The sequence below is a fragment of the Diadema antillarum genome, unplaced genomic scaffold, assembly GCF_040938485.1.
Source record: "Diadema antillarum isolate AM-2024a unplaced genomic scaffold, OU_Dant_1.0 scf00000078, whole genome shotgun sequence".
In the NCBI taxonomy this organism is placed as follows: domain Eukaryota; kingdom Metazoa; phylum Echinodermata; class Echinoidea; order Diadematoida; family Diadematidae; genus Diadema; species Diadema antillarum.
This window is the reverse complement of record NW_027270967.1, coordinates 604,204-675,000: the sequence shown is the minus strand read 5'-3', so window position 1 is coordinate 675,000 and position 70,797 is coordinate 604,204. Positions and strand designations below refer to the sequence as shown.

At 39.8% G+C, this 70,797-nt stretch overlaps 4 protein-coding genes across 4 annotated transcripts in view; 2 read left to right on the top strand and 2 right to left on the bottom strand.

The window, feature by feature from the left end:
- The window catches only part of LOC139717597 (MAP kinase-activated protein kinase 2-like), a 50,269-nt gene extending 49,508 nt beyond the window's left edge, over positions 1-761 (top strand). Inside the window, exon 8 of the mRNA XM_071629107.1 lies at positions 607-761. Coding sequence (XP_071485208.1) covers positions 607-738 — 132 coding nt within the window. The 3' untranslated portion in view covers positions 739-761. The remainder of the gene's footprint in view (positions 1-606) is intronic.
- Positions 762-8,293: 7,532 nt separating this feature from the next.
- Positions 8,294-16,211, bottom strand: LOC139717612 (protein kish-B-like). The gene is made up of 3 exons (XM_071629119.1): positions 16,076-16,211; positions 14,077-14,208; positions 8,294-11,786 (listed from the first exon to the last, which is right to left on the bottom strand). The coding sequence occupies exons 1-3, from the start codon at positions 16,083-16,085 to the stop codon at positions 11,704-11,706; spliced, it is 225 nt and encodes a 74-aa protein (XP_071485220.1). The 5' UTR covers positions 16,086-16,211; the 3' UTR covers positions 8,294-11,703.
- A 31,966-nt stretch (positions 16,212-48,177) lies between these two features.
- On the top strand, positions 48,178-48,564 carry LOC139717630 (uncharacterized). Its single transcript, XM_071629137.1, has one exon. It carries the CDS (start codon positions 48,178-48,180, stop codon positions 48,562-48,564), a length of 387 nt encoding a protein of 128 aa, XP_071485238.1.
- A 7,349-nt stretch (positions 48,565-55,913) lies between these two features.
- LOC139717629 (MTRF1L release factor glutamine methyltransferase-like) lies at positions 55,914-61,355 on the bottom strand. Its single transcript, XM_071629136.1, has 7 exons — positions 61,063-61,355; positions 60,055-60,146; positions 59,317-59,410; positions 58,295-58,408; positions 57,644-57,708; positions 56,831-56,992; positions 55,914-56,127 (listed from the first exon to the last, which is right to left on the bottom strand). The coding sequence occupies exons 1-7, from the start codon at positions 61,213-61,215 to the stop codon at positions 55,914-55,916; spliced, it is 894 nt and encodes a 297-aa protein (XP_071485237.1). The 5' UTR covers positions 61,216-61,355.
- Between the last annotated feature and the right edge of the window lie 9,442 nt (positions 61,356-70,797).

Here is a 70,797-nt window from a genome sequence, read left to right as displayed (position 1 = left end):
ATATCTGTATTTCAAGCTCTGCCATCTATCCAGTACTCAGTAATATATCAGGAGCCACCTGAAAAAAAAGCAAAACAAAAACAAAAACAAAAACCCCACAACAAAAACAAAACGGGAAAGCAGGCCTATTTGTTGGTACTAGCAATTATCAATACACTTTTGCGGACCTTGCGTAAGGCAGATCTGCAGATATGTTAAGTTATTATTTACCATTTGCAGATGAGATGAAACAAAAACCCAGTTTCGGTACTTCAAAATACATGTAGTTCTGATATATGCGAGTTAGGGATAGAAACAACCAGTGCGAAGATGTTAATCAGTGTAATCAATGTTAAGTATACAAAATATGAACAATAGTTATGATAAAACTGTTTTTAGAATAAATCGTCTACAGTTATGGTTTATTGAGAAAATAAAGATATCTCCTAATATTTTAGTTTTATTTCAAAATTTCCATATGGTAGGATGTTTTGTGATACAACTGACCTACACACATGCATCAAATGAAATAACTTGAAAATTTTTTAAATCATTACTTACAATGGTAAACAATACCTTTGAAAAAGTTTGTAGTAAACAAAATTTTTGTCCCTCTCATTTCCTTAGGATGAGATGACCAACGCCCTGGCAACGATGCGAGTAGACTATGACATGATCCGTATCAAGGACGTCAACCTCTCCTCCAACCCGCTCCTCGCCAAAAGACGCAAAAAGGAGCTCGCGGCGCAACAGGAATAGCGATTCGTAGAGATAGTCGACAAAGATGCATCCTGGCAGGAAACCGGATTCCATGTCAAATGAAGACGCCCAGTGACAATGAACTGTGCCACTGACACATTGTCATTATATTTTCCCCATACTCGTTCGCGGAGTGTGAACAGTGGTAGTCTGAGAGGGCAGTATTACACAAGACGTCTTTCTCGGTCGATGCGAATTGTTTTGATTTAGCAGAAAGCAGGAGTAGTTTTGAGACGGAACAGATTCGTGCAGGTGTCTCAGTGAGAATGAAGCAGCTAGAATGTTCTGAGATGAGGGTAGATGACATATATCCAAAAATATGAAATAATAGTGATGATACTCCTCAAAGTGATCTTTTAGGTGGGAATGAAAGAATAAATACGGCACTGATCTACCGTACATTGTTTAAATATCTCTGAAAATGAGTTATCCTGGCACAAGGACAGGCTGGTAGTCTTATCCATTCATTCGTAAGAGTTTATACATTGTGCTGTGTACCAAATCCAGCTGCATTCTGAGAGATTTGTTTCTAGTGCAGCCGTGGCTGGCAATGTGGTCATTGGACATGCAGTATCTTAGCAGGAGCTACTTTACTCTGCAAAATGTCTGCTTAGCTTTAGTGTGCAATTTCTCCCTGTTGCTACAGATTGTCATCCTGAGTTCATATTAGATGTAGAACAGTATACTGTTTATGCCATATATTTAGTGAGTCAAGTTTTTTGTGAATTGGTACTCCCTGACAATTTTGCAATTTGTTAAATTTGTGATCATGAAGTACAGTAATGAACAGAGAAATGTACACGGGCATATCGAGTTCATGCCAAGATCGGAGTTAATCATTTTGTGTGTTGTTAAATTCGCAGGTAGCACCCAACTCACAAAATTCATGTAAATGAAAGCCTCATAAAATATATGGCATATACAGTTTTCCGAAGAGCAGCAGGTCAAGTTTTAGGAGACTTTGTAATGCCAAATAATTGTGATGACATATTTTCTGCAGTGGTTAAACGCCTGTTTTGTGTACATGGATTGTTTGGGCGAATGCTTCACAACCATTATTTGACTGTGTGGGAGCCACTGGGAGGTACATTTTCTTTTGGCTTTGGGGGAAGGAGGGGTGGGGTCTTGTTGCAAGTTATTTTTTGCTCACTGTCAATGCCTCATGGTTCACCAGCGTTGATGTTAGCTGTTTATTTGCCAAAGTCGTGCCGAAGTAATCTTCTTCCTTTTTCTGGGGTCAAGCTTGTGAGGAAACACAGCGCCTTCTCCTGTGCTTGTACGGCATGTGAGACTTTGGAGTAGACTAGTCATCTTGCGGCCCCTGGCATTGGAGTGATCTCGATGTAGTCTGTAATCATCACGACTACACTAATTATGGAGCTTGCCATGTGCGGCATCCACCCAGATGAATTTAGTGTATGGTGGACATTAAATGAAGAAGAGGAAACAAGAAAGACAAAAAGGAGAATAAAATCAAAGCACAAGGTGGTAATCTTTTCCAAATAATCCATTCATGGGATTTCAGTTGTTTTTGACCTATACCTATTTGTTGATATGCACAAAGGAGGAACACAAATTGTGATGACTTCCTTACAATCTTGTGAGTGTTGTTGGCCATGCGATGTGGTACATTAAATGTGAAAAAGCTATGGACATCATGAAAGAACTTCTCGGGCTCAAAAAAAAGTTGCCCCATATGCTCTCTGTCCATTTCTCCGTGCCAAAATGCTGCTTTTCTCTTTTTTCCACGACTGACATATTTGTCAATGTTGGTGCACAACCAGAACAGCTAATGACGACTTTGTGCAAAAAAACTATAACAAAAGTGTCAAGGTTCCATATATTGTGATTATCGTTGTATCATATTTGAGGAAGACTCGATGTAATCTGTCCAGTATTTTTTCTCATGACATATGTATATGCAAGGTTAAGAATAAGAGAGGAGCAAGGTATATTATTAACTGTATGTTCTTGGAAATATTGTAAAGGCCACAAGAGCTCTTTGTATAATTGTTTTTTTGAGAATCCTACCTGTAAACACAAAAATATAAAAAATGGTGTACATGAAGTAGAAAATTATTCATAATGAAGTCGTCTGGAGTATATTGAGGAATCGCTATACTTCACGGGGGTCATTATTTTGTAAGACATATGCTTTTCTTTTATCATACCGGAAACAAAGGATTAAGTTCCTGCTAGCCTAGTGCCTTTGTTATATGATTTGAAATGGCAAGCCTCATGTACATATTCTAAGCTCCTGTCTGTATTATTCAGTGTAGGCTACCGCTGCCAAAATCCTCCGAACAATTGCATTTGATACGTGAGCAAAGAAAAGGACCCTGACTGAATCTATTTTTATGTGAACTTGCAATAGAGTTCAATGAATGAATGGCCATCATCCCTATCAGGCTGCACTTTCTTTCCCATCAGCTTTATTGTTATTGCTATTTTTTGAGAGTTAATCAAAAGTCCACCTGTTTGGATGACAAAATTCCTTGAAAATTGTACTTGTGATGGGGGGAGCAGAGAGATAAAACAAGCATAAACTCCTATTTATTCTTCTTGCCAGAGATAGATCCTACACTGTTAATGATTTTTCATTTTTCTCAATTGCTAATTTTCTACTTTTCCCCACAATGATGTTTTTTATTAAGGCAATACCATTTGTTCAGGGAATAAAGCAATGTAAATATATTTTTCTTAGAGCACATCAATTTTCTGCACTCGTTTTATAAGTCCTCAATGCCAAATTTTGTCAAGAGTATTGTTGTCTTAATGAACCCTTTTCTTTCTAATTAAGTCTTCTTTATATTGCAGAGAAGTTGTTTTATCAAGTGTGATGGGTTGAAATTATGTGCTATGTGAAGAAAGATTATGTATTACAGTGTACAGATCATCCTTGAAGTTTGGACTCTGCATGTGTTAGTATTGCTTGGAGAATTCAACCAGAGGTGTGTGCAGTATTCTAGTTGAATAAAGTTTGAACATCAAGATGGCACGTCAAAGCTTTGAAAGTGATGGAAAGGGAAAAAGAGATGGATATTGCGGAGCTGTTGATGTGACTGATAGTGTCGATGTCATCATGTGTGAAGAGACAAACTCATCTTAAGCGTCTCTGTGGACTTTGAAGGTGCTCGTCACGAGTACCAGACTTTTACTCATCAAATCACAGGATGGAGCTGTTTGTCCGTCTACAGACTAATGACCTCTTTACTTGGGTTGGACATTTTAGTATGGAGATCGTTTCGTAGGTGGTTTTGCTCTTTTATGTCTGTGTCTGCAAATGAAATTGCATTTTGATTGAATATTTTAATTATTACTGTCTTTAAAAACACAGGAGATGACTTAAAAGGCATTTTTGAAGCAAGATAGTGCTGCAGCTGTATATTTCTTGTACATTTACCTTCCAAATCCATTGAGAAAACTTACCGGTAAGCGTAAGTGATAATCTGAGCCGGGTATTTTGTAGTGTCTGTCGAGCTTTTACTCTGTGTGTACATAGCAATCGATATGATGTGATTTATAGTTGCGTTTGGTTTTCCTGGTGCCATGCCAATTGTTTACAAAGAAATATTTTCATTCTCTCTGTGTGTAAAAAGATCATGACCGTTGTGATATTTGGCTGTGTTCTGTAAACGATGTTGCTGAAATGGCAAGGCAGCTCTTTGAAAACAGATCGAAATGACAGAGTACAAACAGTGGAAATTGGTGTCACCATTGACATCATGAAGTGTTTAGGATAATATGAAATGAAGTGTTTGTAACTAAATATGATGTGACTCGATCATCTGATTGATGATGCCCACACTTTGTACACTTTTCCCTTGTTTTTCACATTTTACAAATTGTTTAAAGTGCATAAAAGATTGGCAGTGCTTTTGATGTGAATTCAGTCCACTGGTGCTTGAATTCTATTCCGTCAAAGACTGCTGTCGGTCTGACGTTACATCCAAACTTTACTGTTCATATTCAGCAATGTGGAGAACTCACCTGGCATGTTGTGTGTGCTACCTCAGCAAAACCAGATCAGACTGACATTAGAAGGAGAAATACATGTACTTGCTGTGATTGGCACTACAGTGCTTTTTACTGGTCATTTTTACAGAGCAGTGCCGTTTGATATGTTTTTATTCCTTCAGTTTTATTTGAGTGTTATCTCTTTTATGATTATAATTTTTTGGTCGGGAAGGGGAATGGATTAGAAGTGATTGCTCTGTTTGCATTTTTGGCGTACATATATATATATAGGGCCTTTTTTTTTCGCCCACTTCAAAATGGTAAGGAGATTCCTAATGTAGGAGTGAGTAAAAGGAATAAACAATTACATGTCAATTATAAATTGGAGGAAGAAAATTGCAGTACTTGAAGCACTTTCTATAATTGGCTAGAACAAGACTGTAGGCTGTGCTTAGTCACTATGCCATGGATTTATTGTGCCCACTGCTCATTTGCCATTTGCTGCCTTGATTTTAACACAGGCCAAGAGGAATATACAATGTACCTAAGCTGCATGTGATTTTTGTTTTTTAGTGCCACATGTGATACTTGTGAAAGACCATTCTTCTGAAATGTCTACTTTTGTCATTTTTCAGGCCTATTTGAAGATTTAGTGATTTTTTTTTCTTTTTTTTTCAGAAGAATGAGACCCAGCAGTGAGGTAGAATGTTCTCTCTGGTTATTGAGCATTCCCATAGATGAGTACAATTTCAAAGTCAGTGTTAGTTTTGCCACTGTTTTGCATTATGTTTGTTTGTTTGTTTTTTGGGTTTTTTTACCCTTGTCAGTCTCTTTTCATAAGCAAATTTTGCATGAAAATAAGAGTTTGTAAAATGTAATATGGTTGAAAGCATAGCGGCTACAAGCACAAGGTTGGAACCCAAATCTCAAGCATTAACTAAGGTGATTTTAGTGAATCGCCCAAGCTCGCAAGAGAACATATAATCGAATGAGAGAAAGGAACTGTTAGCATTGTAGAGGATGACTGCAGAAATATTTCTCACCCAAAATATACAGAAGACAGGTATCATTCTTAAATTTGTGTTCTCTTGAGCTCAGAAAAGAATTTAAGATTTATTATTATTATTATTATTATTATTTTTTTTTTGGGGGGGGTGGGGGAGAGAAATGAGTTGTGAAAAGGGAGGTCTTTTTACCTCACTGTCAAATTGCTGATAAGGAAAATAAACCTGTTGCTGCCTCTTTTATCACGTGAGCCTGCTGTATCGTAGGAATGACTACTTGATCAATGATGTACACAGTGTACAAAGATATGATGAGCAGAGGAGTTTGAAATGAAGTTTTATATTGTTGGTGTGTATGTATTGGAAAAAAAAAGAGCAAGATTTGGTAGTAAATGTTTGAAACCATATTGGTTTTGACAGCATTGTATTATATAGTAGATAAATAAACAACTGATACAATTGAATTGACACTCAAAGAAAAAAAAATGTGAAGATTCTTGTTTCTGAGTAAATTGTGCCTATTTGTAGGTGATTGCATGTACCAGTGTGTGTTTGTGTGTGTGCACGCATGTGAGTTGAACTGCTTAACAACATTTTCATTACAAAAAATGCATACTGTAAAAGTAGAAACTTTTGTGGTGTTGAAATTTTTGCGCATTTCGCGCAACCAGAAGCTAACACGAAAATAAAAGCATGCAAATATTTTTACATGCCCGTGTTCCAGTAGCTGATGTCTTGATTCCGCGGAATTAAAAAAAAAAGCAAAACTCTTCTTACCTGGCCAAGCGCGAAAAATTAGTCGCAGAAAAATATCCACTTTTACAGTGTGCACATCTTATGAGGTGTATCAATTTTCAAATTGTGGAATGCAGTTTGACATAAACCCACAGAAACACACACACACTGATAAATCAACAAAGCATGCTGGAATTTCTGCTATTTTTATTGCAAGTCAGACCAGAGACATAGAAAACAGTATACCAAAGTCAGCCTGTAAATTCACACTATGCAAACACATGGGTCTAAGAAACAATCAACCTCAACGGACTAGTGGCAGACGTAACTGGTCCCCATTTTTCGACTGCTTCCATTCAATATAACAATCTCTGCTTCGTAAATCTCAAATTATGTAACTAAATATCTACAGGGAAATGCAACAAAAATTTTCTTTCTTTTTTTTTCCACAAACATCACAAATGAAAGTTCAAATTTGACACATTTGACATGGACCACTAGGAAACTTTGGAATACATGTATCATAAAACTCCTTTTGCAGCACAGATAAGAAGGTAAATAATAATCAGTAAAATACATAATATTATATGTATCTGTATCTCCAATGATTTGATTGTAATGGCATTACAGGTATATATATACATATCCTGATACATTAAAGAAACTATGTTTACATTCATACACTGTGCAATGATTTGCACATTTTTGAATTACAGTGGATTTACTGAAATGACGCTGCTAGTGTGTTGTAGTTTAACCCATTGAGGATGGGCTGATTTTGCTACAACACGCATTTTCCATAGACCCTTGACCGAGTATACTCAGGACTTGTTCTCAACGGGTTAAGATACAGTACATGGCACTTTGTGTAGCTGAAGCAATCTAGTATACAGGAATTGCATGATCATATCAACACATGGTAAACTCATTCATTCTGTATATGATATTGATCTTGCTGTGTTGGTACCCTGTTCATCCAAATGACTCCAAAGTCCATGATTATTTTCTTTAATTCTACTGCAGGATCACCTGTAGTAGTTTAACATTGAGTAATGAATTTCATCGTACATAACATTATACTTCTTTTCTTGTGTAAACATTGTTCTTTTGCCGGTAGTCTATGATTGTCTTGTGGTATAACAAAACTACACTATAAAACAAATGATGAGGATTTCTATACAATGAATTTGAAGCCATGCAACAAACATTACCCAAAACTCTAGACTCTCTCTTAATCATCACATCCAGCTAACCAAACTAGGGTGTTGGCAACTGGCGTTAAAATCGCAGGTCAGCTGACAAGATACCTGAAGTTGAAATAGTAAAAAATAGTCAAAATAATCAACTCAAATTGAAAAAAAAAAATATGAAGAAAATGTTAAAAACAACACCATTGGTTTTCTCAGCAATCACTTCTTTGGAATTCTTTATAGTGAGATTTGGGAAGATTCTACATATGTTCTTATTACACAAAATGCTATAGATGTCCACGTAACTGACTACAGTTTACTGAACAAATCTACTCATTTGTCACATTATATCCAATCTGACACAGCATGTCTGCTGTATGAAAAAAAAAAGTACACATGTATTATTCAGGTAATAGCAGAAGTTTACATATCTGAAAATGAGACTTTACATCAATAGGGCCTAAAGAGTAAATGACTAATTTTCTTGTATGTTACTGCCCTTTATACCAGCTTCATATTATCATCACAACACATTTTTCTTTGATGGAGACATACAGACATTAAAAGATTATGGTTAACACTGACTGACAACTGAAGGCATCCGGGTGCATTTCATTTAACCTCTAAATGTCCCCTGGGGTGCCTTCTAAGGCTACACCCCCCAAAAAAAACCCTGGTATCTTCATACATACTGTAAGAGTAGGTGTACTGCACTGACTGGGACCCATATTTTGCCACAGATTTGATTCAAGCCATTGCTTTGCAATGCAGCTTCAATGCTAAATCTGACAAACTCGCACCATATCAGTGAGACATTTTGCGTACATGTATTTTGCTATCTTAAAAATTGCACTTACTTATATTAATTTTGAAGCAGAGTCTTCCATATGGCAAGGAATATTTCCTAGATCATTTGAGTATACACAGAGCAAAGTTTGAAATTGACCTATTTACTGGGCTCTGCAAAAAATTTCACCACTGGATTCATTCACATGTCACACCATATCAATGTATCACTTGTATGCCAACATCCAGTACACTGCAATGTTTTTCATTGAAAAGTGCACAATTTGAACGACATCTTTTGATTCTTGAAATGCCCACTGCTGACCCTGAACAAACAGTGTTGTTGAACCCAATTCTTCAAAAGTAATTCCAATATCATACTGTAACTGGGGATCAAATGTAAACATACTACATCACCTATTTCTTAGGCCCAAGTAAGTAAGGTTTGGAATATGACCATAACTCTTTCCTAAATATGGAAAAATCTGTCATTTGTTCTTTATTTTTGTCTTCTTCACATCACCCCTCACTACATTCACTGAAAATCTGATCAGCAAATGATCACCAATTATACAGAGACTCCAACCCCAAGCACCTTCTGATCTGGAGATTCTCCCGCCTGAAACCCCTAGCAAACGGGAGATTCCAAGTTGATGTGCAATGCTCGAAATTCCTTGCGGCCGGGGTCCAGTCTAGGGTTCTAGATGCTCTCTCGTGCTATCTAAGGCTTATTTTTCAACATATGATATTATAGCAATAAGTAAGAAATCCTTTCCAACGGGAGACACAGAGCAAGGGCGGGAGAAATCAAATCTCAAGCGGGAGAACGCGAGATTGTGCAAAAAATGGGCTTTCGGCGGGAGATCTCCCGTCGAAAGCGGGAGAGTTGGAGTCTCTGATTGTAGCTTTACATAAGAGACAGACAAATTAACTGAAAACAGCAGTGGGATGGACAGAAGAATGGACGGACACTACTCCAAAGGGTAATGCTTCTAGAACTCTTGGTACAGAGGTTTTGAGGCAGACTGCCCTGCTTGGTCACGTGCAAGATATGGCGACTACCATGTAGTTGATGCATGACACCCTTGCTTCAAAGCGCAAAGGATTAAGTACGTACGTGTATTTACATTCATGACGGCCACAGGGTTTCCAGTGCTCATGTGAAATCAACTATGTCTCTTTTTAATTTGAAAAATATAATGTAACTGAAGTGGTGTAACTCATATGAAAAGACATATATTAGCCTGATGCTGATAATACAAAGACATTCTGATCATACTTATCCTTGGTCTATATAAAAATATGATATGACCCTACAAGTATTCACTTGCTAAAGCAATAGTTTGACATTATGAAGCTAGTCATGAATTTGTTAAACTGACATGATACACATATACACCTTTGTATATACAAAACAGAATACAGCTTCATATTTTGACATATAAGGCAATGGCCCTCTTTTAAAATCAAGTCAGCATGTAGCCTTTAAAAATTCTTCTGACAGTGTAACCATCCACTGGTTCCCCCCCCCCCTCTCTCAATGCAAGGGTATGATTCTGAATTCTTGAAATTATTCATATTCGAGACACCACTGAAAAAAGAAGAGACAAGTCTATGTGGCAGTTGCCATTTTCTCTGCCATCACCAAACACTGCGAGCCCGACACTCAAACCCATTGGTAATGAAAGGCAGCACCCGACTACTGACTGAGATTTACACTTCATTGACACACAAGCACTTTTGGGAGAAACAAACCATCAAATATCTTTCCTGCGTCTAAAAATGTGGGGTATGTAATCAAGCCCGGAAATTTGCCAAATGCATTGGAGGACGCCTGGGATTAGAGAATCTGAACACAACAACCATGAAAATACAAGTATATATCCTCATTTCCCCAACTATGAAGCTGCACAGGTGACATGAAAGGAAGAAATAGAAATGTAATAATTTTCTTTTAGTCAGATCTAATTGTCTTAATTGATGGAGAAATCATGAGATGACTACTGTAGCTCTAAAGGGTGTGAACACAGGAAGATCTAAGGAGGGGTTGATTGTGGATACTGGTAATGATCTTATTTTTTTTACATCAAAATATAAGTAACTCTGTAATACCACATGTAAAGGAGCATACAAACTAATGCAATACAAGACTGAATTTCAAGATTTCACATGATACGTTGAATCACTGTATCTGCCCTGCATTCTAGAGAGTATCAAGAATTAAAGGGATCGTATAGTTTTGGTTGAGACCTAATTTCAGGTTTTTAACATTTTTTGGTGAGATTAAGGGAAACCTCTTATAAAATATGAAAGAGCATGTAATTCTATGAGGAATTCAACATTTGATAAAAATTGGTTTTGAAATGGCTGAGATATAAAAAAAAAAAGCGAGTCTGATAAAGTGTGGGACCCACACTTTATTACGATCGCTTTGTTTTACTTTGTTTTTGGATGTTTCAGTCATTCCAAACCCGATTTTCATCAAATAAGCTTTGAATTCCTCTTAAAATGGTATGCTCTGTACTATAGGTGTTTTCTTGGTATCTCGCAAAAAGTTAAAAGCCCAATTCTCATCTCCACCAATACTGTACCATCCCTTTAAAGGACATATTTCATGAATGGTGGCTACTTGTAACAGACAATTGCCTTCAGCAAACATAGCTTTCATGAAATATTTCGGCCAAAAACACTTAGAGATGACATTTAAATTTGTATTTTATCTGCGACCAAGATCACAGATTTGACACGCAAACGCCATGAAGTAATCACAAAACACTGTACAAGCCATTCAACATGCATCATGAACTGGATTCAGACTGCAACTAACTAGATGGTCTTGTGTTTTCCCTAACAACTGGTGAATTCTGTTATCATATAACTCATATACATACAAGTACAAGTCTGACCACAGTAATAAAATGTTTTCCTTCACTATTGGCAACGAAATCTCTCTCGCAGCTCATGGAAATGTCACTGCGATAGTTACAACATAAATTTTGATGGCCCATCTGTGCTGGGATGCTCGTTAGCTCTTCTTGCCAAATTATTTTTTCTTCACAAGAAGAAAGATTGTGAGCATCAGTTGATTGATACACTTTTCAGACTGCCTTCTGATCCACCACTATGCGTCCTTTCTGGAAAGTTTGATGCTCCATCCATATGTGTCTTCTGTAACACCATCTTTCCACTGTCAAACGAAAGCATCACTTTCTGGGGAGACAGAGAGCGAGGATGACGGCCCATCATCTCACGAAAGTCCACCAATATCCGCCGGCATTTCTCTCCTGCGGGCATCATTTCAGGAACATGATGTAGACTGCCATGAAGACGCAACTCAGAGCTGTGAATATATGGAGCCTGGTCCCAATGATTGAAGCTGCAGCACCAGAGACACGAAGAGAAAAGAGATCAGCACAGTTTAACCTAGTTATGCTCTTTCTTTTGTAAGATTTATTAATTGATTCATGGATACGGGTGAGAGTGGGGGAGTGACTAAATATGTGAGTAGGAGCACAATATAAAGAGTACCAATTTGATTTGTCAAACTGCATAAAAAAAAGAAGATATGAACAGAATTATGATTATTGCAACTGATTGACAAATTGCCCTACATCGACATAAATAAGCACTTTACGTTGATGTAGGACAATTTGTCAATCAGTTGCGACTAGAAATGTCGCTACAGCGACTGGTTATACCCCCGCCAAACAACATTTCATAAGCTTTGGTCAAAAAACTGAGGAAGTAGTTAAATCCGCAAGATCTTTCCTTGATCTTCTGCCATTAATATGCCGTTACCATGGCAACGTACTTTCGGGTACTGTCGAAAAATGCGTCTTGCACATCTACAACCAAAGGCACACATCTGTACCAAATTTCATGGAAATTGGGCAAAAACTGAGGAAGTAGTTTGCAACACAAAATTTTCCATCATTTTGGCTCATAATATGTGAGCTGTTACCATGGCAACATACTTTTTGTCACTGTCAAGAAATGTGTCATGCTGACCTATATCCTAAGACAAACATTCAATATGAATTCCATGAGAATTGGAAGAACACTGATGAAGCAGTTTTGCCATGAAGCATTTTGCCCTATATTTTACCAATAACATGCCGTTATCATGGCAACGCACTTTTTGCCACTGCAGAAATATGTGTCTTGCACATTAACATATTCAGATGAACATCTGTACCTAATTTCATAAAAATTGATCAAAAACTGTGGGAGGAGTTCGCGACGCAAGATTTGTACCCATTTTTGCCCATAATATGCCGTTACCATGGCAACGTACTTTTGGGTACTGTCAGAAAATATGTCTTGCACATCTACAACCCAAGGCACACATCTGTGCCAAGTTTTATGGGAATCGGTTGAAAACTGAGGAAGTAGTTCGCGACGCAAGATTTGCAACGGACCGACCGCCCGACCGCCCGACCGACCGCCCGACCGACCGTCCGCTGATTCCTATATACCCCCTTCAAACTTTGTTTGGCGGGGGTATAATAAAAAACATCTCGATGGAAGAATTTCATGAATTTGAAAAATTATGATCACTTGAGTAGTTTTACATGCCTGGAAAGCAAGCACTGAATGCCGATTCAGAAATCAACAATGGGCAAAAGGGCTTTCAGTTCCAATAGAAGGACTAGGTAATCAGGATAAAGTGCCTTGCCTGGGGCACAACAGCCGCAGTCAAAAAGAGACCTGAACCAGTGACTTCCTGATTGATAGCCTGTGGTCTTGTCCTCTGAGCCAGAACACTTACTCATGTCCAACAAAAGCTGCCCTGGGGCCTGTTGCATAAAAGTTACTATTATGGTAACTTTGCCATCCAATGGTAACTTTCATGGAATTCTTGATTCTGATTGGCTGTTGAGTATTGTTACCATGGTAGTTACTATTGGATGGCAAAGGTACCACAATAGTAACTTTTATGCAACAGGACCCTGGTCATAACGCTGTTTTCACTTGTGTACATCTCCACAGCTCCAACGTCTTACTGTTACTCCTCAATAACACTGCACGTTCTAAGAGACTGTATTTGTCATTCACAATATTGAAACTCTCACACAGCTAAATACTACAACATCAAAATTATATTTGCATTGTTGAATATACAACATTGGCATTGTTATCAAATGATTGAAATTATTACAACTGTCGTATTAATGTATGTTATGATATATGATTATCTTTTAAAATGTTTTAGCTATTCCCTGATGTGCTTTAAGTACAGTCAACCTTGCTTAAGTCGAAATTGTATATGTTGAATAATTGCCAATGTCCAAGCTTTTTTTCAAGTCCTGTTCTTTACATATTCTACTGATTTTAATCCTTTAAAGTAAGTCCAATTTTTTCTAAGTCGAAGATATTTCTTCAGTCCAAATAGATTCAACCTAGGTAAGGTTGACTGTAGGTTGGAAAGGCCCGAGGGGCATAGTAATTTTTGATTGCTTTTTTTTTTCCTGCCTGCAAACTTATGGCAGTACATCAGGGGAAGCCAAATTTCTTGTATTTATGTATTATGCTTATTTTGTTTGTGTGTTTGGTTTTTATTATTCACTTGTTTTGTCTCTTGCAAATGATGAACAACAAAAATGAAAAAAAAAAAATAACAATGTTCAAATACATTGCATGAAGCACACATGGAAGTGAGATCCCACCTTTGTAAAATACTCCGAAGAATCCTTTCTTCTCTGACAGGAACCATTTCTTGAGGCGAGGCACTCTCCTCATGTAGGCGCAGGTACAAATCACCAGCAGTCCAAAGATGATGAGCCCATCAAATGAGTATGCTAAAATCAATGAAAGTCAGGCACTTTGATTGTTAGATTGGGTATTAAATTTACATTTAGAACAGAGCTTTGATCACTGCTATTTTTACTCGTGCTGGCAATGCCACTGGTCAATGCTAGGCACCGCCAATGGCCCTAGCTGCCACTGCCGCGTATATGCACCGAATTTCAATGTGCGCTGTGCGTCATTGTATCCCCATAGGCATACGTGTTGCATGCGGGATGATCGTTGTGCTATCGCTGCAAATTTTTAGTGCATGTGTCAATGGAAAAGTGGAAGGATATTAGTTTTCATTTTGTGTGAACAGGCATTTTACGGTACGTATCGAAAATACAGGATTTTCACTTACCAGCGAAGGTGACAGTTGCCTTCGGAAAGCGGGAATTTCAGCGCAAATTGCGATGATTCGTGACGTATCGTACCAAATTTGCAGCGAAAGTTCGTTATAAAGTTTTGTCTTTGTTTGTCTATTTACCTATATTAAATGCAAACTTCATTATTTGTTTGACATTTTTGGAAAGCTTAGGTGATGAACGATTTCTTCAATGCACAACCTAAGCTGCGCCAGCCAGCGCTACGGGTGTGTGGCAGCTGGAAGTAGGGCACTGCAAGACAATATTTTCAATCGATCTCAAGTCAAAGTTTGCGTGTGGTTGCATTTTCTCCGCGCGCGTGAGGAACAAACCCGTGCGTGCGTCTATAGGAGTTGTATACGTTGAACCTTGAAGTTTGCATACAAATGTACAAATGCCATGCAACAAACTTGCCTCCTTTTCATCTTCATTAATTTAAATTTGTTGAATTCCACAAAAAAAACCCCCTAACTTAGTCTAACGTTAGTTATTCAGAAATTCCTTCCACCTCCGTGGGTAGCCGTTGACACATGCACGCATATTGGTAATGAGCGATTTGACTTTGACATACGCATCGCATGACGCCGAACGCTGCGCCGCTAGGCCACCCTGCAAATAAACAAGTAGCATACATTGTAGTCTGCCAGCCGGTACTTCAGGCGATGCCTTGTGCGAAACGGGACTCCCTCATGCCGTGGACGCGCACCCATCACTAGCAGGCGCTGAGCGGTGACGTAGCAGACGACGTAGATTTCAGAGCGCACATTTAAAAATACGGACACGCACAAGGTTCGATCACAGCTATCGCGCGATATCGGCAGTGATTTGTGGTTTGTGGTTAATTTCTTAATTTCAACACGTTAATTTCTTACATACTCATACTGCAATCAAATTTCGGGGTTAGTTTTTACTGATTAAAGATAAAATCACATTTTTGAAGTTCCAAGGCACAAGGTACGATTTTGTGGTTTTTTACTTTGCAATGAGAGTTCTTTTGAAGAACGTAGAACATTTTTTGATTTCTATTGAATGAACCTATCAATGCCATCTAACGTTAGGGAATGCCAATGGCATAACCCCGTCGCGGGGCGCTGTAACACAGTAACAACCCCCTTTACGGTACGTATTTGTCCGTATGGGGTCGCTGCTGCGGTAACCAATGGCAATGCCACTGCCAATGGCTGGCAATGCCAATGGCAATGGCAATGGTCTCGGATGAATGAGGTTCAAATTCAATCAAGGTTATGCTACACGAGCATGGAATTCTATCCAGTCTACTAGGTCTACACAAGCCGACAATTCTAGACGTGATCTAGACTCCTAATGTGAGACTATTCAAATTGAAACCCTGTATGCTGTAAGCTGTCCTGGATCAGACTGTGGCCGAATCAACGTAATCGACCCATCATTTATATCAACGAATGGGACTACTATCATCAGCTGTCGGAATTTCGAATGGATATGAACAGTCACAGTACCACAACTTAAGTTTCAAATGATACCAAGTTCTTACCGTTCGTCATCTTTGACTGATCGCTGTTTGCATGTTGCTAAAACTAATGCCAACAGATACAATGTCTGCGACAAATGAATTTTGTTAGTTCTCTTTGCTCCTTACACAGCACAGCAACGATTTCTCACACGTAGCATTTACATACGTGGCTGGCTAGCTAGGCGCTAGCGAAAAAGTACGATGCTTCGCCAACGCTAGCGCTACTGTCTGTATTGTAATGTACACTGTACAGCTCGCTCAGAAGAAAACAACGATGCGCATTTGCAGAAACTCAGCCTGCCTCCCTCTGCGGCGGTTGTAATACAGGCTAAAATAAAAGTAAAGGGACGGGACAGTATCGGGTAAGATTTTTGTAATTAAAAATTTGGGCGATCTGAGGAACGTGTATTTGCTTTACCCTTGCTCCTTGAACTTACATCATGAAGAAATAATTCAAATTGCGTGTGTGTCTTTCACATGCGTACATTACATGTGTGATCGATATCCATTATTCCAAAATTTTTTTCATCTGAAAAATGAAATAAGGTTTGTTATTCCAAAACATGCAGTAAATTCCATATAAAACTGGATACCATGGAGGTTCATTAGAACAAAAATGTAAAAGGGTTCATTATTTTCGAACATTCGGGATGGTATTTTTAAAATTCGTCACTTCGATGGTTCTTTTAATACCGAAGGTCTGTTAGTCTGAAAAAGAATTAAGATTAATTCATCTGAAAATGAAATAAAGTTCATTAATCTGAAAATGAAATGGTTCAAAAGGTTAATCCGAATATCAAGACAGTGTGTAGGCCTACCAATGAACCTTCAGAATGAAAAGCACCTGATTTTATTTTTGTATCAACGGATCTTCAGAATATAAACAAACCTTCTTTCATTTTCAGATCAATAAATATTGGGAATAACAAACCTTATTTCACTTTTGGAGGATTAACAAACCTTTGGAATAATGAACTGGAACATAATTACAGGTACTGTATACAAGTGGGTGAGGGCCCAAGGTGAATAATACCCACCCCTCCCCCCTCAAAAAACAAAAACAAAACCAAAACCAAAACCAAAAACAAAAACAAACCCAAATAAAACAAACTACCGGTACTGTAAAAGTGAAAATTTTCGCGGTGTTAACATTTTCACACATTTCGCGCAACAAGAAACTAGCGCAAAAATAAAAGCATGCAAATATTTTTGCTTGTCATATGTTCCAGTAGTTGACGTTTTGATTCCGTGGAATTAAAACACACAAAACTCTTCTAACCCCGCCGAGCGTGAAAAATTAGTTGCGCAAAATATCCACTTTCACAGTATATAGTACCCCTTGTCGATCACTTTCTCTCATTAATACACCTTTACATAATAGCTCTCACATGTGGCTTAACATCTATTCTGTTGGAATTCAACACAAATTGAATGATATCAAGCCATATTTTCTGTTAATGTAATGCTGAAAACAAAAACCTGAACAAAATTGGAAACCATTGTTTATATTTCACTCATATCATATGAAGAGTTTCACAGCAGAATGGGCTAAGTACAAGAATGTGTGCAATGTTTGAATGACTATTTAACATACAACCATTTTCAACTGCATTGTTTTTTGTTATTTTCAACTGGGTGTTTTGCTCCTTCAAACGTTGTTTGTTTGTTTGTTTGTGTTTTTTGTACTTATGAAATGTGATTTTATACATGTATTCATAAACTTGAATCTTATAGGACCTTGATGTGAAACAGCATTCACTTGCTCATCTTGTTATCCTGTCAATGTTTAAATGAAATTCACAAAAATAGATAAAACACACACCATGAACTTTTTTTCTTCGTAATTTTGTTTTATTTAATTTAATTCACATGATACATAATTTAACACATATTATATCACAAAGGTAGGAAAACTTTTTTTTTTCAAATTCGAATTTGAACAATCACAATAGTAATCACACATACATCCACATAGAGATGAATCAAGGCACATTATGCAGGAAAACATTTTGACAAGCTCAACATCAGATTGATAATACATTCAACAAAATTCAAAAGTATGATATATTTTGAAGAATCCTCATAAAATATATTCTAGCAATGAGTATAAGAGTGATAACAGATTATAAGTCTTTGTATGCCACACACATGACAGACACTAAGTCATGGTAGGATACTGGCAAGCATAGATTTTATGCTATATTTCTGAGTCTGGATTAATCCAATCAATACATACAACAATCGCACTGGACCTTTGACACTACGACCATGTCCCATTTCTCCCCGAGGTGTCCTATTTCCCCCCAAATTAAGGGTTTAACAAATCATTAATTGCACAAAAATGTCTAATATATATAGGGCTATCACTAAATACTCTACTATAAACTTCAGAATCTATAGTACATAATCATGATCATGACTTAGCTTGACAAAATATTTTAAAAGTTACAAGGAATCTTTCATGATGATGCAAAATGCCCCATTTCTCCCTGGTCTCCCCTACACTTTCCTGCATTTTTTTTTTCTCGCGGATACCCTCTGCCAGTTTTTAATGGAAAGGACCAAACCTTCCAGCCACACCCCCAACATCTCTTAACTACGTATTGCAAATGGAGCATGTACAAAAATTGTCTAGAATGAAAACTGCATTCCTTCACGACCAGGACATACACGTACAAAATATTTCCCTCGTTTTCCTCACTTATACGTAGAATGCGTATTGCCTCACCTGGCCTCTTTCTGGTATATATGAAACATATCCATCGGATTATGAGATAAGAGCGCATAAACCGTGACCTAAATGATGTAGGTTATTATTGGCATTAAAACGAAAAAAGTACATGCGTGAGAAAACACACGGAATTACCGGAAAGGTTTTATTGCAAGTGTAGTGTAAAGGGTGGCAAAATTGCAGAAGTCACCCCTGTTCTCAAAAAGGTGATCCTCATGAAATTAGCAACTATCAACCTATTCCTATCTTGCCTAGCATTTCAAAATACTACAAATTACGTATAATAAACCTGATCACTTTTTGCAAACCCCTAATATACTTTTCACTAAAGTGGTTCCAGAAAAAAAATGTAAAAAATCATTCTCCTGATCTGGCATTAGTTCAACTATTAGACAGAAAAGATTCAAATTACATGTACACATGCTAGAATTTTTTATGGATTTATGGAAGGCATTTGATACGCGGAAGCACAAAGTAAATCATAAATTATATATTAAATGCATAATATGCTATCCATCATACTTCTATATAGGTCCTGACATGTGGATCACCCTTCCTGAATCATTAAAATCATTAATGAATTTTATTATTAGATAGCTATCATAAAAAGTGCTTTCCAAATACAACTAGCTGTATGGTCACACATTTAAGCGAAAACCGGTCGCTGACTATAATCTCCGACGACTGTAATGACTGGAAATATGATCTACGAAAGCATGAATTAAGCAAAGCAGGATACTCTAGCAACCGGTTGTTGAACACTATCAACATATTGGCCGTCAACTTCAAGAAACCCTTTGCAATCCCTGAAAACTATCTGCAGATGAGATTATCATTAGTCGGGGACCAGTTGCTGACTCATCCCCTTACCATAACAATGACATACCGTGCATCATTCTCATCATCATCATCATCATCCCCATGCATGATAAGTGCCATCTCACCATTCCCGTCTTTTTTTATTTTTATCTTCATTATGATAAAATTGGGTAATTTCTTTGTCATCGTTGACGAAAAAATGAACTTTACAAGTATATTACATTATGTACCTTGCACTCTATTCTGTGTTTATAAGTGATGCATACATTATATATATATATATATATATATATATATATATATATATATACAACAAGATATATGTGTGTGTGTATTTTTTTTCTTTTTTGGCTCTGACGTTATCAAGCTCTGCTTATGATCATGAGGGGGGGGGGTGGAGGTTGGAGTAGGGAGGGCGCTTCTTCTCATAAATCCAACAACAATTAACAAGAGTGATGTTCTTGTTCTAAAAATGATGCTAAGCATCACAAAAAACCTCTAATTTGCAGCAACAAAACAGCAATGAAACAGGACAATTTTGGAATTAAATGCACATGCACAAGCACACGCACACACACCAAAACATCGCCAATGCACTTCTTTTGCATGTTGGAACATTCACTTTTTTAGCCTTAGATAAAAGGCATATGGTTGTAACCAACCTTTCATCACCTGTAAAGTTTGCTAAATGCAGAATGTTTGTTATTATAGAAACAGCATCTTAACAGCAATTAAAGTACATTCTCGGGACACAACTGAACGAGGCGTAAATTCAGGGGTGGGGGGGGGGGGATTCGGCAGGACAATTGCCTTTAAAGAAAATGTTGGGGGCTGAAATGTCTTTTGAAATATTCACCACTGACCTCAAAAATAATGATAATAGTGACAATTTTTTGAGGTAAAGTCTCCTTAAAGGAATATGCAATAAGAAGAGATAAAAACGACTTTAATTCATTAATGTTTACATCAATTCATAATAAGACATTTCCATTTTTCTACACTCTGCAAGTGCAAATGTATCGTTCTAACCATAGGTATGTTGGCCCTGAAATTACTTTCATTCAAGTATTTAAAGGTCCAATAATCTCCAGTCATCATTCACATCATGTCAAGAAGCTTTTGTATTGTATTCACTTACCATGAAAATTGTCCTCATGATTCACATAGAAGCAAAAAGCATATTTTCGAACCAATGAAGAAATTCATCACAAGCTCCAAATATTTCATGTTCATATTTTCCTATCAAAATATAGAAGTTTTGTCAAACCGTTTGGTATGATTATGAAAGAACAATTGTAACATAGATTGATCATTGTTTATAAGATGCATGCTTTTGCTGTTTAAAACGCAACCTATTTGACTATTAATCGATCACTGCATTGTAATCAGAGAAATTGGGATAATCTGCAAAATCTATTTTAAAGCTCGCTCACTCAGCACATTCACATGACTTAATTTTTCTTGACGTTGGTGATTTGCCAGAAGTTCTAGAAGGGAAATTACACCAAATGTTAAGACATATCAAAGTTACCTGTAAGAATATAATTTAGGAGAAATCACATGTAGTTTTAGGGGGGAAGTATTTGTCTTAAAAATCTATTCTGGTGTGTATTTTTCATTTACACTCAAGCCTGTGGTTTTTCCGCAATGAATTTTCTTAAACACCTGCAAAGAGTCTACGCGCCCCACTCTGCGCACGCGATTTGAGTTCCGATCCGGATGCATTTGCTCAACGATCCTATGTAGGCTGCCAGTGTGGGATTTTTAGCAATATCACCATGCACAGCACAGTTTTCTCCCATGCAGACTTTCCATTTGCATTAGGATGGTAGATGTCAACGAAGGCACGATTGTTGAGGTGATTGAGGTCGAGGATTCACTTCATGACCATAAAGTTGAAGTTGAAATGGATATCATCCCCACGTAATTGAAGGTAGGTAACAAAAAAGTCAGGCCTTTTCAGTCGAAGTATTGAATTCACCATTACTACCCTACCAGCTGGTGTGGTATCTACAGTCTCACACTGCATTATGATTAATGTTAGCCCTACCAGACGCCGTGCGAAAGACAATACAGCGACTGGGCTGTATATCATATTAGTGTAGTAGTTAAAACTGCATGCACCTACTCATACTCGGACAATCGATGCAAAATTTATGAATCTTTAAAGTTATTGATGGTGTTGGAATGTAGATGAGGTCCATGAGGAGAATAACGTTAGACCTAGGTCCACTGTTAGAGAAGTTTCTACTGAGTACTACAGACTATGTTAGAGTTTATACGATGTCATGAGTGGACAGCAACATACATAATTGATAAAGAAAATATATAGGGAATTCCACAAAAATTCATTTTTCATGAAAATTACACATTTACACTTTGTTGCGACTTGCAAATTGTTGCAGATCAACAAATCACGAACCACTCCATACAGACCGTCGGCAAACAGCCAGGTTGAGCAATTTAACCGTACCCTCGTGGAGGCGGTCTGTTGTTTCATTGGGAAGACCCAGGTAAACCGGGACGAATATCTCCCTCAACTGGCAGGCGCTCTTTGAGCGACGGTTAATCGCGGCATGGGCTTCACACCTAACAGACTAATGTTAGGTAGAGAGGTCAATTGCCCAGCAGATCTCCTTTTTCCATCACCCAGTCATCTCCCGATATACATGCTGAGGAGCATGTGGTACAATTGAGGGATGAACTCCTCACTGCTCATGCGACTGCCCGGAACACACTGCGGGATACGCAAAAGAGGCTGAAGCGCAATCACGATGTCAAGATGCATCTAAACCAATTCCAGCCAGGAGATTTAGTTTATGTTCTTGACACAGCTCAGCGAAAGGGGCAATGCAGGAAGTTATCTCCCCCTTGGCGGGGGCCGGCTGTGGTAGAGGAGCAGATAACCCCATTCCTCTATAAACTCCGACGGCGCAATGCCACCTTCACTGCCAACCACGATTGGCTGAAGACTTGTCGGTCCTTATGGACGCCACAATGGTGTGAGCAGAATCCAGCCATTATAAAGGCTAGGGGTCAAGGAGGGCAGGCCTTGCATTGCAGTTGTCGGAGACCGGAAGATGGCAAATTGATGATCCAGTGTGATGGATATCTCATTTGGTTCCATGCTAGGTGTGTCGACCTTACTCAAGCTGACGCAAACAGCATGGATAAGTTTTTCTGCCCCTCGTGTGAGCTAGGGGGCACAGTGAATGATCCGAGTTTGGGCATCAAGGACATCAAGTTTCAATTTCTGTTTCTTTCCATTTTTTCTCATTTATACAGATCTTTGAGTTACAAGTTACAGGTTACAAGTTACATGCTACAAGTAGTACAGTTATGCTCCGATGGAGCCGGAAGGGACGAACCCACGACCCGACACGGACCGTGAGGAGTTTGCCAACCCAGTGGCGGCATGCCACCTCTTTATGGAGGTGGGCAATGTTGCGGGTTTCTGCAGGTTTCTCCTGAGCCAACTTCAACTGGCTCTGGAGAAGGGTAGGACCCATCGCATCTGGCCTTTGCGGCAAGTGAGCATGCTGGTGTTCGGGGCCACGTGGAATGCCAACCATCTCCCAATAACACCGCGGGAGTTGGCCGTGTTGAGCCCAACCAGCACGCTTCTTCCCAGTCGACCACCTGGCTGGGAATTGCCATTAACCCATCCGACAAGTTATGGAAACCCTCTCGGGTATCCTGGCACGGTGGGTCCTCCCGTCCCCCAGGGGCCTGGGGTTTGGTTCCTCGGCTAATCAAGCCGCAGGGGCCCCGACCAACAGTGCCCCCAGGTTTTCTGGGATCAGTGAGACCTCGCCCTCCTACTGCTGGAGGGCCTCCAGGTCCCTGGACCTCCACTGGTGCAGGGCCTTCCAATGTGGGTGCTCCACCACCAGAACCGGGTACGGCAGCCCCAGGCCAACTTCCCAGGCCGGAGCTAGCTCGTACTGCACGGGCACCTGTCCAGCAGCCCCCACAAGGGCGGGACACGGAGTGGAGGGAAGTCCGCCCCCTCCGCAAGGGCAGGACACGGAGTGGAGGGAAGTCCGCCCCCTCCGCAAGGGCAGGAGAGGCACAGGTGCGAAGAAAGGTAAGGGCCCCAAAGCTGCTTCGGCAACTAGTGGGGCACGGGGTGTCCAGAAGGTCCCAACCCTCCAATTGGACAGGCAGGGACCAAGCAGGCTGCACCTGCACCCGCCCCAGCGTCTGCCCCCAAACGCACTTTCCGAAGAGCCCGTTCCCGGGCCCAGACATGCCCTGTTGACGGTTGTAGCTTCCCCACAAGCCGTTTGAAAAGGCATATGTACATATACATGCATTTTCCCAGCTGTTATCGACCCAGCCCTGGCCAAGATCAAAACTTGGTCAACAGGCGGGTTGCAGTACTTGGCCCAGGTTCTGGGAAGGCAGTGGGGTGGCACCATCAATGGGCTGGTCCGTTTTGTCAACAGAATGTGGCGATCAGAATGCGGATCGGTCTCGGAGGAGCTGGCGGCGGAGTTTCGAGCTGTGTGTGCGCAGATGGGCTGGCCGGAAAAGCCCCGGTTCACGGTCAAGCCACTCAATTCCCCTGCGTGCCTCCTTCACCCCAGGGTCCTGGCATTCCTGTTTAACAGGTTGTCAGCTGCCCAAAGGACAGCCTTTGCAGCCCGCACACAGGATGTCCCAGCGGCTCAGGGTGCCCCTCCCTTAGAGGGCGGAGCGGAGGCGGATGCTCCTCCAGCGGCATCTGCACGGGCTGACAATCCTGGTGCCGCTAACGGGGTGAGAGATACAGCCACCTCAGGAGTTTACCCATTAAACCAGCCGGGGACTCCGGGCCGGACCACAAGGAAGAGCCTGCAGAAGAGCCAATGGAGATCTCTGTACCATCGAGTCCTACGGTTACTGCAGGGCCTCTGACCCCTCCCAGCAATCCAGAGCAGGTTGGTCCGGAGCACGTCCCAGAGCTGGCGAGTACTCCTCTTCTACCCTCAACCCCACAGGAAGGTGAGGGGGTTAAGCCTGAGGGTCCTCCCACACCCTCACGGTTGACCCCCAGGACTGAACCAGCGGACAGCGACCAAGCTTCTTCCAGCATGGTCCCACCTCCCGCTCCCATGGCCAGGGAGCGTTCCCGCCAGATCCCGCAAAAGGTGGTCAAACAGCTGGGCAGCTCACCATCTCAAGGAGCCCGGCCGACCAGCAGGGTTCTCCCTCCTAGGCGATTGAAGGGCAAATTCAATCCTCAGCGCCCAAGGAGGGGTTCGACGAAGGGAAACACTGCCCCTCTGCGAGTGGTGGATTCCCATGCCCATCTTGACCACCTTGAGCATAGTCTGGGCCAGAGGGGGTTACAATGCCTTATGACCATCACAGGGCAGAAACCCCGGGTGAGCGTGGAGGTGGCCGGGGGGTCATTAATTACTGTGACCCCTCACGGTTCGAGTCCATCGCCTTTCCTGATCATCCAAATTGGCGGGTGGCAGTGGGCGTCCATCCCAAGCATGCCTCAGAGGTGTCCCAGGCCACTGTCAGTCAACTCGGGGAACTGCTTAAAGATCCAGCAGTTGTCAGAGTGAGCGAGGTCAGACTAGACCATTTAGTCCTTGTGATCCGATACAAGGATCAGACCGAGCTCCTCCAGAACATCCTCTCCCTGCCCCACATCTCTCAGAAGGTGTTGGTGGTACATCTGCGGGGGAGTCGAAATGACCCCATGGGGTTGACTGTCCACAGTATGTGCCGGGACTATTTCCAGCAACATTGTGGGAAGGCGCAGCGGATCCATCTCCACTGCACCACCACCAGTCCAAATGTGGTGAAGGACTGGTTGCGCCACTTTCCCCAGACCTACTTTGGCTTTCCAGCCATGGTAGAAGTCTTCAGGGAGCTGTAGAAGCAAGGACTGCAGGTAGTTCCTTGAACCGCCTTCTGCTGGAAACGGATGCCCCATACATGCCACCCCCATCGGCAAAGGGAAAGCAGAACACGTCCGCCTATTTAGGTGAGACGGCCGATCCGGTCGCGAGGATCCGCGGCCAGACGGTTAGGGAGGTGTGTACAGCCACAGCTCAGAATGCTGCTCGGCTGTACTCCCTTCGCATCGTGGAGGGGGAGTGAGGTTGGAGAAAATAGAGTGCATTTATTATGCATTTATTAATTTTTGCAATTTATTTTGGGTTACTTTTATATCCTCATCGAGGATGCAATTATTTTATTAGGGCAATTGATCATAGGGGGTCAATTATCTCATTTATATTTTGAAGATTTATATTTTTTGATGGTTTAGTTTGATAGGCATAGGCTCTCCAACTGAGGGATATAGATGATATCCCTCGTGACTTTTTATCCCCCTATTTCTTCCCAATTTGGTCACATTTACCGGGGTGGAGCCTACCTTGGGGACTCACGTCCCCACCAGGAAGCTTCAATGCGATGGGGAAGAGTGTAGTGGGGAGCGACTTCTGACTGACTCGGACTGACTTGGACCGACTCGACGACCGACAGACTGCCCTCGGTTTCCGAGGGCGCGCACATGCTCTACATCGAGGAGAAAGAACTATGCGCCCAAAGGAACCAGATCCATACGTTCTTTGGGCCCTGGGCGATCGATAATTCTACCTGAGCCAAGGAGTGTCATCATTCCCAGACAGGTAAGCATCATTGCCATATTCTTTCTTCACCTTATGAGTGAGTTGGCCACCACTACAGTAGTTTTATCTGCAACTGAGAGGGCCATTTTACATAGCCTGACATACAAAGGGGTCTATAGGATCATATACCGTGTGTCTCAAAAAAAAAACTATACACTTTTGGAATGGCTGCCGAATAAGAAATATATGATTCTGGAGAAAAAGGTTTACATGTATGGATAGCTTATGGACTCAACTTTCATATGACACCAAAAAGTCTCAAAATAATTAATGCTTGAATGAGCACTGCTCGCAGGAATTAACCTTTTAAATTTGTAACAGGCAAGTCTGTTAGAGCTAACAAAACTGAAGTTAATATGATAAATTTATGATCAATTGCAATCAGTTTGGGTTTGCTGAGTGAATTTTATGGTTCATTAAACCAAACTTTTATGCATGAGTAAACCACAGTTGCATTTATTTTATTGTAGCATTGCAAAATTCCCTGGTAGACTCAGTGGTGTGTTCATGTGAGTCAGGATGAGGTGATGGTACATGTTGCAATTTCCATGTTGCATACCCTTATTATTTACATCTGTGACTTGAATGAAAACCTTCGCCCCACGTTGCAGTTATTTTCAGATTATTACTGGTAGAATAGCTCATTGATTTACTTAATAACCAGATGGGGATTATGTACATTCATTATTCAAACACATTTTGTTAAAAAAGGAATGTCACAACTACTGGCTACTTATTATTCAGGTTACCCATTGACCTGAAGAATAAATAGCTGACATCTTTGACATTATTATTTTTTTTTTGGATGATCCATAATTGAATATTCAATGTTACATAATCCCTACCTGGGTATTAAGTAAATCAATGAGATGTTCAATGTGGGGTGGAGGTTTTTATTCAAAGTCAATGATGTTAAAAAACTAACAGTGTGTAACAGTGTGTCACTTGGTCATGATACATTAAGAATAAATTAAGAGCTGTAAGTTGTTACTCAGTCCTCATTCATCTTGGAGTCTTGGACTGACAACCAAAGATGGAGAGGCCTCAGTTCACACCGCAGCAGCATTCTTTTATGGTAACAGAATACCATCGCAGTAACAGTACCACTGCTGTCCCTCGGAGGTTCTGACAAGTCTTTCCGCATGTAAGATGCCCAACACGCGCAACAGTCTACAGTAACATGAGGAAATATCACGAAACAGGGTCCAGTCATAACCACAATCAAGGAAGATCTGGGCGCAGAACTGGAAGATTGGTGGAAAACATCGCAGCTGTACGCCAAGCTCTTGAAGATCACCAGAATGGAACCATTAACAGTCATCGTAATGGAATAGGGATTCTGGACAAATGCAACCTTCAACAGGATCATTCGACTGGACTTGACATTTCATCCCTATCAGATGATCAAGCGACATGAACTGCTTCATGGTGATCACCAGCGCCTCTTAAGGTTTTGTCAGTGGCTGCTTCAAAGACCTGTCCGCTTCTTAGATGACTTCTTCATTGGAGATGAGTCTGGCTTTGCCTTGAATGCCCAAGTGAATACCCACAGCCTGAGGGCATATCAAGAACAGGGACACCCTCCTGACGAGTTTCAGTACAAACGCAGTGATAGCAAATCTAAGGTGACTGTTTGGGCCGGCCTCACAGGGAATGGAGACATCATCGGACCTGTTTTCTTTGACAACGTTACCGGAGCTGCCTATGTTCAGATGATAGATGAGGAAGTTGTCCCTGCCCTTGACAGGATTCCAAGATACCGCTGTTGTTGAAATGGTCGCTTTCAGTGCGTATGGTGGGCACAAGATGGAGCTCCTTGTCATCGTTTGAGAGCAGTGACAGAGCGTCTCAACCAGCTTTTCGGTGATCAGGTTGTCTCTTTGCATCGAGATGTTGAATGGCCCTTGCGTTCCCCCGACCTTACGCCTCTGGATTTTTTCCTGTGGGGATATCTGAAGGCAAAGGTGTACACTACCCCTCCAGCCAACTTGGATGAAATCAGAAGAAGAATCACCTGCGAGATGGATGAGCTTAGGCGAGACAGAGCAATGGTCAGGAGAGCTGTGCGGGACATGATGAAGAGAGCACAATTGTGCATTGAAAGAGGAGGTGGACATGTGGACCACTGAACTCAGTAAACTGGCAGACTCGATTGTGCATCGAAAGAGGAGGTGGACATGTGGACCACTGAACTCGGTGAACTGGCAGACTTTGATTTTTGGATTCCTTTTTTTTTCTTTTACAAGATGGATGAAACAGCTGTAAAATTAAAATAAATATCAACTGAAAAGAAAGATGGACATGTTCATGTTACACATTTGTGTTACACTGTACCGTATTAAATGTGCGAACTCAGCTGCTTAACTGACTGTTAAGTTGCTTGATTGAGTGATTGACTGAGTTTGATTATGCATGATTTATTGATTGAAATAGCTGAATGGTGACTGAATGCTTGATTGAGAACTGATTAACCGATTGAGTCACGCATTGTTGATTAAATGATTGAAAGCTGAATGTTTATTGTCTAATTCATGGTTTTGACAAAGTGACTGATTGACTGAATTGATTTCAGGTATCAATGGGTAATAGCAACCAGTCCAATCTGGAAAATGTAGGAAGAACTCGGGATAAGAGAAGGTGGTCTGCGGATATTTTGGAGTGGAGGGCAAAGAATATGTATTGCTAAGATTATGCACGGGCACACTCATGAAGACAGTGTGAAATAAGGGGGGGGGGGGTGCATACTTGTCCTCCTGACCACTATCTGCCCATCTTGTCGACAACCATGGACACAACACTGAGTCTACAAGGGAAAGTTGCAATGCTTCAATAATAAAGGCTATAAATGTTCACTCATGCATCAACTGTTAATCCCATAAACCAAAAATTTCACTCGGCAAACCCAAACTCATTACAGTTGATCATACATAAATTTTTCATACACATCCACAATTCCATAATCTCAGAAAGGACTTTCCTCCCTCAAATTGGAAGGCCCACTCCTGTGCAACCTAATTTCCATACCGTTACAAAAGTGAACAGTGCTCACCCATGCATGAAATATTTTCTGACACTTTGGTGTCATATGAAAGATAAAACCATATTGTAACTATCCTTACAAATAAATCTTTTCCCACAGATTGAAATTGATCATGAATTTATCACATCAACTTCAGTTTTGTAAGCTCCAATGGACTCACCTCCCGCAAAATTGGAAGGCTAATTCCTGTGTAGCCTAATTTTCAAACCCTTTCAAAAGTAAGCAGTGCTCATCTAAGCATGAAATATTTTCAGACTTTTCAGTGTCATATGAAAGTTGAGTCCATAAGCTATCCATACATATAAGCCTCTCCGCCAGAATTGTATATTTTTTTTCATTTGGTGGGTATTTCAAAAGTGTATAACCTTTTTTTGAGACACACGGTATAATGTCTGTCATGATTATATTAAAGTGGATGACTATGCGTCAATTGATATTCCATCCATCAGTAAACAAAGTCCTTCCTGTCATTGTTGTGGTATCGTGTTAATCTACTACGATACAGTGTAGACTGACATCAATCTGGTTTTCATAATGTAGTCAAAATTATTTTTACATTTTGCCCCTAAGTTTGACTCAATGAATGAACTCAGTGTTAGCATGATAATAAAAATAATGTTTGCAATTAACCCACAAGAAACAAAATTTAGATCTTTTGGCTCATTTTTTTTTTTTTGCAGCTATGTACTTATGACTGATATTCTCCTTCCATTTAGGCATTATGTTGTTAATGTAGCTGTCCAATTACAATTTCTTTTATAGAAGACTAGGCCTACAGATGTCATCATGGACAGCAAAGAAAACTCAAAGAAGGAACATCTCGACACAGCAAAGACATGGGGTGCTGCTCCAGTCTTCATATTACTGTGCAGAGATCAATGATATCTCAGGGGAGGATGAGCAGATAGCATTTTTCCAATTAATGAAATTTCATTGATACATAAGTGAATGGTATTAAGCAGCTTGTCTGGTTTAGTAGTGTAATATTCTGTGAAAGTGCAGAAAAAAATTATTGTGTATTCAAGATGCAACATGTGTAATTAAACTCTGTTAAATTTCCATTATTAGTGTGTTTACCTTCCTTTCCTCACACTGCTTTATGAATAGCATTTACTCGAGGATTGTGTGTTATTATATTGTTTAGTTAGGTAGCAGCTTTTACCCTCGATGACCTTTAGACCCCTATTAGTGAAGATATTATGGAATAAAATAAACACATGTATTTGTATTCATCCCATTTATTTTCTACTACTATAGAAGCTCTGATCCCCATTTGAGGACTCATCTCACTAGGGTGAGATTGGTCTGGCATCACAATCATGCCATTTCCATCCCAGCAGCGCTAAAGTTCAGAGATGTGAAGTCAACAACAGCTGAAAAACTTGAAGAACTGTTCAGGAATGGGCACTCCCCATCAAGCGCCCTTAATATGCTGGAACTGGAACTTCAATATGCCATTTCCATCCCAGCAGCACTAAAGATCAGAGATGTGAAGTCAACAACAGCTGAAAAACTTGAAGAACTGTTCAGAAATGGGCACTCCCCATCAAGTGCCCTTAATATGCTGGAACTGGAACTTCAGTATGATGATCCAGAGGGGGCAGGATTGGCTTCACCTTCAGTCACCCCCCCCCCCAATATCAGTAAACGCAAACGTGTAGGCCTACAAAGACACGAAAATGCCCCTCTAAATGTAATCGGAGATCATTACTGCATGCAATCAATACACCGTCAGGTGATTTCAAACTGATACAGAGGAAGGAAAACTAGAAATGTCGCTACAGCGACTGGTTATACCCCCGGCAAACAACATTTCATAAGCTTTGGTCAAAACAACATTTCATAAGCTTTGGTCAAAAAACTGAGGAAGTAGTTAAATCCGCAAGATCTTTCCTTGATCTTCTGCCATTAATATGCCGTTACCATGGCAACGTACTTTCGGGTACTGTCGAAAAATGCGTCTTGCACATCTACAACCAAAGGCACACATCTGTACCAAGTTTCATGGAAATTGGGCAAAAACTGAGGAAGTAGTTTGCAACACAAAGTTTTCCATCATTTTGGCTCATAATATGTGAGCTGTTACCATGGCAACATACTTTTTGTCACTGTCAAGAAATGTGTCATGCTGACCTATATCCTAAGACAAACATTCAATATGAATTCCATGAGAATTGGAAGAACACTGATGAAGCAGTTTTGCCATGAAGCATTTTGCCCTATATTTTACCAATAACATGCCGTTACCATGGCAACGCACTTTTTGCCACTGCGGAAATATGTGTCTTGCACATTAACATATTCAGATGAACATCTGTACCTAATTTCATAAAAATTGATCAAAAACTGTGGGAGGAGTTCGCGACGCAAGATTTGTACCCATTTTTGCCCATAATATGCCGTTACCATGGCAACGTACTTTTGGGTACTGTCAAAAAATACGTCTTGCACATCTACAACCCAAGGCACACATCTGTGCCAAGTTTTATGGGAATCGGTTGAAAACTGAGGAAGTAGTTCGCGACGCAAGATTTGTACCCATTTTTGCCCATAATTATTATTATTATTATTATTATTACTATTATTTATAGTGCGCTTTTCCCACAAGGCCCAAAGCGCTTACAATCAATTCAAAACATGTACGACAGTATGTATAATTGGATAAATGTTATATATACAGCTACGAACTAGTTGCTACTGAAAAGATGTGTTTTCAAGGCTTTTTTGAACACACTGACTGATGGAGACTGTCTAACGGTAAGTGGTAAATTGTTCCAGTGCTTTGAAGCAGACACAGTAAATGTCCTATCACCGGCTAAGGTGCGAGTAACAGAGTATGTGAGACGAAGCGGATCACTAGATGACCTCAAATTTCTAGTAGGTGTATATAAAGTCAAACAGGCGTCTAAATATTTCGGAGCTTGATCGTTAAGGATTTTATAAACAAACAAAACTAATTTGAAAATTATCCGTTGCTTCAAAGGAAGCCAGTGCAACGACTTCAGAAGTGGCTGAGATGGGTAGTCCCTAGAAACCTGAAACACTAATCGGGCTGCCCAATTTTGAAGTCGCTGCACACGATCCAGTTGAGTTGAAGGAATGGAAGAGAGAAGCCCGTTACAATAATCTATACGGGATAGAACTAAAGAACGCACTGCGTTATGACATGCAGATTGATCAATAAATCTCCTAATCCTAGCAATATTTCTTAAATAAAACGTAACAGTACTACAAATTTGAGAAATATGTTGAGACATTGACATTCGACAATCAAAAATAACACCAAGATTTCTTATTGTTTCTGAGGGGCTAATCAATGTGCAACCAACATTGAGCTGAATGTTTGAAAGACCGCGCAGATTGTGGGCTGAAGCTGCTACAAAAAACTCAGTCTTCGAATCATTCAGTTTCAACTTATTTGCTACCATCCATTTCTTAATATCTAAAATACACATTTCAAGTTTAGTGATGGCATTAAAAAAAGCTCCTGGAGTCTTCGGGTCATAAGAAATATATAACTGTATATCATCAGCATAAAGATGATAATTAACATCATAATGTTGGGCTATCTCGCCAACTGGAAGAGTATAAATTGAGTATCCTATGGGTCCTACTATTGATCCCTGGGGAAGTCCAAACTCTAACACAGTGGGGTTTGACAAATTACCGGCAATGTCAACTTGAGAAGACCATCCCAAAAGGTATGACTGAAACCAGGACAAAACTGTTGACCTAACACCTGTTCGTTTATATAAACGGGAAAGAAAAATTTGATGATCAATCGTGTCAAATGCGGCTGACAGATCTAAAAGAACAGCAAAAACAACCTTGTTTGAATCAATGGCAAACATAATATCATTTTTCACTTTTACTAAAGCTGACTCAGTACTGTGCAGAGACCTGTAAGCAGATTGAAAAGAATCAAAAAGATTGTTAGACTCAATGTGATGAACTAACTGTTTACAAACTGCTTTCTCAATAAGTTTACCTAGAAATGTTAAATTTGACACTGGTCTATAATTCTTAAATTCGTTTTGGTCCAGGCTGAGTTTCTTCAAAAGTGGTTTTACTATTGCCGAGTGTGCTCCTTTGGGAAAAACACCTGTGGAAAGAGATTGATTGACTATGTTTGTAAGCAATGGTAATACATGATTGAGGTTCTCTTTCAGGAGCCATGTTGGAATGGGATCAAGTTGACAAGATTTAGTAGCAGATGACATAATGATTCTGGATAAATCTGATTGTGTAAGCAACTGAAAATTCTCAAAAAGAGGAATATTTACGTTTACAGTATCACAAAATTGGTTTACAGTGATTCTGTTGCACGCATCTACTTCATCTCTAATTTTTCTTATCTTTCCGACAAAAAACAAAGAAAATTGATTCGCTAATATGGATGCAGAATCATACAAGGGGAGATAACTTGCTTTCTTATTCAAAAGTGAGTGGATAATGCGATATACCTCCTTGACAGTGCATGAACTCAACTTGTCTTTCAAAAATTTCTCTTTAGAGACATTAATAACCCGACATACATCTTTATTTGCTGCAATGAACAGTTTACGATCTGAATCAAGTCTTGTTTTCCGCCATTTTCGTTCTGCTTTACGACGAAGTTGGCGAGCTACAAGTGTGGACTCATTAAACCAAGGCATACGTGATTTCAAAGGGCGAGATTTTGTCTCAGATGGAGCATAGGTATCGAGTACCTTAGTAACTCCAGAAACATACCAATCAAACAAGGACTCGCTATCTAATCCTGCGGGTTGAGACGACACTAATTCCTGCAAAGCATTAGCAAATTGAACTTTATCAATTTTGCGATAATTGCGTAATGAAGAAGTAATAAAAATTAACTCTGATTTCTGTTTAGCCAGTGAGAAACGGATCATATGATGATCAGAGATACATGTTTCAAATGTATTACAATCTGATATTACTAAATCATCTCGGGTAAAAACTAAATCTAAGGTGTGACCCAGATTATGAGTTGGACCTTGGACGTGTTGGATAAGCCCAGCAGATGCTGTACTATTATTCATATGGAGCACATCGCTTTTAGACATGTCTTCCCAATGGATATTGAAGTCTCCTAATAACACCAATTTCCCCGGATACAAGGATATCTCACTTACAAATTCATCAAATTCGTTCAGAAACTTAGAAGATGTGAGTCTATTTACTGAAGAGGGTGGTGGTCTATACACAATGAAAAAATTGACCGAACATGACAAATCAGTAATGTGTGCCCACTCAAAAGTGGAAAAAGACAGAACAGAATTTTTCATCATCAACTTAAGAGTAGACTTGTACAATACACCAATTCCACCCCCACGTGTACTTGTATTTCGTGGTGAATTTATAAAAGAATACCCTCTAGGAGTCAACTCCCCAATTATCACATCATCCTGGGGGTTAAGCCACGTTTCTGTGATAAACATGATATCGAAGTCATGTTCGTGAACATATTCAGCAATGCATATTGTTTTGTTTCTGACAGAATGTACATTCCATAAACAGACATTACAATTGGACTCTACAAAAGAATTACTTAAATTTGGCACGACTTTAAGATTGTCGACGTTCATCCCTCTCAGTTTCTTGTAGGTCAGTTTCCTACATGATGAGGTGATCACTGGTATATGTGACAATGAAGGGGCACTTAGTATTGTGTTCACTCGTGTCCGTGTCTTAACATTCTTCCGACGTCCCCATCTCTTCCCTCGAAGATGTGTCTGAACACCTAGCTCTTTGATTCTTCTCCATACATTCTCATTGAGCATGCCCCTGTTCTTGCCTGTTCTATGAAGAAAATTGGGCAAATCATTAGTCACTGTCTCCAGACTCAAATGTCTCCATGCAGGGTTGCACAGCAGTAGAATCTCCCTGTTGTATACAATGCGTTCCCCAGTACCAAGTCTATTGTAGGATGTAGAATGTATCGGAGTGCGACAGCTCAAGTGAGAATACTCAGCTGTTGGTCCTGGGTTAGGTCGCTTGAAAATCATTCCTGATGGACACATGTACACAAAACAATTTGAATACTTGAACCTTGTAATAAAATATTTTGCAAGAGCTTACTTTTGTCTGCCAGTACATCTACTGTAGTTTGATTGTTTGCGTTTTGTATTTTTTTACTTGTACATTTATGTCGTGATCAGGGCTCACGAGATAAATGCAAAACCTGAATTTGAGAAAATAACCTGCATACTGGCACAGGCTTACTTTTGTCTGCCAGTACATCTACTGTAGTTTGTTTGTTTGTTCAGGAATGGGTACTTTCCATAAAGTACCCTAATATGCAAGAAACGGAACTTTAGTATGATATTTCCATCCCAGCAGCGCTAAAGATCAGAGACGTAAAGTCAACAACAGCTGAAAAACTTGAAGAACTGTTCAGGAATGGGCACTCCCCATCAAGTGCCCTTAATATGCTGGAACTGGAACTTCAATATGATAATTCCATCCCAGCAGCACTAAAGATCAGAAATGTGAAGTCAACAACAGCTGACAAACTTGAAGAACTGTTCAGGAATGGGCACTCCCCATCAAGTGCCCTTAATATACTGGAACTGGAACTTCAATATGATATTTCCATCCCAGCAGAACTAAAGATCAGAGATGTGAAGTCAACAACAGCTGAAAAACTTGAAGAAGTGTTCAGGAATGGGCACTCCCCATCAAGTGCCCTTAATATGCTGGAACTGGAACTTCAGTATGATATTTCCATCCCAGCAGCACTAAAGATCAGAGATGTGAAGTCAACAACAGCTGAAAAACTTGAAGAACTGTTCAGGAATGGGCACTCCCCATCAAGTGCCCTTAATATGCTGGAACTGGAACTTCAGTATGATGATCCAGAGGGGGCAGGATTGGCTTCACCTTCAGTCACCCCCCCCCCCCAATATCAGTAAACGCAAACGTGTAGGCCTACAAAGACACGAAAATGCCCCTCTAAATGTAATCGGAGATCATTACTGCATGCAATCAATTCACCGTCAGGTGATTTCAAACTGATACAGAGGAAGGAAAATAACATGGAAGTCATTGCATCAAATAAAGGTCGCTTGAAAATCATTCATGATGGACACATGTACACAAAACAATTTGAATACTTGAACCTTGTAATAAAATATTTTGCAAGAGCTTACTTTTGTCTGCCAGTACATCTACTGTAGTTTGATTGTTTGCGTTTTGTATTTTTTTACTTGTACATTTATGTCGTGATCAGGGCTCACGAGATAAATGCAAAACCTGAATTTGAGAAAATAACCTGCATACTGGCACAGGCATTTGACTTTCTCCAAATAAAAAGGAAAGGTATGCAAATGGAACATCTGTTCAAATTCATAAAATTCTTCCGTTGAGTTGTTTTCATTGCAACTGATTGCCAAATTGCCCAACATCGAGATGGCCCAACATCGAGATGGCGCCAGTCCGGAGATCAGGATTTCGTAGGTTCGAATCCTGCTCCAGTATGCCCATGATTTTTTATCATTGGCTTCTACTAAGACACTGATCAATTCAGTGCTTATTTACGATGTAGGGCATTCTATCAATCAGTTGCAAGGAACTTGTGTGTTGCCTTACTCCAGACGAAAGGTTGGTGACGTCAAGGGTAGAATTTGATCTACCAAGTGGTGATTTGTCAGCAAATGTAACTCTTCCTGAACACAATGGGAATAAGGATCATGTCCTAGTTTTCATGTTGGGTGGCATCACAAGTTGCTGGAAGCTGACAGTTGCCTTCCATATGACAGGCAGCTTTACAAATGGCTCTGGTTTTTTTTATGACATCATGTTGGATATCATTCAGCAGGTTCCCACCATTGATTTACATGTACTGGAGCTTTGGCAGTAAATGTTGTAAAAGGGTAAATAGAATTCTCCCTAATGCCAATACATAAAAAGTACCCGGATGTTGATTTAATACCCCTTTCATAAACTCAATTATGCGGATAATATCTGCATAATTTTGGAGCGGGGCAAGAGTTATCTGCTTTTTTTCGACGCTTCTATTATCCGCATAATAGCAGCATCGGGACCAGATTTGGAGTTTGTGAACGCAAATCCAAAGTTATGCGGATAATTGCCGGGGTGCAGTCAAAAGGTCACCTGTCTTTCCCGCATGCACGCAGGCTCACGAAAATGTAAACAATGAAGTTTTCATCGAACGACAAATTGTCAAAGTGCTCAGCTCAGCTGATCTGCTGTTAGGGCTTCACATGCGTGCATGCAACGTTTGCTGAACAATAGATGGCCAAATTGCCTAATATGATATTGAATAAAACTTTTAAAAAAATTTGTATCATGCGATTAAAAATGTGAGTAAAACTGGTAGTATGTATAAAAATAATTATTCTTGTGCAAATGTAATTGGATTGAGTACATAAGGAATTTTACTATTAAAAATCTGTTCACCTTTTTGATCGAGGGCAAGCACACAACACTTCCGCTGCGAGCTGCATAATTTTACTACATACAACGAGCGCATAAAACACACGTACACAGGCACAAGTGCACATTTATACAGCAGCAAATCGACCTCGATATCTACGTACCGGTAACAGTTTGTACTTTTTTGTACAGTTTGTACCTGACATTTATATTTATCCATCCATCCATTCTACATTCGTAATTATTATAGCTGAACAGCAGAGAATATATTTGAGAGTATGCCGAGAACACAAGGTAACTGTCAAAATTGGAGCAACGATGAGATACGCTTACTTTTGGTAATTCGCAGTGACAAAGAGATTGACAGACAGATTAACGGTAAGTGCAGTGATGCACCGGCACTAGAAAAAATATCAGTTCTTTTGAATGAGCAAGGCCACGAAAGAACGGCCACACAGGTGAAAGCCAAACTCAAAAATCTGAAAAAAAAAGTTCATGTCAGTCAAATTTGCAAACAAGACAAGTGGCCAAAATCGACAAGAAATGGACTTCTATGACCTGTGCTTTGCTATCTGGGGACAAACAGCCGCCGCAGAACCTAAAAACATTGTAAGTTCTAGCTCTGGCTTTGGCTATGCATCGCCATCGGGCTCAGCCTCAGCCACCAGTGCCAGTGGCAGTGCTACATCCCAAACAGGCCAAGAAACAATTGCAGCTGCACAAGCACCCGACAATAATCACACGAGCCTCTCATCTGTCAGTGTCAGTGATGGAGATCGAAGTTAATAACCAACAGCGACGGCGATTCCTCCTGGTTTCCAAATCGAATAAAAACCGCTTTCTCCTTAATTTTTGCCTGAATTGCAAACGTAGCTTGTTCAGCAACCGTATGCTGGTCATGCGAGTATGTACGATGACAACAACAATTATTATTTGCCAGAGAAACAAGTCATAATTCGGGATCGTCGCCATGGCGCAAGCAAGACTAGAAACTATACTGATATACAGTAATTGTATACTGCAATGCATGCATGCAGAGGATAGAAAACAGTCGCGCGTGCAAGATGTACACGGAAGTGCTGAATCCCGCGCCTTGACTAAACCATACATCACGGCTCGGTCATTGGCCTGCATTGCTGGTCAATGCATTTCTATTGCCTGGTGTGTAGATCCTGCGAAACTGTTATTACGTGGAGTGTATCGCTTACTCTCGACGAGATCTACTTGGGAGACGATTTTATTTTTCGATAGTGAGACACGAGAGGACTTGACCTGGTGGCAGAATGTGGTTCAATTTTGAAACAGCAAGTCGATATGTCATCGACCAGTATCCGCCCAGATTATCACGGATGCCTCACACCTCGCGTGGGGGGCAGTTTTAGGACATCGACACGCGAGGGGCGACTGGAGTTATGCCATTTCCTGTCGGTCCTCGAATTACAGGGAACTTCTGGCTGTTTTGTTGCCTCTCAAGTCGTTTCTCCCACAGAAAAGAGAAGCGAATTACCACCCGATCTCAGACCATACTGGTCATTTCGTGATGAGTTAGCGATCGAAGATGGCATGATCATGAAAGGAAATCATGTCATGATACCGAATGCAATGCACACATACATGCTGTCTAAGCTGCATGAAGGCCATCAAGGAGCAACCAAAACAAAGCTAAAAGCGAAGGATAGCGAGTACTGGGCAAACATCAACAGCGATATTGATGATATAGTGCGAAATTGCGAGATATGCCAGGAAAATCAGCGATCGCAGCCAAGGGAGTCCTTGGTAAACCACGACATTCCAACTCGTCCGTGGCAGATTCTTGCTACGGATTTGTTTCGCTTTGTCGGAAATGACTATCTCATCATCGCAGATTATTACTCTCAGTTCCCGTTTGTGCGTAAACTATGTCTGAACGCCTCCAGTAGCAACGTCATAGGCGCGACGCAAGAGATCTTTGCAGGGCATGGTGTGCCTGAGAAAATGATCAGCGATAACGGTCCACATTTCGCGTCATCAGCGTTCAGCGCATTCGCAGACAGATGGGGCTTCACACACACACACCACGTCATCTCCCCAATTTCCCCAGTCTAACTGTTTCGTTGAGCGTTCAATACAAACCGTCAAGCAGACCATGAAGAAGGCGAAGGCGAGCGGTCAAAATGTAAACATGGCCCTTTTGTGTCTGAGAACAACCCCCATTGACAGTGAAATCCCATCTTCTGCTGAGCTACTGTGTGGACGAAAATTCCAGAGCAATCTCCCTGTCAGAGTAAAAAACAATGCCACACACAAAGAGCAAACCTTTCAGCGTTTTCGTTCGCCTACAGGATTCGTGTACAGGTTTGTGGACACCAGCTCAAATCACACACCAATATGATGAGCCACGTTCATTCATTGTGGTAACGTCAAATGGCCGCGAGCTCTGCCGCGACCGCGTACACATTTGCGACATAGAGCCTAACAGGGGACAGGATAGATTCAAGGCTGTGGCTTCTCACTCTGACCTCTCCCCCGTACAGACCACAGGTCAAAATGACAATGGACCCACAACCGCCCATTACGGCAGGAAAATCAAAGCCCCAAACAGGTTGGACTTGTAGGGTAAACAGTAGTGATTTCAACAGGATGTATACATATTGTGCTCATTGATTGGTATGTGGTAACATATTGCAAACACTGTAGTATAATCACAGAAGTGTTTACAATGTATGCCTATGCATGTCACTGTATGTACCGAGAACAGTTAAATTACATGTAAAGCATTGTGATGTCTCAGACAAAGAATTCAGTCTTACTCAGTTGGCGTTCAGATTAGGAGTGAGGATTTATTTCGGTAAAACAAAGAAAGTGCTGACAGGATGGTGACAGGGGTGTATTACATGATAGTACATAGCAGTAAACAACAGAGGGCATTGTACACTCTTGGTTTCTAATGCAGTTTGACCATTGTAAACTTAACATATATCACATCTCCCCTTTTAGTAGAGAGGATTGATTTAAAAAATTCACATACTTAAACGGTTAGCCTTAACTTAAATTCAAGCATATTACTTTGCAATCGTGTGTTTTCAATAACTCCATCTTGCAAGATGTTTCAATTCTCAAATTGTAGCTTCAAATTCAAAAGGGTATTGGCACTTTTGTTTTCAGAAGGGACATTTTCTTCTTCTTTTTTTTGTGTGTGTAATCATTATGATCTGTAAATTAAGATGTTACACCAACAATAGTCCTAAAAGTGATCATCATGATTTTGCTCTTAATATGTGATTGTTTTCATATATAACTTCCTTTAACTTGCTTACTTATTTTGTTGCATGTTGCTATGTTGCTCAGTACTTCATGTGGTTCTCTTTCCACTTTTTTTTTCAAATTAACATATTATATATCGGACGGTGTGCGATACGCAACCTTTTTACACGTGGCGGGACCTGCGGCGCAGCAAATTGCAACAACACTTACGTTCTCAAGCGATGATGTAGGGAAAGTTTCGTCGGTGAAGAGCAAATTTGAAGTGTACAGCCAGCCCAAAAGGAACATTGCTGTGCTTAGATACTTTTTCAACACGAGAAACCAAGAAGACGGAGAAACGTTCAATACGTACCTAACTGAACTCAAAGCACAAGTCAAAAACTGCGACTTTGGAGACCTGGAGAACGATCTCCTCCGGGACCGAATCGTTTGCGGAATCCGCGACCAAGGTCTCCGCGAGAAACTGCTGCAAACTGAGAAATTGACACTGCAAAAATGTATTGCAGTGTCTGAAAACAGTGCCATTCAGATGACGCAACTTTCGCAAAATGATAAAACCAAAGCTGTTGATCCCATCGACCACGTGCGTCGAAATCGTCAGACTCAGAGCACACCAAACAGAGGGCGTTGTACACTCTTGGTTTCTAATGCAGTTTGACCATTGTAAACTTAACATATATCACAGCATGAACGTTGATTGATAAACACAAGTGAGCAATTCAGATCTGGAGGACCATTGACACACACTATATGTTAAGTACAAGTATTATTAGTAGGCAATAGATATTAGTATTATAGTCCATCAAAGAAATGAGAAAATGACTCATTTGTGTTTAAATTTACCACATGTGTTACAATGATGTTATTGTGTGAAATCATGAAAAATTCACTCATTTGTGTTATGCGATACAGTATGTTGTCACACATAGGAAATGAGAAATTCACTCATTTGTGTTATGCGATACAGTATGTTGTCATACATAAGAAATGAGAAAGTCACTCATTTTAAGCGATACAATATGTTGTCACACGTAAGAAATGAGAAAGTCACTCATTTGTGTTATGCGATACAGTATGTTGTCACACATAGGAAATGAGAAATTCACTCATTTGTGTTATGCGATACAGTATGTTGTCATACATAAGAAATGAGAAAGCCACTCATTTGTGTCTTAGGATACGATATTATGAGAAAGTCACTCATTCCTGTATTAAGTGTAAAATATGTTGAAGCATTGATAGATTCATGCTTGATTCGCTAGGGTACGATAGTTTGAAAGGCAGTTCAACGTTGATGCCTAACAGATGATGTTGCTACATGCAAAGTTTTGATGCAAGATACAAAAAAACTAGAAATGTCGCTCTGGCGACTGGTATGCCTCCGCCATAATGCATGATTTTCCCAATAGGTCTAGATAGTACATGTGGACAATGTGTGATTACATTTTCACAAAATTGGCAAAATATTGAAATGACAAGTTTGTCACAAATGTGTTGAATGTTCACCTTCCTTGACCTAGGTTTAATTGGATGAATAGGAGAGCATGTATCTAGGGATTTAAGGACTTTAACTTGACTTTGCCCCATTCATACATTTAGGCATTGAGTAATTTTCAAGGTACAGGTGTGGAGAAAACGTGCAATTTCTGAATTGAATAGTAAATTGTTACCATTTTCATCTGGCCCTTGACCCTAAAATTCAAAAGATAATCACTTTCAGGTAGAACACGCATAATATGTACTAAGTTTCAAGATAACTTTAGCCACTTCCGAGATATGGAGGAAAAAGTTAATTCAGCACTTTCACTTGATCTTTGACCTTTTGACCTTTGAGGCAAAAAAAGAAGAAAAAAATTTTTTTCCAGAGAATGTCTATTAGGTTACACATGCATACACCAAGCGTTAAAAAAAAAAAAACCTGCTGGCATTGCATAAATATGAGGGAAATAGTAAAATTTTGAAGTGTTGCACTTGACCTTTGACCCCTGACCTTTGACCCCATGAACTCTACATTCTCTAGATAATCACTTCCAGTCAGTACATGTATATACTATGTTCCATGAAGATACCTTGAACAATTTTCCAAGGTACGGAGAAAAAAAAGAAGTTTTAATATTTTTACTTGACCTTTTGACCTTTGACCTTTGACTTCATGACCCAAACTTTCACCAGAGAATCTTAATTGGGTAATACATGTATACACTAAGTTTCAAGAAAATATCTTCAGACATTCAATAGATATGGTGGAAATAGTGAAATTTTATGTATTTGACCCTTACCTTTTGACCTTTGACCTTTGACCTCATGACCCAAACTTTCACCAGAGAATCTTAATTGGGTAATACATGTATACACTAAGTTTCAAGAAAATATCTTCAGGCATTCAGTAGATATGAAGGAAATAGTGAAATTTTATGTATTTGACCTTGACCTTTTGACCTTTGACCTTGAGCATGTGCACCCAAAAGTTGATAGGCACAACTTCACCCCCTAATACACATACATGCCAAGTTTCATTAGGATACCTCAACAGGTTTTGATAGTTACCTTGTCCACAAAATTCATTACGGACGGACGGAAGGACGGACGGACGGACGGACAACCCGAAAACATAATGCCTCCGGCACCACTTCGTGGCGGAGGCATAAAAAGGGTTTTGTGTGCAGCCCCCAGGATCTTATGTTGTAAGTACCGGTAAAGTATTTGATATGCAAGTATTAGGATGTTTGTTACTAGTGTTTCATTCTTCAGAGATATTCAGCCAATATCAAGTTGATGTTACGGTACTCTATATAACCGGATGTTTGCTTTGGTACAAGGCTAGACAATACTTTTAATACTGAGATGGGTTAGGCATATAGCGCTTGTCGAGACAGGTGTTTGATTTAGAAATGACATCAGAATTGATTGTACATCTCCCATTACAGATAATCCTATATCCTTGTAGATTACTGAAAAAGAATGTTTCCTTGCAAACAAAGGGGGATGTAATGTATGTGACTCCAGGTGGAGCCCTTCACATAATGAGTATTATTATCCATACAGAGGATTTTTAGAGCCCAAATACAAGTGTTATTTTGTTGACGCACCTCATAACCTCCGACCCACATAGAAGGTTTGTTGTACTCGACCAATAATTTTGGCCGAGGCGACCAATATTTAAAATATTGGAGGGCAAGAGGGGATTCCCCAAAGTTTTTTATAAACTGCACCGTGATTGGTTGAGATATATACGAGATGACCTGAAATATGAAGTAAAAACGTCTGTGATTGGTCAATCATGAATTAACTAGAATATCGTTTCTTCTAAAATTCTGTGTTTATACAAACAAATTTCATATATCAATTAGTTGAAATTGTTTTTTACACAATTTTTCAAAATATCACTTTCATAACAGGAAGTTAAATTTAGGTTTGATGAAAACAAGTTGCATTTTTTTTTTTTTTGTGCATGCAGGCGCAAGGCGACGATTGATCTGCAGCTCTGCATGCTCAGCGTTACTGCACTGCTAGATAGCCCGCGCGCGATATAATGTAGCCGGCCGGCCGCCGCCGCTGCGCTTGCATTTGCATGCCTGATATGCTTATTACAGTTACTGTACATTTACGTACGTGTACGTGTGTACAAGTACGTTATATACAGCACAGTAGGACTAGTTGTGGTAGTAGTAATTCGATCTTTCACGATCTACGGTAGATGTGACGTGAATTGTTTCTCAGATCTCGGATACAAATACATCTAATTCTGGTCTAAATTAGCTAGATATCGGTCTAACAGTAACATGACGGCTACCTTGGATAATAGATCACTGTTTTATCAGAGACTGAAGTGGATTAACTTGCACTGAAGAGTGTACCGGTACATGTACCATACCCCATGTCAGGATCACTACACAGTAGGAACAGCACTCGGAGTCGGAGACAGAAAGGGTAGGCCTAAGCGAAAACATTCTTTGCTAAAATCCTCTGTAGGATAATAATGATGATATTGAATGTCCTATTTTCGATTAATACAAGGAAATATTGGACTCGCTAAGCAAAATATTGGACTCGTCTTCGACTCGTCCAATATTTGTGCATAGCTCGTCCAATATTTCCTTGTATTAATCTCAAGGCCATCCAATATCATATAAATAATATGCAACTGCAAAGTATTGTATAGCAGGCTATGGTAATACACACATACACACTGTCATACACATGGACTGATATTGCCATAAGGAACATGGCTGAGCAAGAGAGCTGTTCTGAATAAAGTGCTGTCTGTTTGCAACCATGGAGTAACTGTCTGGTATTTTCAACATGCCTCCCAAGCTAGCTAAGTTCCCAACACTATGGAAACACAACTCATCTTGACACATTCTAGCGAAATTGCTGTAAATATGACTATGGGTTGTCACTGCAAAGCTGCCATTTGTTGGTCTCACGACAATAAACGAAAAAATATACAGAAATATGCCTGGATATGAGACATGGGTGAAGTTTCCGGGTGTTCCACAGCGCGTGCGACTTGGAAGAAGGTACTGCAAAGACAGGATGAGTTCCAGATCACGGTTCGTGCCCGATTGTGTTCCCAGCACTTCGACAGAGAACAAATAAAAAAAGATGGGCATGCAGTTGGCATTCCCAAGTATTTCTACCATCTGGAACGATCGTGGACTAGTAATGAAGTCCTGCATAGCAATGAAGATGAAGCAAGCTCAAGCCGAGGCACGAGTCGCCAATCACATTCCAAATGCACCCACCTCAGAAACTCAAGATCAAGCTGCATCTATTTGTAGACATCACTTTTGGTGATTTGTATTCTTTTTATCCCCTCTTTAGTCTTACCCTCTCAAGCTTTTTAAAATGGATCCCTCTAACTCTGTTTCGGGGCCCAGGAACTGCAACTCAGGTTTCCGACATGGAACTACTGGGCCAGTTCCTTTTGATAGCAGTCTGTCAGATTTTCAGTATCTTCCACAACCATCTGATCAAGTCTTGCAGATTCCTCAGTAATCGGGTGAGTTGTCCGTATCTGAGTGGCTGGAAGAGTTCAAGGAAGTGACAGGACAAAACAGACTTAGGGATAGCAACAAGGCTAGACTCCTCCTTGACCTCCTTGCTGGGCCAGCATGGGAAGAGGCCACATACTTACCAGAGGAAAGGAGGCAAAATTATTTTGAGATGGTAAAGTCACAGGAGTTGTGTTTTGGGTTCCAAGAAACCACCTGAAGTCTCAGTAGTCAGTTCCACAATAGGGTACAGTGGAAGGGGGACTCGCTATGTGACTTTAGTGGTACACACGTACAGGGGTTTTCTATGCACCTTCTCCATAATGGAGAAGGGTGCAGACCCAAGCCCAATCACAAGCTCTTGGACAACTTCACAGCAAGGCCCTGACAAACCAATTTTGTGAATGGGGCATGGGTGAGGAGGGAATTGTGTCAGATTCAACTAGATCAAGGTGAGGTGAAATTTGAAGTCATCCGCCAGGAAGCCCCTCAGTCTTTTTCTGGAGTTACTGTCTCACAACCAGTGACCTGCTGTCAGGAAAAGTCGATGTTGAAATGGGAAGCCCGCGACCATTATGCCCTCATGTGAGTCTACCCTACAAGAGGTTGTCCATAAACAGCAAACCATCGTTGAGTTGACAAAACTGAAAAGTGCTGGAGTGATCTGAAAGAAATAGAAGATTGCCCAGGACAAAAAACATGGACAAGATGGAATGCTTAATTGCCAGCAGAAAGCTCAACTCCAAAAGAACTGCCATCAGCCGAGCAATGCCAGCAGCTCACAGCAGTCAGAAAACAAACATCCTCTGCTGTTGAGGGCAGACGTTGCGAAAATGCTGGAGACAATATCGGCGCACATTGACTGTGAAACATAGATGGGCACCGCTGGACAGCACAGAAGACAACAAGAAATTCACATGCAAATGTATTAATGCAAAGGCAAAAATGCAATCAAGCTAGGTGTTGATCATTTCATTGCTTTACAGAGTACCTGTATGATCAACCATACTAATCTCGTCAGATATCTCAGCCATTGAAGTGATTATGTTAATACTTGGTATCAGTATGCATTGAGATGGACTAATGAAGTGATTAGATTTTAGGGTCAGTGCTGGATCACGAGTATTGCTGGTCACAGGATTGGCAAGATACGGCGGAGGCATGTCCATCGACTGTGTAGCAGTCGAATTGCTCTAGTTGCTTATTAAATACTACACAATGCTGTGTTGAACTACTCAAGGTGATTCTTCTATCAGCACAAAAATTAAAGATCAGCAGTCATTCCTCAATTTCCTGAGAATGCCTCATGACATGTTTGATGAACTTCTCAATAGAGGTGGTCCAATAAGAACCAAACAAGATACCATTAACAGGAAAGCACTGGAACCCAGCCTGAAATACGCCACTTTAGCATCTGGTGACAAGTATTCAGCCCTCCAGTATGACTTCAGAGCTGCCAGCTACTCCTGTTCCGTCTTCATACCAGAAATCTGTCAAGCCATTGTCTACGTATTGAAAGATGAAGTAATCTCCTGTCTGGTAACACCGGATGAATGGCGTCCACTTGCTGATGAATTCTTGAAGAGGTAGAATGTCCCACATTCCTGTGCCGCCATTGATGGAAAACATGTCGGTATTAGAAAGCCGCCCAGCTCAGGTTCCCTGTATTTCAGTTAGAAGGATTTCTTTTCCGTGGTGCTCATGGCTTTGGTGGATGCAGACTACAAGTTTGGGTCAATGTTTGGATTAATGTCGAATGCAAAGATTTACAACACGTCACAGTTGAAGGGGTGTTTGGAAGATGGAACCATTGACTTTCCAGATCCAGATCCCATGCCAAATGACAACCAAGACATGCCATACTTCCAGCTGGAAGATGATACTTTTGGCCTGAGAACCTACCTATGAAGCCATTCTCCAACACAGGTCTGACTGAAGAGGAGTTAATCACCAACTGTAGAATCATTTGGTGGATGCAGACTGCAAGTTTGTGTGGATTGATGTTGGTGGCCACAGATCGATGTCAGGTGCACAGATTTACAATGCATCAAAGTTGAAGGGGTGTTTGGAAGCTGGGAAAATTGGCTTCCCAGATCCAGATCCCATGCTGAATGACGACCAAGACATGCTTTTGGCCTGAGAACCTACCAAATGAAGCCATTCTCCAACAAAAGTCTGACTGAAGAGGAGCTAATCACCAACTATAGAATCATTTGGTTGATGCAGACTGAAAGTTTGTGTGGATTGACGTTGGTGGCCACGGATCGATGTCAGATGCACAGATTTACAATGCATCAGAGTTGAAGGGGTGTTTGGAAGCTGGGAAAATTGGCTTCCCAGATCCAGATCCCATGCCAAATGACGACCAAGACATGCCATACTTCCTGCTACGAGATGATGCCTTTGGCCTGAGAACTTACCTAATGAAGCCATTCTCCCACAGAAGTCTGACTGAAGAGGAGTTAATCACCAACTACAGAATATCCAGGGAGGCAAGGTGGAGAATAGTTTTTGGAATATTGGCCCAGCGGTGGCAGGTACTTCTCATCACAATGATGCAAGGTCCAGACACAGTCAGACTTATCATTAAAACCTGTATCTGCCTTCACAACCTCATGAGAAGAGATACCCTGACTGCAGAATGCACAACTTGACAATGAAGATGACTATCTATCCCAGGCACGTGGAGAGAATCTGTCAATATGCAGGACACTGAAGTCGTGTGAGGACCAATCAGAGACACCATAGTAGCAAAGAAGTAGAGTAGAGGGAGTACATGAAATTATACTTCAACAGTCCAGCAGGATTCGTGCCATAGCAAGACAGAATGATCAGACTTCCACAGTAGGGTGAATGAGTGAAAATGAGTACACTCAAAAGTCAATCTTCATGAACAGTTGCAACTGAAAAGTTGAAGACTATGAAGGAACATTGGAATGTAAAATAATATTTCAGACAGTTGAAATGCATCACTTTTCATGATTTCCGAAATACATATTCGAAACATTTTAGACCTAGGGAGCATTGATGCTTAACTCAGTATAAAGAGAGGTGTAAGGGCCTACACTTTATTCTGTAGCAATTTTATTGAATAAGTATTATGGAATATATACTGAAATATCTGATTTATACTCTGGCAGCCACAGCACTTATTTCTTACTTATTACAAGCGAAATAGAAATGAACATTGGTTCAGAAAATAAAATATTATTAGATTATGACATTTAGAATTGAGCAGCAAGGACTACAAATTAGAGAGTTTATTTTTGTCATATTTCAGTCCCCTATTTCTTTGTTACACTATATTTTTGTAGTAAATTAAAGCATTATATTTAGATATGATGAACTGAATTTGTGATTAAGATCTAGACAGCCCTGATGCATTTATTTCGATGTTTTTAATGCGTTTCTAGTTAGGCCTAATTCTCCCTATCCAATACTCTCAGTTTTCTTTATCCTAAGATACAAGATTTTAATCCACGAGTCCTTAAAAAAATAATGTATTCAAATAAAATCATTTATAGGTATATTACATATTTGAATAAACATATAGATATAAATAAAAACATACATTTAATTATACTTACATAGTATAGGTTATTATAACAACTGATTTTATTGGAGAAAATTGCCAAATTAGGCAGAACTCCATTTAACTAAAAATAACTTAAATTTTACTCTGGTGGTGATAGTGATTTTGATGCCTTTGATGTTGATGTTCCCTGATGCTATTTTGATCAGTGTTCTCTGATCCTGAGGCTATAGGTGAGAGAAATTTAAAATTGTTCAATTCCCTCAGTTGTTGTTAACACTTTTAGAAATAGCTGAGATATGAGACTACAAACAAATAAATTGGGAATATTTTTGATGATCTTTCCATTCAAGAAATTGGAAATAGTGAATTCTATTGAGAAGATGGGGTTTCTTTCCCTAATTGACTTAGGCTGAAAATAAATTCGCTGCTTCTAAATAAAGAAGGGACAAGTATGTTGTATATTTACCATGATATATGATAATCCCAACATTCAATATTGCTGCAATGTATAGAAATGTGGATTATCACTTGTGTACGAGTTATTCAATAAAATTCCTCTGTTAAAGGCTCACAATCCTTAAGGCAAAGTCACTCAGAAAGGTCATAATTTTCTTTATTGAAGAGAGAGATGCCGATGATGCATATTAAGGTCTGGAAACCTGGGATGGGGGTGGTGAATGTTGTCTCATAGGATTAGTCTAATTGTTGTTATCCAGATTGTTGCTACCCGGATTTGTAACTTGTGTTTGGAACTTGCAGAATTCTAGTTCTAGTGTTGTCCAGTTATACTCTCTTACGGGGCTTTCAAGACTTTGACATTTTCACAGAAGTGGTAACTTAAGAATATTTTACAGTGATAGGACTTTGACATTTTCAGAGCAGTGTGAACTTAAGAATATTTTACTGTGATAGGACTTTGACATTTACAAAGAAGTGTGAACTTAAGAATATTTTACTGTGATAGGACTTTGACATTTTCAGAGCAGTGTGAACTTAAGAATATTTTACTGTGATAGGACTTTGACATTTACAAAGAAGTGTGAACTTAAGAATATTTTACTGTGATAGGACTTTGACATTTTCAGAGAAGTGTGAACTTAAGAATATTTTACAGTGATAGGACTTTGACATTTTCAGAGCAGTGTGAACTTGGAATACTCTACGGTGATAGCCAGATTATAGGACTTTGACATTTTCAGAGAAGAGTGAACATAGAATATTTCACAATGATAATGGGATGTGGAGTAGATTCTAGTTTAACATCTTATGAAGATATAATGTTGTACCATAGTATTAGTAGTGCTTATTATTCAAACTACCGGATAATGTGGAGTAGTTCTAATTTAACATCTCATAGAGATAAAAAAAAATGTACCATAGTAGCACAAACTTGGAATATTCTACAGTGACAGCCAGATTATAGGACTTTGACATTTTCAAAAAGATGTGAACTTGTGATAATGGGATGTGAAGTAGATTCTCATTTAACATCTTATGGAGATAAAAAATTGTACTGTAGTATTAGTAGTGCTTGCTAGTAGTGCTTGTTATTCAAACTACCAGATTATAGGCGTGGTCTAGTGATGAGCATTGGACAGAATTTAATTGGCAAATTTTAATTTTTCAAGTTTCCGCGAAGTCAAGTTGTATCTTGTGCGTGGGTTAAATTCGTCAGGAACACACGCTCCGTTTTCCAGCTCACCAACAGCAGCCGTATTTGCAGTGCCCACTTTCTTGACGGATGTCGAGAACAAACTTCTCAATTGAAAGCTAGACTGGGGTTCAAGACCAACTTCAGGCTGAAAGCCGACCCAGTCCCCAGTATAAAGGCACCGTCAGGGAAAGGTGGATCACAAACACGTGTCGGTGTTACAAATACCGGTGCAGGTACTAGTACTACTGGAACCACTAACTCTACTGTTAGTAGCGCTAAAAATGCCATTAGCAGTGACAGCGTCAGAGAGAGTACCACTACCAGACCCAATGCTGCCAAGTCAACAACGGACACGGTTACAGACACAGATAATATTAACACACGCCAACGCAGTGGCAGTGCCTTCCTCAAGAGAGAGCGGAGTCAGGTAAACTTGCTATATAACTTAAACAAGAAGTATTAAACACTAACACTTTTGAAGAATTCCTACTCTAGATAATCTAGCTAGTACTTTTAGTAGTAGTAACACTAACACTCAGAGAGTTGGACACTACACCTAGTCTAGTAACTTAGTACTGGAAAGAGTTCCTCACAAGACTACCACCCCCAATTCTTTTTAACGGAATAAAACAGAAACACTGTTTTCAGTGTTGGGTCCGAGACAGATTCAGCATGACTGCTAAGATGGCTACTTTTGCAGTATCCGTAACCAGCTGTCATGGCAGCAAAACTGTGTGCAGTTGGGTTGCCAGCATCTTACTGAAAAGTACTCTTTTTTGGAGCTGTTTGCTAAATTCAACAAAGAAGACCTTTATAAGTGTTTGTCAGTTAGTGTTTCTGCCTCGCCCAACAGGCCCTGGAAAGATGTTAGTTTGAACGAATCGCTTGGAGTGTTGAGCGTATTAAAGTTACGCCATATTCTATTCAAACTTAAACTTGAAATTGAAGAATTGCCAGAAACAAATCATGCCGTAAATGCACTGGAGGTGCTAATGCAGTCCACCAAACAGTAGACACTACCCAAAAGAAAAAAATGCGGACCCGGTATTAAACGATAGAGATCTACTGTACAATCGGGTTATAAATTTGATGGAAAAGAAAGGTCTGGACTTTCCTCAACGCAACGCAGAAGCAGATGGGGCCTACATGGTGCAGGTATGTATATCAGCCTAAAACGCTGGGTTAAACGTTCAAAGCTATGAGATACATAAAATCTAATTTTCTTTATATAAAAATGGAAATACAAGGTTTTGTCACCCCAGCGATGACATGCATTTTCAGAATTCAAGTTTAAACTAGAAATGTCGCTTTGGCGACTGGTATGCCTCCGCCATAATGCATGATTTTCCCAATAGGTCTAGATAGTACATGTGGATAATGTGTGATTACATTTTCACAAAATTGGCAAAATATTGAAATGACAAGTTTGTCACAAATGTGTTGAATGTTCACCTTCCTTGACCTAGGTTCAATTGGATGAATAGGAGAGCATGTATCTAGGGATTTAAGGACTTTAACTTGACTTTGACCCATTCATACATTTTTCAAGGTACAGGTGTGGAGAAAAAGTGCAATTTCTGAATTGAATAGTAAATTGTTACCATTTTCATCTGGCCCTTGACCCTAAAATTCATAAGATAATCACTTTCAGGTAGAACATGCATAATATGTACTAAGTTTCAAGATAACTTGAGCCACTTCCGAGATATGGAGGAAAAAGTTAGTTCAGCACTTTCACTTGATCTTTGACCTTTTGACCTTTGAGGCAAAAAAAAGAAGAAAAAAAAAAAAACTTTCCAGAGAATTTCTATTAGGCTACACATGCATACACCAAGTGTTAAAAAAAATAACCCTGCTGGCATTGCATAAATATGAGGGAAATAGTAAAATTTTGAAGTGTTGCACTTGACCTTTGACCCCTGGCCTTTGACCCCATGAACCCTACATTCTCTAGATAATCACTTCCAGTCAGTACATGTATATAGTACCATGTTCCATGAAGATACCTTGAACAATTTTCCAAGGTACGGAGAAAAAAAGAAGTTTTAATATTTTTACTCAACCTTTTGACCTTTGACCTTTGACCTCACGACCCACACTTTCACCAGAGAATCTTAATTGGGTAATACATGTATACACTAAGTTTCAAGAAAATATCTTCAGGCATTCAATAGATATGGTGGAAATAGTGAAATTTTATGTATTTGACCCTGACCTTTTGACCTTTGACCTCATGACCCAAACTTTCACCAGAGAATCTTAATTGGGTAATACATGTATACACTAAGTTTCAAGAAAATATCTTCAGGCATTCAATAGATATGGTGGAAATAGTGAAATTTTATGTATTTGACCCTGACCTTTTGACCTTTGACCTCATGACCCAAACTATCACCAGAGAATCTTAATTGGGTAATACATGTATACACTAAGTTTCAAGAAAATATCTTCAGGCATTCAATAGATATGGTGGAAATAGTGAAATTTTATGTATTTGACCTTGACCTTTTGACCTTTGACCTTGAGCATGTGCACCCAAAAGTTGATAGGCACAATTTCACCCCCTAATACACATACATGCCAAGTTTCATTAGGATACCTCAACAGGTTTTGATAGTTACCTTGTCCACAAAATTAATTACGGACGGACGGACGGACGGACGGACAACCCGAAAACATAATGCCTCCGGCACCACTTCGTGGCGGAGGCATAAAAATACAGATCCCCCTTAACTTACTTTTTCATAACTATAGTTGTCTTTTTGATTTATTAAATACATTGGTGTATAGAAGAAAACGTCATCTGAGAATGTAAATTGAATTAAAGTATCATATTGACCAAAACTTGTCTTGTCTTCTAGTCCTTTTAGTCTTCTTTACGGTGCTAGTGCATAGCCTAATCAAAGGCCTGAGTGAATATGGTGCTGTTGGATGAGTTTATTAAGAGATGAGATGTCCTACTTTTAAGTTACAAAATTGCATGGGTAAAAAGGGTATCTAAAAAAACCAAAACAAAACACAACAACACCTGCCGACCCTCTTGGGTTTTGACAATCAAGGGCAAACAAACATTTTTGTTGTTGTTTTTGGCCTTACGTGGTGTCAGGAGTGTCATTTGCACTCATGCCTCCATATAAGACAGACCGAGTTGTAAGAAAAAATACATAAAAGAGCAAAGAGTGATTGGACAGATCCATTTTGGACAAACATTACAAACCAATTGATGGGCTAAATGTCAGCCCAGCACAACTGCTCCTGCATGGAAGGACAAGAACTACTCTTTCAACATCTAACAAGGTGCTCCTGCCAGTTGTGGGGGGAGGGGAAGTGTCAAAGAGAGGTTGGAAGTGAAACAACCAACACAGAGAGAAGTATTTTACAGTGGAACAAATGAGCTCCAACTGCTGCAAGCAGGGGAGGAAGTGAAAATGAGAATTTTAAAGAAACTGTGGAAAGATGCAACAATAGTAACAGAGAGTTTATTTCCTAGAAGTTATGTGGTTGACTGTGATGGAAAACAGTATCTCAGAAACAGCATGGACTGGAGTGTGCTCTCCACAGAATGTCCAAATAAGGAGTGCATATTGGTGCCCACTTATGAAGTCGAGTTCACTGCTGTGGCACAGTGCATAAAACTCAGGAGTTTACCACGGACTTTGAAAATTATGCCATACTCTCTGTGGACTAAAAAAATAAACCCTCAAGATAATTCTCCACTTCCTTAAAATCCTTGGGACAAATCATCTCTGCTAGCCAAGAAACTGAACGTATGTAATAGTCAAACACATTCTAGCAGTAGCTGTATGGAAACTGACATTTAGTGTGATAACATAGCGCCCTATCAACACACTTACCCTCAGGTAGTAACACTAACACTACACAAACACTGGATCTACAGTCAGATGGACCACCAAAATGGTTGGTTTCTCACTTTCAGTCAGTTCAAGTCATGCTTGCAGGGTCGCATTAAGGGCTTTGAGGCCCTATTAAACAGAAGACCTCAAGTGGGAAGTCTGTTACAAACAAACTCAAAGAGTTGTGGCAGGATTTGAAAATCTGATCCAAAGATCACGAGTCACACACAAACACATATGCACCAAAACACACACTTAATCTGTCAGGATTTTGGTGGCAAGTGCTTGACCAACAGGTGAAAGCTCTTTGGGTCATCACCGTGTCCAGTGTGCTTGGGGGCCTCCTGGATCTCTGGCATCACAAAAGAGCCATCATGCTATGAAGGACTTTCTGTGCCTGGTGTCAGTGGTGTGCAGTTGAGATGGTTATCACTGATGGCTGAAGTTGATTTCTCAAGGAGCATATTCCAACTGGCAAAATCTGGGCCTAAACAAGAGAGAAGAAAAATGATGATATAATCACTTCAATCATTACTTTGTTCAATTTAACACTCATTGATAATCATTTAATGAGTATGTGAAAAAAAACATCCAAAAGTGTCTCTGGTATGACTGCTGCCTTGATTTAATAGAAGACATCGCCTTAACATGGGTCTGTAGTTGTATGAGAGAATACAACACGGAAACAGGAAGCCATTCAGAGTGCTCAGGTGTTTGAATTTAAGGCTTACTCTGCGTTGCATCGCAGGATTACTTGTATATAATACCTTGTGATAAAGTATGGTAATTTTCTACAGCATTTCAAGAGGTTGGGTAAGAAAACGGGGCTTCTGCCAACAGTGGTAGAGCCTGCATGTTGCTGCATACTGATATAATGTATGTCAAGTTTTGCTTCATCATTTAACTCATTCATAGCTATTAGTGCTTGAATATTCCGACTCATTTCTACTGGTTTCATGCTCACCTGTCCGTGAAGTCCAAGAAGCTCTCTCGAAATACGACGCCAAAGTCCGGCCTCTTCTCCAGCAAAACCTTTATAATCTGATGATGCCTAGTATCCGTCTCCAACCAAATAAGTCCTCCAGGTCTCAGGAGATGCTTGGCTTGGTGGACGATGGTGGTGATGACCGACATCCCCTCTGGTCCAGCCTCCAAAGCGGTGAAATCTTCATATCTAAATAAGAGAGGATAAGTGATGGTGTCAAATGTGAAAACAAAACTGTTCGGCTCCCTAAACTGAGGCATGTCATCCTCTAACATACTGTGAGTTTGACTGGAAAGTATGCATGACTTTTATCTCACAAACAAAATTCTACTAACAGTTATATCATTAATCAAGTTAAGCTAACTTCTAATTTTCTGGTCATGTGGGTGCATGGGGGGGGGGGGGGGGGGGCACATGGAAGGGGGGTCAAAATCCACCACAAGTGTATCATTTTTTACACCTATACATGACATCAATTCTTGGCATTTAAACAAAATCTGAAACAAAGCTAAGATGTCCTCCTAAATGTTCATGCTGTAATATCACTACAGAGTGAATTTTGTCCATGATGACTTCACATTGCCTTTATGCAAAGTTTACCTTGTGCATGAGATAGACATGAGTTACTTAAAACAAAAACAAAACCACACACAAAACCTCCATTAAAGACTAAAGGGAAAGATGAGAATTATGCAGCAATAATTTGTTGGTTTTTTTTCTTAACAGAGGTATTACAGCATGTTATAAACTGTAAAAGATACACTTCCTTTGAAGTTCTTTTTCTCCCAATGATTTTTTATCACTGAAAGTGAGAAAATTTGAGTGTTGTGACTGCTTTTCATTTCTGATTGAATAATGTAATTCTTTCATACGTGACTCTTTTAGTGTCTACCTTAGAATTTCTTGTTCCAGGTCATCCATATCACCAGAAAAGACGTACGGAGGGTTACTGACAATGGCATCAAATCTGGGTCTTTCTCCGATGAGGCTGACAGGAACCACTTCCTCTGTCAGTGAGTAGTGATGAATATGTAGGCGCTCTGCCACACCCAACCTTGACGGACAGAATATAGGGATTGCAATGGAAATGACAAATCACTTGACTACAAGCCCAGAGCCTCAACAACTATCTGCTACAGAGGCAGTCACTGGCAAACCTAAAATTCTCAACAGTTTTACCTCACTAAAATCAAGTTGAGGCTCCAAACACTGCATGTTTGAAGCAGTTGGCTGTTCATAAACATATCATTTAAAAGACTTCCATATCAGAATTGTTCCTTGGCAGATTCTGTTGTAAGATTTCATTGGTATTTAACCCAGGGCTTTTTTAGAGGTGGGATAAAACCAAACAGACATGACCTCATCACGAACAATTTGGACGTCCCAAGTGTTCTCATCCCAAAATTAACACACAATTGTGTTTCTTAGATTTAAAAAAACTAACATCTGTGATCTATAATCTGCCATTTACTTAACTATGCTTGCATAACTTACCTGCACATGTCATGCTTTTGACCGATTCTTTCTTGTTCTAATTAATTTCATATCTTTATCATTGTTGTTCCATATACCACTCGTTCGAAAAAGAGGGGAAACAACACATAAACCATGAAAAGTAACCTCCATTACTTGTATTTTCCTGTCACTGCTATGATAAATTAAGAAAGGTAGTTTGGGCCAAAGATAAAAGTTGTTTTCAACTCACATTTCTGCATTCTCCCTTGTAAGCTGCACAGCATCCAGGGAAGCATCTATTGCAGTCACGTGTGCCTGTCATAAACAACATTAAGAGTGTTATAACTTTGTATGATTCACAGAGTACTACGCAAGACCTCAAAAACAAAAACAAACAACATAAGAATATATGAAAACTTTGACTGCAAAAACCAATATATATGCAATTTTCATTTTTCTTTTTTTGACGGTCATGTTCAATTTAAAAAAAAAAGGAAAATCACATGACACTGCACTCATTTCTTAACATGAGATACATTTGAAGATATAATCAAAATCCTATTTTAATTTCATTACTTTCTTTGCTTTTTCAGTAGATCTAATTCAAAATATCTCTAACTGATCAAATGGATCAGGATATATCAGTTTTTTCCATTCTATTTCTGGACATAACATGTTTGGTCTAAAGGATTTGAGAGTACCACTTTCAGAGACTGTCTTGGGGGAAAAAAGTGAAGACAAAAGAAACAAAAACAAAATCCAGGGTAAAAATGGATGACCAAGATTTGTAAAACCAATTTATTGATAATAAAAGAAAGGAGTAAATTAAAGATTCAGATGATTCATTACAATCATAGGACATAATGATTCAGGAATAGCTTGCAAGGGTACTTTTTTTTACCTTTTCAAATTCCTTTAGGATGGCTATGCTAATAGCACCAGACCCACAGCCAACTTCTAGGACTTTGAGCTTTCGGGTGTTGTCATAGTGACTTGCAACCAGATCAATCAGCATCTGAGGATGAGCAGAAGCGAAAGCAACAGGAAGATTTAAGTCAGAGGTAGAAAGTTAGTCTCAATGAGAAGCTGTGGGGGAAATGGTACAGCTCAAGATGAAGATTTGGGAGACGTAGAAAGGTCAGAGAATGTTTATAATATGTGACTGCCAGTGATTCATATCAAATTGTATTGAACATGGATAATATCAGAGCTGTCCAAGTCACTTGACTATGTATTGAAGGCAAAAGAAAAAACTCCTTGTATTGATTTCCAACATGCAATATCAGTAAGCATGAATCTTCTTTTTAAGGAAAAGTTTCCTCAGGATTCTGCTGAAGATATGCCAGGGAAGTTCTTACCCAGCAAAAACAAGAAAAAAAAGGGGGCAACATATATGCTTCATAAAAATCATAGCTAATCAATTTCAACTAAAGGTCCTTTTAGTGTATCCACACTAATAGAAATGGGCAATAGCAGTCACTGTTCTACAGCAGACAAAACAGTTCCCACAGGATGCTTTAAATATGTTGTAGGATTTCAATACTAGTACTATTCAAACAGTCATCGTTTGCTCTTATGTGTTGTTACATTAAAAGTTTTACTGGCCTGGTTTTTTTTTTTTGCAACTTTTTATACAACTCTCTATACAAAAGAACATGTCACCTCTGAGGTACTGAGGTCAACTTTCCTTGAGAATCACAGTAAAGGTATTGCATAGTCATAATCTTTTTAATCCAGTGGAATATTCATACAATGTTACTGAAACAAGTTCTGGCATTAATGTTCTGCAGATATAATTTCTCACTGGTGAAGATACACCTTAATTACCCGTACAATTCACCAACAAATCGGAGGTATTTTTTTCTTCTTCTTTTAAGAGATTGAACTAAAAATAACAATCTTAGGTTCCAAGCTCTGACTGACCTCAGTCTCTGGTCTAGGAATGAAGACTGGCTGTCTCATCATCAGGCTGATGTCCCGGAACTCCCACTCACCGAGGATGTATTGCAGTGGCATCCTAGTAGCATGAAACAATACTTGTGGTTTATGTAAAATGAAAACTTACACATCACCTTCTGTAAAACTCTTTCGAATTTACTGCTATCATTCACACAAAAATTAAGCATTTTACTTATTGTATCCTATGATTTGTTTTGTTTTATCATTATTTCTTTTTTGCCACACATTGGAATGCAGAGAGAATACTCTTTGCATGCCTCTATAATTCCATTTGATTTTGATCATGACCAGTCGGACCTTGACTCTAAGATGTTGGGAGGAGGAATCATGGCCAGTTAGAGGGGAATCAACATTGAATTTAAGTTACCTGTAAATAATGTTTTTACTTTATTAGACCAGCATTAATTTGATTGGTGTTTCTTTGCCTGGCAACAGAAGTTACCAGTGTTGTTTTATGATGTGATACTTGTACTGCTTTTGTGAAATAATTAGATTAATGCACTACTACATATAGGTATTCTTCTACACTGATCTAAAAATTGCCTATATTAGTAATAACAGAGAACACTCTTGTGATATGATAGACCCATTCAATCACTGATATTCACAAAGACTGTTGTAATAATTCCCTCCGCAAAATGACTCAACCTTCTAACACTTGATACAGGGAGACTGATGTAGCTCAAGAATTTTTAGACTTACCTGGCGAGTTTTTGTTCAGTCATTTCAGACAGTTTTTCAATCTCCACTGTAGAAAGGTGCCTTGTATGATCAACTCTCTCAAAGTCAGACAACTGTAAGGGAGAGATATTACAGACACATAACTGAAATCTTTTTCAATCTGCAGAAAGAATTTCAGAGGATCTTACAAACACGATGAAAATAGCAAATAGAATTTTACCCGACTAGCCGTATACTGAGCAGATTATCCCTATGTATGTCTATTTAAATCACACCATGATGTAGTAGACATTGTTTGTCCTTGACTTACCTCGTACTGTTCAATCATACTTTTCATGGAATATATTATTGAGTCAAAGACAGCAAAAATAATGACACTGGAGACTTTTTTTTTTTCCTTCTTCTTCTTCTTCCGATAAAGTGCTGCCCTCAAATGGTCGAGGATGAACGCACTGCGAGAACATGCGCATACGCCGCACCGGGGCAACAGAAATTTGAAATCAGGTGAAAAATATTTACAGGTGCGAGTAAAAATCTCTGGATGAAGAGTTACATCCTACAGAGTTCCCTCAGCGCAGTTTTGAAGGCGATGAGGGATGGGTTTGAATGTGTCTTCAACAGTACCAAGTTTTTCTTTTCTTTTTCTTTTTGCTTGACATGAGATTTACGGAGAAGTGGCAATTTGAAGATCTTTTTTTTTTTTTTTGCTTGTCATGAACCATATATTGTCATTGTGTCAACCCTCTCTGCCTCAACCCCCCTCCCCCCCCCCCCCGAAAAAAAAAGGTAGATCCACCCCTGCATATGATAGATAGACAAACAAGATGCACACATCACATGCAAGACAGTAAGTGACCCCATTGAAAATTTTATTGAATATTTCTATATTTGCACAAGTGTGCACTAGATCATTGAATTTCAGTTCTAAAAATGTGAAAACTCCTGGTCTGCCCCCCCCCCCCCCAACGTTGTTGTTAATGTTAGAAATGGAATGTTAAGTTGCTTTGCAATTAAGGTTAGTTTTTCTACCTGTTTTATTCCTAACACGTGGCCCACAATATATTGAGCTGAAATGTCTGCTTCTGGGATGGCCCTTTCTTCAAATTTTGAAGTTAACTCTTTTATCGCTGAAGATACCGACGTCGTCGATTGAAACGAGCTAGTATAGCGGTGGAAATGCATCGCAATAGTAAGACCTTGCCGGAATCCGTAATGGGAGATGCCTACGCTTGTAACTGGCGATGTGGATGCACATAGGCCTACCGCTACCAGAGTTGTACCCAGAGCCCTGCCGTGATGGCAGGGGTACAGTGGGCATGTGGTCGCTGCTGCAGGGCTGGAAGATCCGAACAAATAAGAACTAAAGGAAGCAATACGTGATGGCTGATGAGATCTGTGAATAACCCAGTGTGATCTGGTGAAGAGTCCAATTACGTCTCTCATCTTCATACTTGAAGGATTGTCAGTCTGAAGCTTTTAAAGTAGTTCAAATTCACAGCCATTACTACTATGTAGTCGTTACGAAGAACAGGATCGTACAATATACTACTACACGTGTTGTGATTCTATGCACACACAGACAGCAGTCAGACCGCAACGCTGCTGTTAATGAGCTCAAATCAAAAATTTATCGTACGCGCAGGTTTTTGCGCATGTCCTTCTCAGCACCCGAGATTTTGCGAGATAATTCAGAGACAAAGTGCATGGTCTACGAGATTCACTTATTGGCGACATGAAGATCTACTATCCGTGACTAATGGACATGGTTTGTGAATATTTGAAATAAATGACACCTTTTAATGCTTACATTATATAAAATGAGCTTATGATATCATCACTCATATCTCTGCATGATATCGATATTTTCCAAACGACCCTGAGACAAATTAGAACAAGGCTTTCTATTTATTGCCAACCCGACCCGTTCATAGGTTGAATCACCAAATGAATGATGGTCAACGTTTTAGATATACTTGTTATAATAGCACAATAAGAACTGAATTGGTCCCTCGCTTGGAAAACAACAAAAATTGAAAGTCTCGTCAAGTAAAAATCATAGTGTGGCAATTTGAGATACATAAATGATCATGCGCTCCCAGGGTATCATTAAATAAATCACTCAGCGATGTATACAGCGGATTAATAAGGAATAATTATTATAATACCAAATAGAGAGCCCCAAAGAACACATTTGCGCAAACTTAGTGCTAAATCTTTTATTATTCGTTTGTATGCTATTTATTAATACACGCTACTCTATCTAGTTGTGCAAACAAAGTTCAAGCCAAAGTTGAGCTGTCGATCAGAATGGAGTGTTATTCTTGTTGTTTACGTGGTGATCTTTTGCTGCTACAGTTGCCTGAACCTGAGCGCGTATACATACATTGTGCGCGCGCGCACACACACACCATAGGGTCCTACACTGTCATCTACACACAGCGTATTACTGTTATGTAGAGTACACGTTTACTGTCATTGCGAGAGGTTCGTTCAACTCTCCACTCAGAGGGAATTAACCAATCAGAAACGCGTATTCGCGGCAAACTGAAATCTCGTCAAAAATTAACTGTACAACGCAATGATTAATTCGCCAACCTGACCCGTTCATAGGATCAGCCCACATAAAGTCATTATGTTTTCATAGAATGATATTTTCTCTTTCATTTTATACCTTTTCCATTTTGGTCCACCTTAATTTCATTGGTCTAGTGTACCCCTTAAGAAAATGAAAAATATGCAAAAGTTTGTGTTTCATAATTTCCTTGTTCAGTATATTCTATATGTCATAACCTTTTAAGTGGTCAAATTTCATCAAAGTACAACTCTTGAGCTTTTTATCGATGTATAAGTGATGAAGATTGATAATGTCGTTTAGATTTACAGACACTCTGAAAATGTGGTCTCCCAGCTCATTACGTATTCATGTCCGTAAGGTCCATGCATACGCGTACGATAAATGCGAAGGCTTTTCAGGACGTTGCGGTCTGACTGTATGTGTGCATATTACAGCAGGGAGCTGTGCGCGCCGGGGCCAGCGCTCTCCAACGTGCGAAGTGATGCACATGACTGTTGGGATGGGACTGCAAGCGAGGCGAGCGTCGTCGACGTATATGCTAGGCACAATTTGTCCGCTTTTAGCATACTTCTAGCAAAATTGCTACAGAAAAGGAAACTGTCTCTTGGCATTTTATGTACTGCAATATGGTGCCTTATTTTGGTTTGCAACCTATTTGATAGTTTGTCAGCTGGTGACGACATTGGTACCATCAACCAGGGGCGGATCTAGCTTTTTATAAAGGGGGGGGGGGGAGAGTGTGGGAGTGGGGTGTTCCCCCTCCCACAGTAGGGAGAATTTTTGAAAATCTGTGTGTGAAAATGGCGTTTTCTTGCATCTAAAACACCACTATTTTTGGTATAGAGGCCATTGCCAAATTAACCCCCCCCCCCCCCCATGATGGTCCTCGGATTTTTTTTTTTTTTTTTTTGGGGGGGGAGGGGGTTGCAACCCCCCAACCCCCTCTTAGATCCGCTTCTGCGGTACTACAAAGTTGTGAAGACCTGCTTCTTGTGGGTTTTTCTTTTGTTTTGCCGACTGAGCGCAAAATGTGAGAACCTCTTTTTTTGTCAGCTGATTGGGCACCACAATTTTTAGGGAATAAATGCGAGGACAATTGGGCACCACAAATTGTTACTTATTTCTATCGGTACCGGTACTTTTTTTTTGCTTGTCAGCTCATTAGGCACTACAATAAATTGGTTGACATGATTTGACATAATTTCATGACAAATTGGCATAATTTTAGGCCGTTTCAAGCACAATCCCATTTTCGCTAGTCACACTGGGAGATTCTCCCACCTGAACCCCCAGCAAACTGGAGACCTAAACTTGTGCACGAAGCGCACATCGTGATCGCGAAGTCCCTTGCGGCTGGCGGGGGTCCTGGGCCCTGTTTCATAAAGCTGTTCGTAAAGTTACGAACAACTTACGAACGACTGGTGATCAGTTCTGATGTGCTATACTTATTAGAATTTCCATAATTCAGCACGAGAACTGATCACCAGTCACTCGTAAGTCGTTCGTAACTTTACGAGCAGCTTTATGAAACACCCCCCAGGACAATAAGAGCCATGGACCCTAGGGCTCTAGATAGATGCTCTCTCGTGCTATCTCAGGCTTATATTTTTCAACATACGAAGGCACCTATGAGTATATAAGTAATCATTCAATTGATTCAAATCATAAAACGTCAATTCATATGCATCGCGGCGTTGCCGCTTGACCTAGCTTGGATCCCATGTTCGAAAATTTAATTACTGCAGGTTTTGAAAATGTGATTGGGCGGGAAAAAGATCATTTCAAGCGGGAGGCACAGAGCCAGGGCGGGAGAAATTAAATCGCATGCTTGAGAAATGACGGGATATTTCCCCAGTGCGAATATGCATGGCTTTCGGCGAGAGATCTCCCGTCGCAAGCGGGAAAGTAGGAGTCTACGACATCAGAAATACAGACGCGTGCATAGATTCCTTCCTCAGGTTCCTCTCATCAAGGGAATGAGAGCATGGACCATGGGTGGTATTCTGTTCAAAATCTTCCGAAGTTTCCTCCAGATATAGGAAGTGCCTATAGGAAAGATAGAAATTGGTATTCTGATTTTTTTTTTCTAAGAAGGATTTCAGAATACTACCCATGACTACAGTGTATAACCATGACCATGACTGTGATATAGCTATGGCAATGGCTACATTTTCTAAACCCGAGCGAGCGGAGCGACCGAGGGGGGGGGGGGGGGGGGGGAAGGGGTGTCCCCCTCCCACGGTGAGAACTCTTTGCAATCTGGTGTTGAAAAAAAGGGGCAATCTAATGCACGTTTTGCGTATTTTATCGCATTGAAACAGTCCCACTTGTTCAAGGTAGCAGTACATTTTGATGTAGATTTTTATCGAACAATTTGCCAATAAAAATGACATAATTAATATTACACTGAAAGTCATGAACGCGACCGAGTCCGAGCAAGGAGCGGAGCGCCTGGCGAGCAAGGACGGAGGGGAGGGTGTGGGAGGAGGTTGTTCCCCCTCCCACGATGAGAACTTTTCGCATTTTGATGTTGCAAATGGTGCAATTTGATGCATGTTCTTGCGTGTTTTATCGTCTTGAAACAGTTCCACTTATTTAAGGTAGCAGTATATTTTGATGTAGAGTATCACTGAACAATTTGGAAATAAAATGACATTTAGATAAGCTTCTATTCTTACACTGAATGTCATGAACACGACCAAGTCCGAGCGAGAGGAGCGAGCGAGGGGGAGGGGAGGGTGTTTGAGGGTGAGGTTGGGGGTGTTCAAAGGTGCATTAATTCTCCTCCCACACGAAGGTGATTTTACATTTTCAGACCTGAAATTCACCGATCTGGTGCAACCTTTTGGTGCAACACTTAGATATTTTTTTTTCAGTGCCAAATAATATTATGCAGATATGCATGTGTCGCTTTTCTGGGTCAGGAACATGTTTAAATTTAATTAACTGTTGGGTAGCCTCACTGTTTGTTTGTTTTTTTCATTGAAAAAAAGAGAAAAATTGCAAAACAATAACATTTCATTTCTTTCATGAAAGTTTCAATACTCCAAGAGAAATCATCAGATATCATTGAAGAATGTAGATTTAACTTTGTGGTTGCAAAACAATAGCATTTAATTTCTTTCATGAATGTTTCAATACTCCAAGAGAAATTATCAAATATCATTGAAGAATGTAGATTTAAGTTTGTGGTGTAGCTTGTGAAGTAATGATACGGCATCATTTCTTTATTTCATCATTACGTTAGGCACATGAACATCATATCATCTTTCTCTGAAATATGCTTGCTCATGCAGTTGCAACCAAGTGCCAAGACTTCCAGGCATCTGTGCAAATGCACCCAACTGAAAAATGGAGGAAAAAAGAGCAACGCAAAGGAGCCATTAGACTTGGTGAAAGAAAAAAAAAAACATATCTCACATATTTATACCTAACATGCTTAACACGATGAAAACATAGATACATTACGTGCCCTCCCTATGGAGTGAATCACATGTTGGTACATTATTGCACACTGCTTCTTTGGAGGCGGCTTAAAATGTTTAATGGGCAGAGTAAAACATCACGGTGTAGTACAACCTCAAACATCAAACTATAAAAAGTGTTCAGCATGGGAAAGTAAGTGTAAATTGTAAAGAAAAATGTATGGCGGATTATGTAACCTAAATTCTGTGCTTGCACACCTTCTTCATCGTGGTGTCTCACAGGGAGATGATGGGAAGTAGAATATTAAGTTTTACATGAAGAATTTATATGCATACACTAATAATATGACTCCATTTAATGTGATTTGTGGTAATATCCTAATGCAGTTATTTGACGTATAGTAATGCTCACTTTCAGTTTTGGATATGGTAACTATACACAGCCCAGTCGCTGTGGGCACGGCGTCTGGTCGGGCTAATGGATATGTTGAATCACATTTAATATGCATCACACAGTTTTTAGGTTTCTTAGGTCCAGTTCGATGCATAGACCACCCTCGACAATGATAATTTTAAAAGTATTATAGTGAATCAATCCAATTACAATTTCAGGGTATGAAACTATAACTCATTGCCCACATCTTACAGAAAACCCCATTCGATTTGCTTCAGTGGTCAAAGAGAAATGAGGAATTTTGTAGAGCATGTCGGGAATCTCTTCCCTCCAAGTTCTACAGCTAATGTGTTCACACATTAATATGCAGTTCCAGGAGCATCCAAGTGCATGCATGACATGCTTTACAACAATTCACATTTCTCTGTGACCGCTTAACCAAATTGAATGGGGTTTTCTGCAAAGTAGAGCTAAGATGTTATATTTTAAGACTCTGAAGTAGCATTTAGACAGTTTAATCAAATTGGGGGTTATCAATGCGAAAATCCAATTGTATTTTTTGACATAGGATGCATGTCGTGAGTTCGACACCCACGAATCATACAGCCCACCAGTAGCGTAGACAGGTCCTCAGACCTGGAGGTATGATTTGCGGCCCAAAGAGGCAATATCGTTCAAAGAGCCACACACAGACACATGGCCATACGTAAGAAAAGTGGCAGTCCAGATTGGGGGGGGGGGGGGGGGGGGGAGGGAGCGGCAAAAATATACTTAAAAAAATAATATTCAAATACATAGCGAAGGGCTTATTGTGGTATCTGTCATTTCCGTGTGTGTCTTTATTGTGCCCTATTAAAGTCAATGGGAACTGGACCAAAGGAGAGGGTTCGGATCTTTTGCATTTTTGGAGCTGAAATTCTACGATTTCGAGCACACTTTTGCACTTCTGCACACTATTGTCAATGGAAAAAAATGAACATTCAAGGCAACGTGAATGACCATTATGTGATATTTTTCATATCGTTTTCAGAGTCTGCGTCTTCACTGTGTACATAATTCAATACACGGAAATAGAAAGTTGGGGAGGGTGTGGGAGCCTCTGCATTTTCAGAACTGAAATTCAACGATCAGGTGCACACTTTTTGGGGAATATATTTCGGAAAACTTTCATTTAAAATAAATCATATTTAAAGACATTGCGAATGTCTTTCACGAAAATACTTGCAGGGTACTCTCGATTTCATTTATATTACGTCTGCATCTATATCAAATGTTATTTCTATATATTTCCGTGTCCTTTTCACGCATCCCATTATTCTTTTCGATATACTTCTGTTGAGGATCGCTGAAACTGTTATGCCTTTCTGTCCGTTGTATTGTCTTCCTGTCATGTTAGTTTTGTCTAATTCTGACTTGTCTCTTAGTCTCCCTTTATTAGTTTCATTGTCCCAGTCTCGTTCAGTGTTTATTCGCGCGCGTGTGTGTGTCTGTTTGTTACTCTGTCTTCTTAGTGGGCTTCCAGACATTTTTTTCCAGACTTTTTCCCCAGACTTTTTCCCCCTTTGCACATCAGCTTATTTTCCTATTTGACATCCTGTACCTGAGGGGCCCACATTCTACAAGCTTTTTATTTGGTCCCGCCATTTTTCGAAGTTTGCGTATTGTTTTATTTCGTCTTTATCACTATCAAAAGTTCTCATGACAACGTGATATAACTACAAGGTTCCACAATTATATTCTTCTCAGTTTACTTTGTTATGCTTATGCAACCTTATTCTCTGTTACCAAGGAAAGTGAAGTGTGTATGTTATTTTCGAAAAAATTAAACAAAATTTGAATTTGAAATTGAGTTTGAATTTGTATTTGAAATTGAATTTGAATGGCTTAAATTGTGGTATCTGTCATCTCCCTTTTCCTCGTGTGTATCTTCATTGCATCTGTACTAAGTATATAGAGCTGGACCAAAGGGTAAGATGTGGAGCTTCTGCAGTTTTAGAACCGAAATTCAACGATATGGCGCACACTTTTAGCAAAATAAATGGAAAATGTTCAATCCCAAGTAAGAAATGATGATTAAAAATTAAAAAAGTGAAAAATCACAAAGCGAGAGATAAAATATAAACCCCTCAAAAAAAGTTTGGAAATCTGAGTTTTATCAATCATTTCTCATTTTTTCTTAGAAACAATTCATATTTGCCCAGTACCACACAAATATTATTTAATTCTCTTTAAAATGATACCATACTTGTTATGATTACCGTATACATGGAGGTGCAGTGCTTACAAATATGAGTTAAAGTTAGAATTCAAAAGCTGCAAAATGGCCCAATTTTTGACGTCCCTATAATGGAGTTTAATAATAAGTTGTACTTATGAGTGAGTTCCCCATTGTTTTGGTGTTCTTTTGCTGTAACATCATCGTTTTTATGGAGTGAAACATGTTTTCGTTCAACCAAACAGATAAACACACGCACACACACACACACAAACGATCATGACTCAAACCATTTTATCTCACAGAACCTCGCCACATTAACCACAATAAGGACATAGAGAAGTGAAATGGCATGGTCTTGATTTTATTGCAGTTTCATCTTTATTTTGTCTTCATTTTGTCGTTATTTTGTATTTACTTTATGTTTACTTTGTCTTTATATTGTCGATGAACATGATCGGGGCACAGTATCTGGAGGATGCTTGCTCAGACACCGTGTCTTCATGCTGTTGATTAGCTTCGTGATTCGCTGCTGAGGAATGCCGTTCCACTCATCAACCAGTGTCTGACGGAGTCCCGCCAATGTCGTTGCATTTGTGACCCTCTTCCCCACAGCTCGGCCAAGTTGATCCCAAAGATGTTCTATGGGGCTGAGCCCCGATCATGTTCATTGACAATTTTGGTGCCTTGTCACCATTAATCCACGCCTGAAATGCATGAAATTAAACGCTGAGCCGATACACGAGCGTGGCGTTCTTGGGACAGAATTATCAAGGAGTGAGACTGGGCAGTTTGCAAATCACTGTTCAAAGATCATTGTTTGTTTGTTTGTTTGTTTGTTTGTTTGTTTTTCTTATTTTCTTCTGAGAGAAGATGGCTGCATGGATAGCCCATATTCACCTGCAAGAGCTTGTCTTCCATGGGGTTCAGTTGGATGTCAGACGGGACCATTATTCACTGGGTTAACCCTGAAAGTCCGGTGGAGGGGGGGCACATCGTATATTCTTTTGTCACTCCTATTCGCCCTTTAACAGAATTCAACAAAATTTGGTGACTTTTCTTAAAATTTTATTGCAAACATTTTGATATATAATGTAAGCTATGTCCGATATTTTTGGTTGGCATTGCAACCGTACTGACAACCATGTCCATCAGATTTTGTATGTTTTCCTGTTCCAATTTCAGTTCACAATAAAATAATGGATGAGAAGGGGATTTTCTTGGCTGGAACATGCTGAAGGACCAAAGTGTGAAGTAGTTATGGTCGTGAATTACCCTGAAAAAGTCTTCTTATTATTTCCTCTATTTTTATATGACACAGGCATCCAAACAATAAAATGAATTTCCAAAGACTACCCTTTTATTTTGCGTCATTTTCAAACAAGTTTTGCCTGTAGTTTCATTTGTTTATCATGTCAATAATTTGCAAACTCAAATTCCAATATTATGGAAATATCATACCAAATATCAAGTAGACATCCCCAGCAATCATCAGAAGTCTCATAATGCTTCTTTATATTGTTTTGAATAACGCCCCCACGTGTTGACCGTGAGAAATCTCAACCATAGCAAATGGTAAAGGTTGCTTTCTGGATCTGGATTTGTTACTCTGAAAAGCTCAGGTTGAGCATCACTCAGAACGTGACTGTGACTGGAGTGCCGTTTAGTCCAAATGCAAATGCTTTTGTAGAGCTGTTTTGAAAGAATTTGTGCTTATTATTGATGTAAGCTCTTCAGGCAATTTGTTCCACTCTCCTGCCATTTGCGGGAGAAGATATGAGAATAATGAGGTTGAGAGTTCGATCGTGGAATCACCAGTTCTTTAGGTTTACAGCTCCTAGTTCTTATCCGGTTCTTTATAAAAGAATTCTGGAAACTCAAAAAAATATTAATATCTATACGTCGACATGGTCATGAATGATTTTGTGGAACATAACCAGGCTATTGAGTTGTCTTCTGTGCTGGAGGAGGGGTAGTTTGAGGTTCCTTAGCATGGTAGAAACAGAACTGTGAACTGAAGTCTGGACCTGTGATTATGCGAGCTGCTCGACGTTGAACGGCGGGACCATAGAGAACTGCAGTACTCTTCATGAGGTCGAACCAAGGTCTTATAGGCTTGGGTTTTTACATGATTAATTTTGGGGCATTGCTGAGA

What these genes read in the sequence shown, in the direction of transcription:
- LOC139717612 (XM_071629119.1), bottom strand. An exon ending in CTTCGGAGTATTTTACAAAG is followed by an intron (nt 11,787 to 14,076) that starts GTGGGATCTCAC and finishes CTGGTGCTGCAG; the next exon opens with CTTCAATCATTGGGACCAGG.
- LOC139717630 (XM_071629137.1), top strand. Translation starts at nt 48,178, where the DNA reads ATGTCAGATGCACAGATTTACAATGCATCAGAGTTGAAGGGGTGTTTG.
- LOC139717629 (XM_071629136.1), bottom strand. Translation starts at nt 61,215, where the DNA reads ATGCATTTCCACCGCTATACTAGCTCGTTTCAATCGACGACGTCGGTA. An exon ending in TTCCTAGACCAGAGACTGAG is followed by an intron (nt 58,409 to 59,316) that starts GTCAGTCAGAGC and finishes GCTCATCCTCAG; the next exon opens with ATGCTGATTGATCTGGTTGC. An exon ending in TCCTAAAGGAATTTGAAAAG is followed by an intron (nt 57,709 to 58,294) that starts GTAAAAAAAAGT and finishes TGTTTATGACAG; the next exon opens with GCACACGTGACTGCAATAGA.